The sequence below is a fragment of the Coloeus monedula genome (genome assembly GCF_965178545.1).
Source record: "Coloeus monedula genome assembly, chromosome: 2".
NCBI lineage: Eukaryota > Metazoa > Chordata > Aves > Passeriformes > Corvidae > Coloeus > Coloeus monedula.
Genome location: NC_138782.1, coordinates 6,907,984 through 6,967,390, shown reverse-complemented (window position 1 = coordinate 6,967,390; position 59,407 = coordinate 6,907,984). Strand labels below are relative to the sequence as shown.

The 59,407-nt window shown below is 44.0% G+C and overlaps 1 protein-coding gene across 2 annotated transcripts; it reads right to left on the bottom strand.

Moving 5' to 3' along the window:
- Positions 1–615: 615 nt before the first annotated feature.
- On the bottom strand, positions 616–40,649 carry ISM1 (isthmin 1). Of its 2 annotated transcripts, none has more exons than XM_082302663.1 (6): positions 40,491–40,649; positions 19,760–19,996; positions 11,126–11,393; positions 7,495–7,638; positions 5,316–5,405; positions 616–3,663 (listed from the first exon to the last, which is right to left on the bottom strand). In XM_082302663.1, the coding sequence occupies exons 1-6, from the start codon at positions 40,620–40,622 to the stop codon at positions 3,146–3,148; spliced, it is 1,389 nt and encodes a 462-aa protein (XP_082158789.1). In that variant the 5' UTR covers positions 40,623–40,649; the 3' UTR covers positions 616–3,145. The 2 variants fall into 2 exon arrangements, with proteins under 2 accessions (XP_082158789.1, XP_082158790.1); XM_082302664.1 differs by having other exon boundaries at positions 616–3,687; positions 40,491–40,628.
- Positions 40,650–59,407: the final 18,758 nt, after the last annotated feature.

The window sequence follows — 59,407 nt, the reverse complement described above, 5'->3', positions numbered from 1 at the left end:
GGGCACTGCTCCACACATCTTTCACAGCAGCTGTGCCAGCTTAATGCTTTCCCACCAAGTTGACTCGGAAGTTGTGCTGCAATCTGTATCTGCTGATTGATTGGGGGTTAAAAATAAGTTGGATGACTTGACTGGCTCCTTGTTTAAGTTTCCCTGTTCAGTTTTGCTTGTTTCAATCCCTCCCATATCTTTGGTTGAGTGTTCCAATGTGCCTGCTCTGTGGTAATGTAAGAAACATAACGACAGCTTCTCCTAACCACCGACCTGTGCCTGGGAATGTGAGCCACAAACCCTTCCTCGAGGCTTGTTCTAATATGAACAGCCTTGTATTTAAAAGACTGAGCCATATTTGGCCATGGTAAACTCCAGCACCTTGCTGAAGTCTACTACACAAAGTCATTTCACATACAATTTTGGTCATTGGAAAGGAGATAAAGAAAACAGAAAATAAAATACGCAGCCCAGCCCTGGATGGATCATAATTTATTATGAAGTAGGACAGACTTTGTTTTTAATAAAAACTGTTGCTTAGGACAGCAGACTCTCTCAATCTGCGCTCCAGGACTCATCCTATGAAACACCTGGTAGGTCCTATCAGAAGTTATTTGGCTCCCTCAGAGTTTCCAGCCTTGGCAAATTACGAGCAGTAAGACTTCAAACTTTGTGCGTCATTTCATTTATTAGAATAATTTTTCCTTTTCCCTGACACTTTATGTGTTATGTTCTTTATTAATAGTGTAGTAGCATTTCTCAATAGCACCATAATTTACTAATCCACAAAGGGCAGGGATGTGTTTTATAATTCAAGAATTGTGACCAAGTGCTCTCTCATCTCCGTCCCAGAGAAACCTGAGAATGTTGTTCCCCCCTACACTGTTAAGTAAGAAGCAGAGCTTTCTCCCTGAAAATACCTGTCTTCCCTGTGAAGTGACTGATCCTGGAGATCCTTGTGCCTTTCATCCATCTGCTGTCAATTTAACTGGCTCCACGAGCTAGTGGCGCCTTTGTATGACCTTGCAAGAATTTACAAAATCTGGTTTCTATAAAAAATAAGGGGTGATCCCCATATTTACCCTCTTGCTCAACTAACCATGTTTTGTTACTACCAGCTTGTACTAGAACATATCCACGTCTTCCCCACCAACTCAAGTCTGGATCTGGGATGATTCCCATGACTTGGCCAAGTTTTCCAGCTGCTGAGGTTACCTCAGCAGACCAGTTGCTGTCGCAGATGTGCGGTGGCTTTGCCTGGACCGCTGTGTTTCTGGAGACCTGGAGCCTGAGCAGGGCTGGGGTCTGAGGCCCAGCAGATCCAGGAGAGCCTCCAGTATGGGTCAGACTGGGTGTGCCCGGCCTGGGCTGCCTTTGAACCCCCTGGTTTGCACCATCTGGGCAGACCAACACAAGCCTGACCCTGCCCAGCCCAGCGGGGTTGTGCCCGTGTTTGTGCCAGGGGCACCACGCACATGTCCGTCCATGAGCTCACAATCAACCAGACCTGAGAGGCCAACAGAGACACAGAAAAGATTTACAGGATGCCACAGAAGGATTGGAAGGGACATTAAATATCATCTATGTGTGTCTGTATATAGCAGAGGCAATTGTCTTTTGTGTCTGTCTTGAATCTTTGAGCTCAGACTGCGATGCCGGTTGGCTTTACCACTGCATGAGGTTCCACATGTGCCGGTCAGACCACATAACCCCAAAATAGGCATTTCTCTAGTGACATTTAGCCTTAGTGTTCCAAATGAAGACACTGACTTGCAGCAAGGCAGTCTTTCGCAGGATGGAACTATAAGTATTTATTTACCCAGGGTGTAACTTTTATCTTTCATCAGAATGCAGGTATGAGCTGCTTAATGACAGGATTATGTACGTAAACTTGCACTTTATAAAAGTTTGGAAATAGACCTTTGCCTAACAACAGTCATGTTCTTGGAAATCGAGTTCCATCTACAGAAGCCTTTCATGTTATAAACATATCCCACATGTGAGTCATCGTTACAATTCAATAAATACTTTACAAAAATAATGCTAGCTTTTTAAAAAAAATTAAGACATTTTAAGTCACCAATAGTTCCTCCCAGAGAGCTTCCCTTAAAGAATAGCTACTTCTGTAGGACACTGCACTCAGCATGAGAAAACTGGGGGAAAAGGGCTGCTTGTATCTTTTATCCCAGGGAACTTGTGGATTCCACTTTTACTGTTCTCTAAAAAAATAAACTTCTTTCTTTTCTTAAAAGAAAGAAACGAGCAGATCCAAACATTCTTCATATTAAAAACTGGGAAGGAACTGTGATTTTTTTTGTCCTTTGACATGGATTCCTCCTCTGCCCTCACTCCTCCGAAGAGTTACAGCATTCTCAGTTCACAGGTAGTTGCTCTAGAGATGTAAACCCCGACAGCTGCAGCTCCGTATCCGAGATGTCTCCAGGAGTGGGCTGTTTGTAACTCTTGCAGAACCACTGCATCAGGACATTTTCTGGCCTGTGTGAAAATCACAGCTACAACTTCCTGCAAGCCTACCCCAGGTGGACAGCAAAGACCTGAGCTAGAAGGTAACAGGAAGAATTCCAAGAGAAAAATTTCTAGGGATTTTCTATATTCACTTCTGACTATTACCCTTCCAAAAAATGTTCTTCCCTTCTTAGATAAGACTAGTCATGAAACCAATTACAGAGAAAACTGATGCAGTAGGTGCATTAATCTTGTAAACCGTTCCCATATGGAAGAGTACATTCTTCAATCCCACTGTTTATAACAACTTTTAAATATGTGCCTCCTCTGCTGGGGCCTTGGGGCCTGATGGTGATGGCAGCTACCCCCCCAGCCCCTCCACTATGTTACAGATGGGAAATAAAATGAAATGCACATTATTACATGAACATTATTGCAGTATAAAATCCTATCAGGACAAGATTTATGTATGTCTGTATGCAAAAATAGGTGTGTGTGAGACAGAGAGATACGTGTTTATAAATTACACACACTATGAAAAATAGTTATATATTATATTACAACTATATACATTCATTGGAAAGGAACTGATCAACCCCTGTGGAGGAGCCAATGCAGCAGCCATCATCAGTTCTTTGGCATCCAGGAAACGAATGCTATTTTGTGTCTGAAGAAGAGGAAAATCTTCTCAGTATTCCCTTGCTTCTTGAAACTGCTTGTAGTAGTCTTCGTCTGATGGGTTTTCTGTACACTTCTGTCCATTGTTGGGAGGCCGGGCTTCATTGTAGCGGCTCCAGTCACCTTTGCATATGATCCAAGGCAGAATGTCCACTTTGTAGTGGAGTTCTGCTGAGAATTCGATGCTGATCAGGTTCGGCGTCCCTGCCCCTTTGCCCCTGGTGATCAGCTGCATGTTATCATCGTAGCAGCAGTGCTGCGCTGCAAGGGTTGTGCTTTCCAAAGACAGCATGGAGCGGATGCAGTATCGTGCCGTGGGCTTGTAGATCTCCAGTTTTTCCTTGGGACCACTCGCATCTTTCCAGCGGAAGTTCTTCCTCTTAAGTCGATCGTAGATCTCAGCGGTGCTGTACGCAACTTCTCTGGGGTAGGAGCACGGGCAGCTGGGAAGATCGTTGACCACTTTGTGCATGTATTTCTTCAGGAACTCGCTCTTGCAGCTCATCCATCTCTCACAGCTATCAGTATCTGTTTCAGGGCAGGAAATGGAAACTTAAGATACATTAAGCAGCATCCCAGTTCGTGTGATCAGTGATAATAAATGAGTAAAGTGTAGCTGTTCAGCACCAGTGCTCTGCTTTAGAAAGAAAGGGCAACCACAGCTTGCTGCCCTGCCCACAGTGTATCACTGTGCTCTCTTGTCAGGTAAAGAAATCATGTGTGACTGACTTCAGTGCCTCAGGCAGTGCTAGTCTGAGTTACAGTGCAGAACCAGGCCAGTAGGAATCTGTGACACTTCTACCTGGCAAATTCTAATTAAGCCACTGATATGCCCATGCAGCACAAGAGACACTGCCATGGGTTGATAAGCAACAGAAGTAGGGAAATCACAGTGATTTGGGACCAGTCTTCAGCTGGAACCCTTAGTCAGAACACACTCACCAGGAAAAACAGCAGTCAGATGTTGAAGTATTAAGTTTCAGATGATGCTAGAGATTACAGGATGGCAAGCAAGGCCTGGATTACTCTTTCTAAAGTTCATTCTAGGCCCTAATTCAGTCTTTCTTCTAAAAAACAAATAGTTTTTTCTATTTGGTCTCCACTTTCCAAAGGGGTACTTCAAGCATCTGCAGTTCAAACATGGAGACTGACATCTTAGCTGGCAAATGCAGCCAAAAGTGATTCAGGTTCCAAAAGGGCATATACATCAGAGTGGCTGTACTTCAGGAGGAGTTAATGGCACTAGAGCCATGATGTATGGCTGGGATTAAAGAGGTTTGTAGACCAGTAGCATATTTAATACTGGCACTCTCTTATTTTGCAAGGCTCTTGCGAGAATCCAGTTAAACATCTCCTACCTAAAATATTATTTATGTTGTCTGTATCTTTCTATGGGCTGTCAAAAACCCCCTGCATGTCTTGTTCCACACTTACTTCAGAGGACTCTGCAGGAGAGTAACTAACTGGGACCTAAAACTCTTAGAGCAAACACTCTTGCAAAATATTTACTTAGTGATCGGTGTCCTGTTTTTCTATCTCCTTAAAGAGTCCCATCCTGGCTGTCATTAACTATTGTGCCCTGCCACCATAGGAGGGAGGGTGCTGGGTTACACTATTTATTCAATTAATCCAGCAGCCAGTGTCTCTGAGTGGCCACATTATGGTTTTGTTGGAGGGTCGAAAGCAGAACATTGCAGAGGTTGGACTGAGTTTTAGGTAGTTCAGAATCAAGCCATGCCCTATAAAATTGCTTTGGCTCCTCCCACTGCAGCACACAGAGCTATAAAAGCAAAGCATACTCATAAAAGTCATTGCCCTTTTTTTTTTTTTTTTGATGTGACAGCTGTATTTAAAATGCTTTTATAGGGTCTTCCATTCGAGGCTATTTCAGCAAAATAATAAAGGTTTGATTTTTACCCCCTCCATTAATATGGAGTCTTACAGCTCTTTTCTGAATTAGGACAGCAAGTAACAATTTTATGATGTAACAAGCACAGGACTTAAGGGGAGAAAGATTCTATGACTGAAGCAAATGTTCAGATTGTAAACATAAGCAAGATAATAAATGACTGCTGTTATTGATATTTTTAGTGCTAAACTCAATATCTTGGTTCCAAAGGACTAAGAAAACCCTAAGGAAGCCTCTTATCTGTTACTGAAGGATTGACTGTGCTGCTTACCAACTTCAAACAGTTTGGTTGCATTGAAGTCTTCACTCCCTGCAAGTAAACTCACTTCTGTGGCAGCTGTCCGGAAGGTATCTTCGATCCCTAAGACAAACACGTGTTAGTGGTGCTGGTGTTTTCCTGTTAAAACACAATGGAATCAGCTGCCTCCTTGGCACCCATCCTTCCCCAGGCTCTGCAAGGTGCTTTGATTTGGCAGGGGAGCATTCTGAAGTTGCTGCTGGACTCTTCCTTTAAAAGCATAATGACCAAGGAATCTGTGCTGTTAGGAAGGTAAAAGAGAGCGACAGGCCTGGAGACAGGCGAGTAAGTTCATCTCCATAAGTGAGCAACCATTTTTCAAGAAAAAATGATTCTGTTACAAGAAAATTGGTGCTTGTTAGTCTCTCCCAATGCTAGGGAGTTAAAAGGTGTGAGTAGGCAAGAGATAACCAACCTCTCCAAGCAATTGCATCCCCGTGACTTATAGCTATCAAATAAAATACCAGGATCTCAGCATATCAGGATCTACCAACAACCTCCAGTTAATTGTTTGCTATCAGTAGAGAGACACAGAGATTGCCAGAAAAATGATCTTGCCAAAGTAAACAGCTTTCATTACTGCTTTACTTCAGCCCATTTACTGACCAGCCCAATGATTCTGTGCCACGTGGGCTTAACATGAATATCTCCTCAAAAAAACTCAAAAAGGTTTTAGGTTTTTTTTTCCTTTCCTCCCCATTGAATTAAAGACCTCTAAAGAGAGCATAAAGATCTTTAATATGTGATAACTATATGGTTAATAATGAAGTCTATTCACCATCCATCTTCTTGCCAATGAACTTTCTCCCGCTCTCCTAAACTGGGGCATAATGGTGGCTTGCAAAGGTTCAAAACAGCCTCAGGCCAATTTTCAATAAAATTATCATACAGTTTTGCCTTAACTCCAGCACTAGATGTAGAATAATAGATACCCAAGAACCCATTACAAGGCAGTAATTCACTGCTGGAATTATAAACAGCAGAAGCTGAGCTTTGCCCTTGTAATTTTAAAAATGTCAGCACAGCCTCAAAGAGTGAATGTGTTTTGCTTGTGGATCGTTGGAGGTCTGTTATATGACATAATATATTCTTTCAAGTTTGCCACTGTTTGGTGCTAGCTGGTAATAAATACTAGACAATATAACTGGGGGTTACTTGCTTTTCTCTGGAATTAGCCCCTTATTATTGAGGTTTTAGGATGTACGAGAGCATGCAGAAATATTTTTCCCCTGAACTGCCTAGCAGTTGTTGCCTTACAATGGAGACATGAATCTATCTGCGAGTGAGAAACTTCTCTCCAACTCTCTCACCAAGTCTTCTAAATCTCCTCTCCAGCACTGCTGACATTTCACTTCCCATTAAAAAAGCCTGACCTACAGTTTAAGAATTTCTGCCTTTCTGAGTCATTAAGTAAACTGAGAGTAATGCATACCACCACAACTTGTGTTTTCACTTCTCTCTCTTGTCTTGGGAAGTAATGAACTTGCACCTATCCCCTGCATTGTGGCAGCTACTGCATGACAAATTGGTCTAAATTCAAACACAGCAACATTTAAAACACAGTTTTCCATAGCAGCTTCAAATTTTCATGATGTAGGCTTGAGTTCTCAGCCCTGCTTTTGCCAAAGTGAAGACTGGGTGATGGTAAGGACACTTCAAATGTCAAATCCTGTGAATGGGCAGGAACTAAGGCAAGGCTCCTTGGCCATTTTTTCTGAATATATTCAAGGCAAAACTATACATTCCTTCATCCCTGTTCACCAATCAGGCAATGCCATTCACTGCACAGCAAAACAGGAGCTCACTGAGGTAACAGCACAGCTGGTTTGATATTCTAAAACAGCTCCAAATTTGTTTCAAGAGAGTAGATTACACCCTTCGGAATACAAAACGCCTGTGCACAAAAATGACTGCCATGACCCAAAGAAAGCCTGTACTTGTCTTTTAAGTCCTGAGGGATGGTGGACTGCATCTAGCAGTGTATCATTACCATGAATAAATGGTGTTGAAAATCGGCGTGTCTTTTCCCACCGGAACCCTCACCTTGCCACGGAACACATGGGCCCCAGGCTTTGCACACAGGAGGGCTCTCCCACCCCATGGCCACCCCTCCCTGGCCCCCCTGGCAGCAGCTCCCACGAACAGCTCCCACCTGGGCAGTTGGGCCTGTCGCAGGTGCGGGACTCGGTGGCCGTGCAGGCGTACCCGCAGGACCTCGTGCGCTTCTGATTGCCGCTCCCACAGGTGACGCTGCACAGGGACCACGGGCTCCAGTCGCCCTCGCCATCAACGTAATCTGTTGCAAGGACAAACATGGGGAAGGAAATGAAGAAACAAAACTCCTACTACCCAAAACTACTGTGTAGTGGTTTTTATTAAGAAGGCAAAACAAGAATGGAATCCAGATGTCTCTACCTGAAGCTTGGGCTGAATGCCAGGCGCAAGCCTGCTGTTTAAATGGTTTTCACACTTGATGCTCCTCAGGGAAATGCATGCAACATTATTTGAAAAAATATTTCCTTTCTCTTTTGACCTTTTGGCAGCTGAGAATCCTCAGCTGCAGAGCTGGGTCGTGAACTAACAGTACACATCTATTCACATAATCTCCCTGCATACAGGAACATGTTTATGGACCACAGACTAACCAGGCACAGGATAAATTAAGTTTTCTTTTTCATATTTTCAAAACACACAGCCATAGCGCAATGATTCTCAACTTTTAGGGAAAGATGCATGTTGTTGGGATATGGGAAGCTACAGGGTCATGAGTGAAAATCACAATTTTGTTTTTCAGTCCCTTGAACAGGGTACAGATATTTCAGGAATACTGCTATGAGAACAGGGAACTGCATGCTCCTCTTGCACTGAGAACAACATGCAATTTTTAGTGTTTCGTGTGGATTAATAAATAACATCAAGTCTGACTATTTACTAGAAAGAACCTTCTGAAAAGGAGACATAACTTTATTCTCTTCTGGTAGAGAGCCAAAGGCACTGGACACCAGGTCTGTACCACACAAGCTGGTGCTGCTGTGGATACCTAAACTCTTCAGAACCAGCTTCCTTTGTGTTCTGCGTTCAACTGTTGCACATCCCACCATGTGAAGGCCACCAAAAAAAGCCCATGAACCCATCCCAGTTTTCTTGCCTTCCCACTGGCCTCCCCAGCTAAGGGAACATTTGTCTTAATGGTTTTCCCTGCAACCTACAGGAGGTATTTTACTGACCCTGTGGTCATAACTTGCAGTCGTAGCTCCTTTGGGTTACACCACCATGCATAGCAAAGCAAAATCTGGTTTAGTGGTTCTGAGACAGGCCTGTTCTATAGCTATAGGTAAGAGTACCTAAGCTACAGCAAGACCCAGGGAGGATCCCTGCCTTCCCTGGCCTCTGTGCTACACAAGATTCCTGCTCCCCCCACGGCCATGCTGTCTGTGGGCTTCCTGAGCTGGTTAGCAGAACATGTAACTTGATTTGTACCATATGTAATGACTGACGACAACTCTGTGGGGTGCTATTAAACATTTATTGCCAGGAATATGGCAAGGTTATATATCTCACTCAGAGCAAGCTGCCTAGATGTGAGCTCCTCGTGGCAAGGACCTTATGTATTTCTCCTCCTTTTCTGACATGGCTGATGATGGGGAAGCCACCACACCGGAATCAGGTGTCCACGGTGTGATGTGGTTGTGAACATGGCTAATGTCAGTGTGCAAGACCCATGGTTTTGGGGTTTGCCAGCAGACAGGCACCACAACAGTCCAAAAAGGCATCAGATATCTCAGGAAAATGGCCCTCTATGCCTGGCCCTGCTCTTCTTCCTAGCTCTTTTCCAACTCTTTTTTTTCCCACAACAATGTGGTTGGCAAGGAGGAGGACAGGTGAGCAGGTGCAATGGCTGTCAAACAGCCCAGCCCAGGAGGCCCAGGAAGGGCAGGGCGAGACCTTGGTAGTGGCAGTGATGCCATGAAGGTTTTTTGCTTTGTCTTTTATACCCCTGTTATACCTTTTTACAACTTCTGTATTCTTAGTGCTTTTTGCCTACATTCTTGGACTTTTTTGTTCATCTAGGAGACTAAACATCTTAGAAGCTTCGTAGCTAGGGATCAGTGTGCCCCAGACCCCAAGGTCCTCTCCAGAACATATTCTGTAAACTAAGATAGAACCATCCAGGAGAAGGCTCCTTGGGGAGGGGGGGCTCACTTGAGCTTCTCACTGGGGAATCTTTGATAGATATGCTAATTAGTAAGACCCATAGTGTTATACCAGATCTTTTGTGGGTGTGCATTGCAGTGTGCATTTCGGTGCATTCGACCTGGATGTGTGCACGTAAGGATTTTTAAAATAAATACCAATGTAAAATCCCTTTTCCCCTTCTAACCATGTTTGACTCTTGATTTTAAGACCAGGAAAAGGCATCATAGCAGGAGGAGAGAGAGACACACACAGGAAAGGTGTGAACATGTCAGTGGGTGCAGCATCTAAGCCCCACATGGGCAGGATCTTCTGCTACATCCTCCTGGACAAGGCCAATGGCACAGAGCATTTCAGGTTAGACAGAGGGCCAGGAGCTGTTTCTAGTTGGTTGGGTGCTCTGGTGTGCCGAAGAAAGCTCTAAGCTAATTTTTAGACCTGCCTACCTAGTGTTTACACTTCACACTGTTGAATATACTATGTTAGATTTTCAGCTGGAGCTCAAACTGTTCTTCCTATTTTCATATTTGTAATTCTTACTATGTTTTTTCTACCACAATTATTTGTGAAAGCAATTTTATTTAACTTAAATGAATAACTACTATATGAATTCTTGGAAATAAACCCTGCCCACAAATAAATGTAGGTGCAAAAAGAGGGGATAGACTTTAATCTTCTGGCCACAAAATTTAATACGTATGTATGTGTTTAAACACACCGTTCCACGAAAACTCTCTCTTGATTTTTAAGACTCTAGTACTTCAAGTTAGCCAAATCGTAGGAAAAATAAGGCTGAAGCAGTGCATGACAGGCACTCTGCAGCATCTGGGGAATAACAACAGAAATGCCAGGGTAAAAGTACTGTGGCTCTGACACCTTGTTCTGACTAAAGTTGTTTGTATTTACACACAACTTAAATTCGAGGGGCTCCTGTGAACACAGTTTAGCTCACCTCCCTTAGGTCATTCCCATGTGGACAGTCACAGCCTGTCAGGGCAGTGAATAGCTGTAGCTCGTCTCTGTTTCTAGTTTCTGCAGCTGTTTCATACAACAAGCTGAAAACAATTGTTTTTGCTGTGACACATCTGGAATAATATTACACACGCAAATACACAATGTTCCTGCTGCACATGCCACTCCCCACACATGCACCAACATAATTAATCTTATTTGTGTATCCACCAAATACTACCACATTTCAGATCTTGCTTATTTATCCAATAGTTATATTTTGGTTCCCAAACCACCGCACAATTCTAAATTTGTACTTATCCTTACTCTAAAAATAAATACGAAACCTTGTTTCCTCTACTTTTAAAAAAAGCACACATCGGACTAAAAAAAGACACTCTTCTGGGATAACTGGTATGATTTTCAAGATTATAGACTTACTAGTGGAATGCAGCTACCACAGTACAGCTTGTGCATCTGCACAGATTTGTATTTAAAAGCTGATGAACAAAAGCCACATGTTGAAAAATTCTATTTTGCTTGGCCTGCTCTCAGCGATGCCTCACCATTCTCATTTCCCCCATGCTTGTTTTTTACAATCCCAAAATGCCCATACGAGGCCTGGAACACAAACTTACCATACTCTGGCTGCTCCTTGGACTCAAATGTCCGGTGACTGGGTGCATGACTATCCCACCCACCGAGAGGGTTTAGGAAGTTGCTGTCCTCAGTAGTGCTGTCGTACTTGTAGTCCTGGTCCCCGCTGCTCATGCGAGTCAAGGTGGAGGACCTCTGCCACCAGTTCCTCCAGTCAGGCGATGGGGCTGGCCAGCTGGGCTTGCTGCTCTCCTTCTGCAGATCCTTGTCTGTCTCCGTGTCGGGGCCATCCACCACTTCAATGGTAACCTGTGGGATTCAGAACAGCCCAGTCTGACTGTCAGCGCCTCCTCCCGGTCAGTGGGAAACTTTCCACGCAGCAAAGACGAGGTGCTGCCTGGCAAAGGGGCTGTGCAATACCTTTGAGTTTGCATATTGTAAACCATATGCGGATTACTGAGCCCAGAGATAGGCAGAGGCTGAGTGATTCCTTCTGCTACCTCTGCTGAATCAGATCTTGGAACAAAGGCTAGGAAAAATCCTGCACAAAATAATAACCCATGCTGTGCCTAAAACCTTTGCAGCATAATTTTCTGCCTTATGGGGAAAATGTGTTTAGAGCCAAACATATATGACCAGGAAAAAGAAAACCAAACCTGTACTCTGTGCTGAGGCTGAATTTGAGGCAAGCATGAAGCACACCAATGTGCAGAGCCTGTTCCAAGGCCTTGGGCTGACTCAAGATGGGGCTAAGCAAGGCCATGAGTGTGAAGGTAAAGATGCAGAGCCCAGGTACCTCTGGGTTTGCGTCTGTCTTGCCCTCTGGCAGCAGCCCAGCTGTTACTGCTGCATGAAACCACACTTTGTGGCAGTGATGGGAGCCAGCAGCTCCTCTGACCAACGCTGAGTATGTGACTTGCTGCAAAGCCCTCTAAAGTAGGTCCTTTTGTCATGCTGGAAGAGTATAATGACCTGTTATGGTCAACCTGTTTATGGTTTCTACAGAAGCCCAGAACCAAAATTCAGAGTTTGCTGCCCAATTCCCTCACAGACATCACAAATGTCAATATCATTGTGCATAGGAGCAACCCTTGATTGTTGCTTTCTGTGCTGAACAATGTGTAATTGTAAAACTCTTGGATAAATACTGTGTGTGCACATAGGTGGCTATTTAGGTAGAAGCAGAGACTAGCTCCCAGAAACCTTGGCTCTGTGAGTCATGCAAGCATTGCCTGGCCAGAGATACATCACAAAAAGCTCTCATGTGTCATGCTAATGGGGTTCATTGATTACACTGGACTGGCTAAACAACCAGAAGTGACTCTCAGATATATCTATAATGTTTAATAGGTATGGAGGCATTCTCACCCTTCCAAGATGGTACACAGTAAAAATCAGGTTGTATAAAACAGAAATAATGTACAATTATGCTAGAAGTCATTTACACAGCTCTGTGGATGTGCATGGTGCATAAAAGATTAGTTTTATAGAATTGTTTTTGGTAAAATCACACACAAGGAAAAGAAAGAAAACGTCACAGCTACCTGTGGCCCAGAGAGTGTGACATAGGAAGCAAAGAAGAACTGTCATACCCTCAGAGCTGCAGACACAAACAATGCCCACACATCCTGTGTTTGGAGAAAGGAGATTTTGAACCTATTTCATGCTTTGCATTTTATCACAGACCAGGCCATTGAAATGAAAAAACTTTCAGGCTACTATGAAGCTCCACTGGGAGAAAGAGCAAGAGCAAGGGAAAGTGCAGCTGTCAGCCTAATAGCATATTTACACAAAAGGTTTTTCACTCCCAGCCTAAATATGGAATTGGAACGATTACTTCATTAAACCTCAGTTTCTACAGACCAAGAATTAAAATGGATTTCATAAGCTTGAAAACATCAGGGTCAGTTCAGGCATTCAAAATTGTTTCATCTATCCAAGCAAAACAGAGTTTTCACAATAAATGAAAGGAAATCGCCTTACTGAGTGGCAACCACTGCCAGTGGTGGGGCTTTGGTACTCCCCACCTGGAAATTAGTACAACTCCAGTACTTTAGTAGCAAGTATTTTTAGGACCACACTAACTCTCTGAGCAGTGACTCAGCAAAGTGGGAAAAACCATCCCTCTGATAAAAAATAATGATAATTGCTCCATTTGCTTTGATAATCTGTAGCTGTGTGACAGTCAATCAGCATGAACTTGCATTATTTCAGCCAGGGACAATTTGAAGAACCACAGGAACTTGGTTTTAAATAACGATTGATGCTGCCAAGTCAGTTTAAGGAAAAGAGGGTTTGCAGGGACAGAGAAACGTCTGCTGAGCTTGGTGCTACACTGGTGAGGAAAGGCAGGTGGAACACATGGACTTGCAGTGTCATCAGACCCCACCAGACCTCCCGCAGCACTGCAACTAACTTACTTCCAAGACACATCTGTGCAATCAGATAGCCCCTGCAGTCTGTTTTTACCACTGAGGAAGCTTATTAGAAAGGCCTCTAAAATGAGTTTTCCAACACACAGCTAATTTAAAAACCAAAACCAGCAGAAGCAAAATCCAGTGTGGTAGTCTGACAAATAACGGTGTTCCTCTCTCCACTGCTTTAAGCTTTGATTACCAAGGTGTTTATTGTGGCATAAAAATCATACAGTGAAAGAAATTCTATAAAGAATCCTGGGATTGTCTGAACCGCCACTCTCGGAAATTAGAAGCCAGCTTCAATTGACTCTGGTGTTTTCAGGGACTTGGCTGTGCTCTGCCAAGCTCCATTTGAATTAATGGACTTTCCAGAGGCAGGGAGGAAATCAGTGCCTAATCCTAGTAAGCCCTCCTCCAAAAGTTAGGGCAGACTTGTGAGAAGAGGCTGCTGTTTCAGGTGAGCAATTGCTCCCTTATCCCAGTCTAAAATTTTGAAAAGTCAGCTTTCACTAAATTCTTCCCAGTAGTTACAGATAGACTTACAGTGTTAGTCCATGACTGTACATACATGTACATGGCACTGAAGCATGTAACTTGTTTCATCAGTTTCTATACTGGGGGCTGTTTATAAAAAGGAATAAAGAAATCAAGAACTAGAGAATAAAGACCAAGAACTAGAGTCATAAAGAACAGGCGTTCAGAGAAGCTCTGGAAAAGCTTTCATGCTGTATAAGTATTCCAGCAAAAACATGTTCTCTTAAAAATTAAAAAATAAATCTGCTTTAGCAATTCTATCTTGGAGACAATTTTAGAGGCTGATTTCTTCTTCCAGTGATTATCAAAACTGTAAAGATTCTTTTTTTCTCAAGCTTCCCAAAATGTCTGTGGTAACACAGTTCTTGTATAAATCCACAATCATCCCCAGAAGTATTCAAACCTAAAATAAAGCCACTTTTTTTATGGTTGTACGAGCTAGGAATAAGGACATTCCTCTGACAACTGTTAAAAGCAGTTGGCGTAGGCACATTAAAACAACAGATTTGCAGTCAATTTCTAATGAAACAAGTGTATCAAGCACAGATGTATGCAGACACCAACATCCAATTTTCTCCTGGCCAAAAATATACAGAAGATAAATATTATCCCAGCCTGCTGGAGTGCACAAAAAGTTCTGTGTTCTTTGTCCTGTTTACAGAGACAATGTTTCTGAATTCACTTTACTGGTGTAAACATTGCCCCAAGCAACTGGAAGATTATGTTTCAGGAAGAACTATGTTTGTGATATTGTGCAAGCAGCAGATCCTACAGCACTTCTATCCTGTTTCTTTCATACAATCGATGCAAATTTTCAATACAGAACTTGCCATTCTGGTAAGATAGACGTGCAAGTCAGCAATGAGGTAAGAATAACAGGAGAACAGAAACAAGTTCATTGTAAGAGATTAAAATGGTAAATCTGGCTTTACGCCACATAATTTTAATTAAAATGCTATCAGCAGTGATACCAATTTACTTCTGGTTGTGTCATGTCATTTAGTTTTCTGGACTTGAAAAGTGAAGGACCCTCAAACTCTGTTGGGAGCAAAGAAGACAATGTGACTTGAAACCTGAAATTTCTATTTAATGTTGTCAATCCAATTTGCAATCTCTGATGAGCCCAGCTGAACCCCAGAAATAAAAACGTGTTTTAGCTCTGAATTCTGTGCTCTGCAGTGAGATCTTGTTACAGCATGATGTTGAGAAACCTGCACAGCTCTGGTATTGACAGCAGTTCAACCGTGGCCCGCAGCCCCTGGCTCTGCCTGCACGAGTCTCTCCAGCCGGCCAGAGGAGCAACCAGCTCCTGCTAGGCTCCACTGTGCTTCCAGTGGTGCACCTGGCAACAACTGCTGTGCTGCTACCTCAAGGTATTAAACCTCACAAGCCTTACAAGAAACAAGCACTGCTGGAGCCCTCCAGCTCCTCTTGTGCTAAATTAGAGATGAGACTGGTAGGACTGGTCAGACACTGTTGAGTCTTCTGTGACAATACCAAGAGGGTGTTGCTTTCAAATGCATTGAAACCAGCAGCTTCAAAGGACAAATATAAGTGATAGCTAAAAAGTAAATCTAATAAAATGAGTAAAAAGTGACATTATGAGGCAGGTGGAGGTGAGGGAAATGGCCATGGGTGAACTTGGAGAAGAGTTGAAGTCTGCAGTTCTTTTTTAAAAGCAGATCACAGAGCCCTGTTTCTCTTTAGTTGTGTATGTTCCTAGAGTGGGTGGTTTTGTGTAGAAGTTCTTCTAAGAGAAGGTAGTAACCCAGTAGGTATCAAAGAGAGAAAATAGGTAACAAATAGATAACAAAGCTAACACAGCAGCACTGGAGTGGTGTGACTAGTGGATATGGCCACAGGCCTCATGAAAAATGATAAAGACATAGCAGGCATTAACTTCTTCCGGTTTAAAGCCACTCCTATCAATTACCATGGTTATCAACATGGTTTTAAACAGGAATCCTACCTGTTTGTGTGCAGTTTTCACCCAGAATATGTCACCTCATCGAAATGTTTAACACATCCATTACGACTGGAGCTCACCCAGCTCCAGTGTTTCAGCTCTATTGGTCATGAAGCTTGACCAAGATTTAAGTTCAGTGAGGAACATTAATATCCACAAAATGCCCTTATTGCCCAAAGAGGTTGTGATCTCCTTGTCCCTGGAGGTGTGACTGGGCTGGATAGGCCTCTGATCTAGTGGAAGGTGTCCCTGCCCATGGCAGGGGGACTTGAACTAGATGATCTTGAAGGTCCTTTCCAACCCAAACCACTCTATGGTTCTATGAGTTTTCCCTTTCCTGCTCATTTGTCATGGTGTCGAGCACTGCTGGGGAAGCAGCAAAGCAGCGCAACAACAGAGCAGCACACTACCTGTCCCTCTCACAGTGCACAACCCTGGGAAACCAGTAGTAGAAGGAAAAGGGGAGGGACTGGGCAAAAAGTTCAGTTGCAGGTTGAAACATCTGGCTCCAAACAGAGGGTTGGCTGCAAAGAGTGAAGAGGTTGTAGAAGGCTGTTTAGAACAGACAAGAAAAACCCATCAGAAATGGAAAATAGGCAGGTTCCTGTACACCTCCCATGTGACTTCGTTCTGCTACTCAGGGGTTAGAACAATTTTGACTGAATAATAACCCTGACCAATTACAGGGTCTGCATAGGCATCCCTTGGCTAGTCTGTCAAACAAGTGCAAACCTAGACATCCTAGGGTATTTTCCACTTGTGAAAGGAAATCTAAAAAAACCATGTGATCAGTTTTTGTAATCACCTTCTCATCTAGAAGTCTTCCAGGCATTGACAGAACTGTTAAAACGACAAAAAGGAAAACAAAATACCCCAAACCAAGCAGCCAGTCTTTGCTCAACAGCAGCTACTGTGGTTACTCTCAACAACCAGTGTGGAAGCACAGCTGAAGCATAAAATGCCACTTGAAATGATGGGAGATTTTACAAGGCTAGAACACCACAGGAAGACCAGTAAGTGTTGTCCTGGTCTTGTATGCAAAGAGACATATTCATTTGGATTACTGCAGCTCTGACTGTTGCTTCTGAGGGTTTTCTAGAGACAGTCTGCTGTACTTAGGTTATCATCTGATAAATACGGCAGTACCTGGGGTAATCTGAATTCCTCTGATGGTGTTCTGATATTCACCAGTTCATCACTAAAAGAGCGCACACCAGGGCATGATACAGCAAGTGCCATCTCAGAGGAACCAGAGAAGGAATGGCCCTAAAGAAAACTCGCTGGAGTATCTTTCCCACCTGCTTTTTTGGAAGAATTTTATGTCTCTTTCTTAGATCTTTAATTTCCCAGGTATAACTTCCATTAAAAAGATGTTAGTTTTGGTCTATGCAGTAGAAGGAAAAAGAGGTTTTGAGTCTTTGAGAAGAAAATGTGGCCATTATGCTATCTTAAAATGGAAGCTGTTTTCTCCTTTCCAATTTCTCAGTCCTAGGAGGACTCTTTAAATCAACACTCCCAGGATTGTAACTTACAGAGCCAGGAGCCATTGTGCAAAACCAAAAATAAGCATCAATTCTGTTTTCACCTGCCAAATAGCTGATGGGAAATTTGCAAGTCAGCAAGTGTCACTATTTCTGTTCAGGTCAGTATAGTACTGTTTAACAAGCAAGAATTCACTATAATCCTATTTTTCCTAAAAGAGCAGGCCAACTTTTACAAGCTTTAGGCAAAGAAATAAACTTTCTCTGTCTCTGTAAGGAATTAATGGGAGTTTTATCTCCATGAGGCTTGACCAGCTGCAAGACTGTCAACCAAGAACTTAAAGAAGCTTTGTACATCACTATTTATGCACCTAAGTAAGCAGAGTAAATGCAGAGTAAATAAAATGCAGAACTCAGGGAGCCTGTTTCTGAAAGGGCTCATCCTTGTGCACAAGAGCTCTGGGATCAATGTTGTCCAATGCTTTTCAGTTTACAGGACTAGTCTTCCCAGTTCTCAGAGTCCAGCAAAACTGCTGACATAGTTGCTGACAAATTTCTGAGATCAGGTGGTGGAAAAAGAGGTCAGAGCAGCAGCAGTTACTATGAAGACAAGCCAGGGAACTGTTGCCATCTCTTTTATCTGTTCCCTGTGTCTAAACATTGTATGCTGTTACCACTCAGAGAAGGTTTTTGTTTCCTCCTGTCCTCCTCTGCAGTTTACATACTGTTCAAACAGTGATGTTACACTATTTGCCTCATGCCACAATCTGGGGCCCCTACAGCTTCCTAATCTTCCCTTCCCAAAGCTCTCTGGAATGATTCTCCTCACACAAGAGATGTTCCAACTATCTACGGCGAACACAAGGGAGTGACGCTGTGGAGGCAGCTTGTTCTCACCCAGTCATGGACTCATGCACTGGTTTGGGTTGGAAGAGGTCTTAAGGATCATCCCATTCCACCCCCGTGCCATGGGCAGGGACACCTTCCACCAGACCAGGTTGCTCAGAGCCTCATCCAGCCTGGCCTTGAACACTTCCAGGGATGGGGCAGCCACAACTTCTCTGGGCAACCAGTGCCAGAGCCTCCCCACCCTGACAGGGAAGAATTTCTTCCTAAAACTACTCTAAACTTATCCTCTGTCTGTTTAAAGCCATTCTGTCTTGTCCTATCACTCCATGCCCTTGTAAAAAGTCCCTCTCCAGCTCTCTTGGAGCCCCTTTAGCACTGGAAGGTGCTCTAAGGTGTCCCCTGAGCCTTCTTTTCTCCAGGCTGAACAGCCCCAGCCCTTCAAGCCTGTCTCCAGAGCAGAGGTGCTCCAGCCCTCTTGAGCATGTTGGCCTCTCACCAGCAGATCTATTACATCTTTACATACGTACTTCTTAGACATATCAAAAGGATGGTAATTTTGTGGGCTGGGGGACTATAAGAAGCCAGGAATTAATTTAACCAGAAAACCAGATCTATTAGTGCATTGTTTTTATAAGCACTTCTTAGGCAGAACAACTTTTGAATTTATTGTTTTGGTTAAAAGAGACTGCTTATTAATGCCAATTTTGCTTTAAGGCTCTGAATTAAAAACAAATCACTCATTTTTTCCTCTCTCGGATCCTTGAAGTTTCAAGATGCAAGTGGCTTGTAAGAGGCTGTTCCAAACCCAAGAACAGTTTGAGGAATAACATGTAACAAAGTTTCTTGCAGACAACTTTTTTTTACTCCAAGCAGCTGCTGCAGAAATTAACTCTAAGTCTCACTTCCATACAGAGGAACACATTTTGACCTGAAAATGCAAGACTTGTTCTCTGACAACGTTTGGGGATGGTTGCATTTTATAATAGCATACCAAAAGCAAATCTGTTCACAAACAAGTTTTACACCAATTAATTGAAGACAGAAATTTAAATACCCACTTATTATCAATGAAGGTAATATGTTCCAAAATGGCAGTCACAAAGATGGGTTTAGTGTCACAAAGATGGGTTTAGTATCACAAACAGGTCTACATTGTCCTCCACACTTATGCAATCAACGCTATCCAAGGAGCAATTTATAAAAAATTTGCAATCTGTGCATTAACTTAGAGAGAAAAAATATGTATTATATATTTTTTATATATAATACTATGTTACATTACATTATATTGTACTATATACCTTCTCTATTGGTAGAGACAGATTGTTCTGGCTGCATGTCATGCAAGCCAAGCTGAAAGTTGTCTTGGTTCAGTAAAATAACTTTGTGTAAGTTATAAAAAAATCAGATGTTAACATAAATTTGTACCTGAATGTTGGGATTCTGCCCATTGATATCTGCTTTTGACAGGTCGGGGAAGTTTGGGAGATCCAGGAGAAAAGATCTGGGTCCATCTCTTTGCAAGGATGTATGCCCATTCTCCTGCCTGAATTGCTCCTTAGGGAATGGCCGGTGGGCAGCCTGGAGATCAGGGTATTCTCGTCGCTCCTCAGGGTTCAGGGTGAAACTGTCTTGAGGAGAATGGTCCTCTGCACTCAGTGTGTTCTGGGGAAGGAAAGCAAGGCACAATAATGACAACTGAGAGCATGCAGTCCTGCCAGTGCCCCCCTCCCTCCAATGGCTGCAGCCTTACAGCACCCAGGCCCATGGCTCGCTACCGAAACACAAATCTGTAGCCAGCTGACACAAGATAAAACTCAGTCAGACTTGGGCCCTTAGCTCTCCCAGGCTCTTGAACCATTCCAGCCTCGTGGTGAGCACCTACACGTGGACACAAGCATCAGACTTAAAACGAACCTAGAAACATGAGGCTCTGAAGTAACCCTGGGAAATCAAATGGTACCACATTAAACACGTCCCTAAAAATGCCGAAAGGCATCCTTCTTATAAATTGTTTCAGTTTGCTTTGTTCCAAAGTGCGGCAAAACCACTGACTGTTAAGGCCACATTGAAATTTATGGTATTAAAAGATCCTACCGCTGAGCTGGCAACTTCTCCTTCTCTCCCCTCAGTCCGCAACAGCTTCCATCTCGTCTCTGTGTTCCTCACCCAATTTCTCTGGTCTTGAACATCTGAACCTTCCTTCCTCTGGGATCTCATTTTCATGTTTGCCTAATGGTGGGATTGAATTTCACCAAGCTGTGGGTCAGCGGTTAATGCTTTTGTTATTGTTGAGCGTACTTTTGGGTTTTGTAGTATATTACAGCAGGCTGCCTCTGAACCAGTAGCACTGCTGCCACTGCCTTTGACCTCACCAAGGAGACACATTTAGTATCAAAACACTGGCTCCCTCGGTTAGGACTAGCCTGGGGACTTGGGGAAAAAACAGCAGAGAAGTCCAATCTTCTTATGGCTACAAAAAAAAAAAAAAAAGCATGGAGCAGATTCAGCACAGGTTTTGGGTTTGACTCAGCTGAAAAATTTTAGCTTGAGGTCTTAGTATGACTGCCTGGGGAGTTTTTATTTTCAGCTCATAAAGAGACAGCAAGCATGGAGAGGGTAAATGTTAAAGACCTATCTTTTAAAACAAGCACAATTAAAGTGGAATGGCCACATGTGGTTCTGGCTCTACTGAAGCATATTTTTGCCAGCATTTCTGGTTAAACGCAATCTCCATCCAGCTCCCCTGGTCCAAATTAAGCCATAGCATACCTTTAGCTAAGCTCTCAGATAGATAACAGGTCCAGTGCCTTTTCTTTTATTTTGTGTTTATTTGCTTAGAAGGTTATAAATTGACCTTTAAAGAGATTTTACAATATAACCTGTGCTCAGTTCAGGAAAATATTCAGTGACTTAAAATAAACTAAGCTTGAAGAGTTATCTTGGACTAAGTGAAATTGTATCAAGTAGAAATGAAGGTGCTTCTTCTCTATCCTCCTCACTGCACTCCATTTGTAAAGAGCAAAATCAGATTTGGCAGAATTAATATTGTCTTTGTATTGTCACGCCCAGAATGGTTACACTCTGAAAGTGCCAAAAGGGCAACTTTATACATTTATCTACAGCACAGGTTCAAATTCTGAACTAGTGCATGTGTGCAGTGCTAAAATGTGTGTGCTCCTGACAGTGTGCTTTGCTTGAAGGCTAAAACAGGCTCTTCTCTTTGCTGGAGACCAGGAAGGACTTTCAGATGTCTTTGGTGGCCCACACGTTACTCAATATAAAGCAGAAAGCACATCACACAGCAGCAAGCTCTGGGAAACGAAACTGAGGGCCACTTAGCTAACTTCAGGTTCCTTACTCATATGCTAGTGCTTTAACTTAACACTTTTCAGACAGAATTTAACATGCTTGGTGCATGAGGATTAAATGGCTTTTCAATTGTGTCTCACTAACAACAGGGTGTAATAGTGCTGTGATTAAATTACTTCAGTCAGGAGCCAAAAAAAAAAGTGGTACTTAACTACTTTTACTGGGGTATCATGCCCATAATCTTACCTTTATTAAAAATAAAGTAAGATTTTATTAAAAACTAATAAAATTCTCACATACAGTTTTATACTTTCCCTATCTGCCTGCCCCTTCAGGAGCATCCTGATCCTCCACATTAACATACCATGCAGCTAGAGCTGACCCAGGCCTTTGGAGACCCACATTTAAGTCTCTGACAAGACTTGGTGTGTGATCCTGACAGGTCATGGTCTGCTGTTGCCTTGGTGGGGATAACAGCACTTCCCTTCCTCACTGAGATGTTTGCGGGGAGCTCAGCAACTACAATAATAAGGGCTATATAAAAAGTTTTTAATAGTGTCAAACAGATGGAATATCACATGGAGTTAGTTAGGAAACTGTCATGGTGAGGTAATGACATCAGGCTGATCGGGCCCACTACCAAGCTGCTTGGGGCAGGGACTGTCATTAATTACAGACCGAGCGCGACGGGGCTGCTTGACACTGGAAAGAAAAACGGAGGGAGGACAAGATAACTGCTGCATCCCAAAGGCTGCTGCAGGCAAGGGAGGATGGGCCACTCTGCTTGCTCAGGGTGGACACGACCCGGAGACCCCAGTGACACATCAGGTACACATTTCTGATGGCAGCGACTTCCAAGCCCCAGAGCAGACACTGAGTGGGACATGGAGCTTGACTTCAAGAGCAGGGTTGACTAATGCCTGGCAGGAATGACCCAGGTTAAAGAGTGTGTGCTCTACCTAGAGGCAGTGCTGTCTCTCAGTCCCTTTCACACTAGGAAAGCCCAAGATAGGGCTCCTTGGGCCTCTGTATCGTACTGCAACACAGGCAAATGGAAATGCTCAGCATGTGTGATCATTCCAGTTATCTGCTCATAGTACCACGAGTGAAAGGACATTTATTTCCAGTCAATAAAATGAAGAGATGTCCATTTTTTAGGAAGATACTTCTTGGTGTCATGTCTAAGCTGATCTGCAGTATTAGAAATGTGTATTTCTGGTAAAAAGATTAAAGAGGCTGCCACAAATAAAAGTGAGCTTGAACTGCGTGTGAAGAGAAGACCGTGCTCACCCTGTGCTACTGCATTAGCTCTGCAAAGGTTCTTCCAAGACCCATCTAGCAGGCAAAAGTTTGTCCTTATTGCAATGCCAGCATCCTTTCTGAAGAAAACAGGGTTTATGTTTCAAAGCTAATAGATGAAATTTAATTTTTTTTTTCAGGGGGGATATTCTTCTCTTCTTATTTTTACATTATTTCCCATGTTTATATTTCACACTATTTATTTTTAGGTGTTTTTAATTTTATTCCTGATGCTTTTGGGAAAGCAGTGTTGCTTGCCTTCCTTTAAAAGCTATGTCACTTCATTCAGAACTACTGACTCAGTTTCTTTGAAGTTATGACATTTCCAATTCAGGCACACTGGTTTCTTACTCAAATGATGCATCTGCTCTAAATAGTTTAAGATAAAACACTTTTTCCCCCTTCATTTAACAGGATTATTCACAATGTTTAAACTTTCCATTAAGATGATTTTGAGAGGTTACTCATCCTGGCTGTAAGCTACAGTTCTGCAAGCCCCATGGGATCAGATAATTATAGAAGATCCTAATACAAAAACAGCTTATGATTTTTGAGTGTTCCAAGTGTGGACAGTATATAAGGGCAGGAACATATAATCCACAGTTGTGTGACAAGACAATGAAATAAACCCTTGAGAGAGAATCTGACACATTATTTGCATTACAGAGTAATGCACCTTGCAACACCCGTCTCTGAAAAAGGGAGGGCAGTAGGTCAGTACATATGAATGTCTTTGTGTCCATCTATAAACCACAAAAGACAGGGATTTTGTGAGGATAATTTTATGTGTTGGTGATCCAGGTGGGACTTGCACTATGGCAGGGTTTAAGGCCCCAAGAGACAATCCTGCATGCAGGAAAAATGTTCTGCCTGATACTGCAGCTTAACTCTTCAATAATCAGACCGGTATTTTAATGCCCTCCTTGGCCTTCCCATGATGTTTCTCCCTCTGTCATGATAGACATGAGCTGCAGGGAAATGTACTGTTTCTCTTCCCCACAGAGAAGCTAAACAGAAATGGGAACTTGTCAAAATACCAAACTAGGGGAAAAAGGAATTTCTCTGCAATTTTGGCAAGCAAGAAGTTGATCTCCCTCCTCTCTTCCTTATTTTAATACCATTTCCAGTTCTGGAAAAACAACCAAGACAGAGAATAAATGAGGAATGACTGTAGCTACAGAAAATATTATGAAGCAGTTGCTCTTTCTCTGTCCTTCATATTTATTACTTTCCTTCATTCACTCCCCACTTACCAAAGTAAGGGCACATTTACAAGCACTGCTAATTATGGAGTCGAGAGGATTTTGGAAAACTGATACAACTTACATTCTAACAGCTCCCAGGCAGCAAGGGAATCTATTACTAAATTCCTGCTGCAGCTACATTGCTTTCTTATTTCTTGTATGCTCCTTTGAAATATCTTGTAAAATGATCTTGACAAGAGGTCTTGAATTGAAAACCGAGGGTCTGTCACTGCACTTTCATGATGCACCTGTACAGCATCTTCAACCACCAGCGACAAGGAACTTTTATTTATTAGGAAACTTCACAGACGCTATAAAAGATTATATTGCTATCAGAGACAAAATGAGGCCTGGGGCCTTCACAGAAAACCATTATAGCCATTAGGACTGGTTTCATTTCTCACCTGCCCAAACAGATTGTTTTCATTTTGAAGGCTGTCGTGGGTTTTTAAACGATCGCTTTAGCATTTAGCAGTCTGGGGAGGCCGAGTAACACACCAGGATACTACATGAGACTCTCACCTCCAGAGATCCAAGACGTGTAACAAACTTGGGTGATCTAATTCCTGGAGTTTATTTATTTTTTTCATCTATCATGAATGTAAGCAGCTCGGGACCTATCAGGGCGAGGTATGCGGACAGTGTTAGAGAAGCAGGCAGTGAGGTTAACAGCTGAGAAACATTATCAGAGACACACAGAGAAAGATTTCTTTTATGATTAATGCCACATACCGTCCAGGCACTCAGACAGAAAGTCAGACCAGAGGGGTGTCACAGCAACCACTCCCCTACTAAAATATTCTCATTTTTTCTTAAAATGAGCTTGCCCCACACTCACATATAGCAGTGAAGTGAAAAACCTTACTTATCTTTAGAAAACTGCACAAACTAATGGTTTCAAAAATAAGTAACGCATTTGAGATAGTCACTGCTAATAAATAATTTAAAACAGATGACATTGGCTTGCATGTACACAATTGTTTTCACTATGCAGGTCCAAAACAGAGCATCTGCTTTAAACATTGTGCAAATAAAAGATGAATCACTGATAACAGTTGGTAGTAATAATGATAATAAAGTTCTGTTAATCATGGCCTATGTTTTAGTAGTTCTCTATTATTCTCCAACTCTCCAGCAAAATTGGTAAAACGACACTGTATGCAGTTCTAACTTGCAGTACGTCTGTGTGTGGGACTAAGTGGCCATGCAAAGACCAAATCCAGTGATCCCACAGCATACTGCTCTGGGACACATGAGCTTCAGGGGCTGTATGGCTCTTGAAGTGATTTTGTGGATCTCTGTGGAGAACAGGAGGGAGTCACAAATACTGCTGCAAGTTAAGAAGTTCAGGGTAGACATCCATCCACAGCCACTGTTAGAGCAGTGGTCTCTGTAGATGTTGGGTGCCAGCAGCAGCACAGTGAGGTGCTTGGGATGCCCCAGCACACACCCAGTCCACCACAGCTGGTTTTCTGCCTTATGCTGAAATAGCCTGTAGGAGCTGCATACAGCAGAACCAGCATCTCAAAGCATCCGGGCACATTCATCACAGAGTCACACCTTTTGAATTTTAGGGCTTCTACAACTAAAAACTTCTCAGTTTAGCCCTCATGGCTACATAGAAAATCTTGAGAACTGAACGTGTAGCCAGGATACTGCAGAGATCCTCGGGCTGTAGGGTTGACGGCCCCTTCACATCTAGGAAGTCCCAGACAGCCCTTTGGAGGCACATGGCCAACACTACGTCAGGACCCTCCGTGGTGGAGGAAAAGGCTGTTGCCTTGTTGAACCTTTCGAACTGATACACCCCGAGTGCCAGAGCAGCTCTAAGACCATTCTTCCTCCACTGAGCCAGTTTATTCACTTGCAGTCATCAAGCTTTGGTCCATCCTTTGTTCAGATTCTGCTTGGCAGTTTCGCTCACCAAGCTTCCTGCCTCCTCCATAACATACTGGCAAACAGTGGGTCCACATCTGAATTGTTCTGGCAGACAATATTTTTAACTCTGAGCTTAAGGAGAAAACCAACCATATTATGCTCAGATCTGGCAACCTTTTGCTGCATGCTGTGGACACATTTCACATCACAGCTATTTTTTATGCTCTGTTGTTTGCTTGTATTTCATGTTTTCATTCAGCTGGAAAATACAAACAGTATGGTTCAGCTTGGAGGTGAAGAACTGCCAGTTTGCATAAACACTTTGATAATAGAAACTTGGTGGTGATTACAGCTCAATATCTGCTGGAAAAAACCAGAGGCCCTTTAGCAAATTTTCTAATGTAGTACAACACTGGTGCTTTGTTCTTCAGCAGATACTCAGCCATCCAGGGGACAGCCAAGCACACAGAATTAAATTGTGTAGGGCTTTGACCGACTCTCAGTGCCAAGTTTTGCTTGTAGTTAACAGATATTTTCAGTTGCCTAAGCTGCTGGTAAACATTTAGTTACTCTTCATTACTCTAAAGTTCTTTCCTGTAATCACTGCCTGGCTGGAGCTCTCCACACAGGACAAATTGATTTAGTGGCTGAACAGGCAAAGGTACAACTGAAGAGTAGCCCAAGTATTTGATTCTAACAACTTGTGGTGCCAAAATGCAAATTCTTTGAAAGTTCTAATTCTATTTAGATTTCATTAAAGACTTGCAAAAAGTCAGTAGTAAAATAAAGCTTCAAACGGAATTCCCTTTTACCCTGGCAAAATTGAATTAAACTAGTTTAATCTCACCCATCATCTGAAACCTGCATCATAATTTACACATTGGGTTCCAACAAAATGGGAAAAGCTGCCTTAAGCTGTGATCAAAACTGCAAAGGAAATCCAAAATATTAATACTTTTTGTACACAACTCTTTGGTCAGGCTTTGCAGGTCAGCACACACAACGTCAGTGTAAGTGAAGGAGAACAAACATACATCTTAAGTTATTTTCCTGGGTTTTAAACTATGTCCTTTTGCAAGTTTATTCCACTAAATCACTACGGCTGGGATTTCACTAGGTGAACCAGCTTTAATAAGTAAAGTTTTCATCTCTCCCTAGCTAAAAGAGTAACCTTACTTGAAGCCTTTTCAATTTCCAAAGTTGCCTTCAGCTGTTAGTTTCAAAGAAACAGCTATTCCCAGCCTGTGTGTCTCCCTCTCATATGCCACTGAATATCCACCCTATGCTTTCAAAAGTGTCTATGACTCTGGCTGTGCTAACTGGCAGATGTTTTTAGAGACTAGAAAGTGTTTAGTCCCTGTGGACTAAAAGTTACATGATGACTTCATCACATAAGCAAAAGCTAATAACAGGAAAGCAAGAAAGCAGACAAGTGTTATATTCCAAAAACATGATGTTTCCTGTGCTTCTGGCAAAGCTACTCCTGTGCCTGAAAAAAGGCAAATCATTTGAGTCTTGGTGCTCAAAACACACACACCATCAAATCGCTGCGAGATAATTTTATGTGCCTCTCCCTTAGCTGCTTTCCCCACCAGTACTCACTTTCCTTTGGATGGAAGGGAGAGGGTGAAGGCAGAGGAAAGGCAGTGTTTGTTTACCTTCAATATCTGTGCACCATGTGCCTCACAACACTCGCTGGAAGGGGTTACTACACCCAGGAGTTTACAGCAAAACAGCAGCAGAAATCTGAGCAGCTGCCTCACGACCACGCACCTCAGCTCCTGCAGGGAAATACTCTTTCAAGTGCATGGCTTTACCCTCTCCATTTAGGAAAATTTGGAGACTGATACAGGAGCAACTGGAAGTAATTAGCATAAATGGCATCTGCACACAGAGGCAATACTTGCTGTGGTTTCATATCAAGCCATCAGCAGTGGACATCATGCTCTCTTGCTCTACGTCCTTGAGCTGCCCGAGTGACAGATCAAGAAACCAGAGGATGTGGATACACAGGAGAAAGGCCTCCCTCCAGTGACATGATGGGGAAGAAGAGCAAGTCAGTAGATAGGCAGCACACCATGGCAAGACACAGTGAAGACCCTTCTCTGTCTAAGAGGGGAGAAAGGATTTGCCCTGGAGCCAAGCATGGACTTTTTGTATTATGAATTCTATGCATGTATATATAATTTTTCTTAGAACAGTAAGGGAGGGGGCTATTTCCTAGAGCTGATTAAAGAAGCATGACTCGATTTTCAATTTCAAACGACTCGGGGGGCATTCCAATCGACTGCAGACAGGAAATGAATACCATACATACACTGAACAAGGCAGATGCTTTTGAATCTGACACTTACGTGAAATGAAAATATCTTCATTTCTGTCTCCCCTCCACCCCATGATCACTAGTTAGTTCTAGCTATTTTTAGGATAAATGGTTTTATTTTTCAAACTTGCTATAACATAGCACCAGAAGCCACCGAGACGCCACTGACAATAAAGTGTATGGGAGCAGGCAAAAAGCATCTTTAGATTAGTCCCAGCAGCCCAACACAGCAGCAAGGTACGAGAGGAAAGATAAGAAGCTCAGTTTTGTGTATCCTCACCTCCTCTGGTGAGGAACAGAGATGAAATCCGGGTGGATAAACCAGATCCAGGGAGGGACAACAGCTCTATACAGAGATCCCAAAGCAGATACAGCAGAGACACTGAAGGCTATGGCTCAGAACTCACTTCCAGCTACTTAACTCTGCTAAAGAGATAAATATATATATTTCCTCCTCATACAGCTGCTACAAGCCAACTGCAATAATTGTCATGGTAGTATTATGGGGTTTATAACCCAATATAACAATGTAATTGTGTCTCCTTTTATCAATGATAGCAGTGCGTATCAGGGAATTGGCATATGTGGCTCTTTTCCCCCACTTAGTCCATATATGTGCAAACACTTCTTGTATTTTATTGTAGGAATAGGATAAAGGAAGGAAAAAAATCAGAGAGGCAGTATTAATCTGGCCCTTCCTCTGATGTTATGCAAATAATGAGTTCATTTTATCTTGATGTTAAGACAGCCAAAGCTGTATTCCTAAGAACATGAAAAAATGATCCTCTTAGGAGACAGAAGAAGAAAGAGGGATGGGTAGGTGAGCTTTGATTTACATTATTCAAAATGCCATGAATGCCAGATCAAAGAAGAGCAGGAATCAAATTCACATCCACTGAAGGATTTCAGCAGCTTTTTCAGAGCTATTGATCTCTCAAGGGCAAACCCTTTTAAACACTAGGTGATGCCTCTAACTAGCCAGAACTCCCACCTTACACTGGCTGAGCCTCACATAGTTTGCTTTTATCAGCTGAGGAAAGCAGAAACAGCCAAGACAGCGCTGTGTCTGGGTTCGATGGACACACAGAGCTGAGCACAGAATAGCATGTGTGCATTTTCTGCACCAGATGTTGCCTCTCCAATGGCTGCCATGGTAGATGGTTACTAAAACCCAGGTTCCCCACTGACGAGCCATGTGTTTGGTGACCATGGAGCGCTTGGTCTGAGGACAGAGTGCTGTCACGCCGGTGAGAGCTCTGGGCAGGGCTTGTTTGCTCAGTGCTGACTTACTAATAAGTATAAAGTCACCTTGTATTTTGTGTGGGATGAAGGTGGAATAAGACATCTAAGGAGCTACTGCAGCTCAGCTGGCAAGCAGTGACTTGTTCATGAGTTTGAACTCACCAGTCTAATCTGAACACCTAGAAGGCACAGGATACAACCCTAAGTCAAGTGCTGAACTGTCAAATGCACCACGGATTGGCATCTTCCCCCCACCCCTTCCCTTCCTTGGGTCGGGTGTCTTTGGAGTCTGGTAGACAAGCTTCCAGGTGTTTTGCCTTGTCAGGAGACTTCAGGGTCATGTCTTAAGCAAGAGCCACTGGAATTGGGTGTAGTACAGCAATTTAATCTGACGCAGCCCCAGATGGTTTCCTAAGAGCTGCCTTTGGGCTTCTGATGTGGATCCCCTTGCAGCAGGCTCATTGCGGCTGCCATCATTGCATCCCTGGGAACACTCCTTTCATGCTGCCTTCCACATTTGCTATGCTACACACACAGCTACAACAGCACACTATGGATTATTTGCCTCTTTCCAAGGTCTGCTCACATTTTGAAGCCTATCTGCTCCCACCAGCACTCAGCACATCTTGGTACCTTAAACATTTTCAGGAAATGGATGACCCTTTCCCCCTGGCATATTTGGATTGAGAGCTGGTGCTGCTACTATTTCAATACATATCAAAATTTCCAGGGCTCTATCAGGCTACACAGCTCATTGGAAATCTTTGGCACTATTGTTCCAATGCGCCTGAAGACACAGGCAGTATGGCTGCCCTGGGTCGTGTTTGAGATGTATATTCACAAATGTTAGACATACACATATGAAGCCCCCTGTTCTTTCCCCATAAAAGCCTGGACTCTAAAGCACAAGGTGAGGAGTAGACACTCTATTGGCCAGCTGCAGTGAGCCGTTCATAAATAACACAATGATCAACTCCCATTATGGAAAATGATACTCCAGCAGCTCTGTCCTGACAAACATCTGCTTTCCTATTGTAGAAAGCGATAACAAGATAGGAAAAGTTAAATGCTGAACTAAAGAAACTGAATAAAGAAGAAATGGTAGGACTAATGATGGATGAATTGTAAACCACCTGCAAATGTTAAAGTTGCCATACTCTTCTGCAGAACATTATGTCTATACTGCAAACCTCCAGTAGGCAGGGACTGTGCTCTATAAAAATCATGATGAATGCAGGCTTATTTTTATATTATGGAGGTCCTAATCCTCCTCCTCCTCTGCCTTTGCTCTATTGTTACAACATCAAAGACCAACTGCTGGCCAAGATACAGTCAATATGAAAAGGGCGACCAGCAAATTTACTGCTTGACTTCATTCCCTTTAAATGGAATAGGCACCATGGCCCTTTTTCAAAGTCCAATCGCAGACATATATCTTTTTTATTGGACATCATGTACAATAAAGTGAAGCTGTAACTTGGAAAAAAAATAGAACACCTTAAAAAAATCCCATGAGGTGAACATTCCTTTATAAAAATATCACTGTGGTTACATGTTTTGAAAAACTCTGGGTACTTCACAGGGCAAAAGGCATGGACTGGCTAGGTTATAGTTTAGCTAAGATGCATACCCATGCCTAATATTGAGTTGATTTCAAAAAAACCCCAACCAACTAATAAAAAGCAATATATTTAAGACAGAATGCCAGTGTCATTCAAATAAACTGAAATGGCAGCATTCATGTCATGAGAATCGTTAACTGCTTTGTTATAGCCTGCTCTCTGCAGCAAGCCTTTATAGACTTCTTCAGTCCAGAGAATCTTAAAATCAGGAGCACAAAATGCCAATATATAGACTGCATCTTAAACAACTCCAGTCTGATTACTGAGGTAACTTCCAGAGGCACTTTCAGAAGAGAATTGTAAGCATAGACATGAAAGACGTGACAGTTTTTTGCTATCGTGTTGCTAAATAGAAGCTGAATAATTTCTGGCTATGAAATTAAGTAGTGAGTAAACAATTTACATGATGTAGGAGGTGAGTATAGAATCAGGGTGTTACAGAATCTGTGCTAGACAGCTATGGTTTTCATTTTTTTAACTCTTAATCCTTTTTGTTTCTTTGGGTAGCTTGTACAAACAGACATTACTAACTATCTGGTTACTAATGTTACATTGAGACCAACCCCATACTGATTTTGAAGTCCTGCACTGGTGCATATGGCAGATAAAACCAAGCAAATTTATGTTTTATCTGTAGTAAACTTTGGCAGCTGCTTCCAGTAGAGTAATTATGGTTTCTTCAGGCAAAAACTGCTGCTGCTGGGTTACTTCTAAGGCAATAAAGATACCAAAGCTGTGTAACTAATTTTTGAAGCACTAGCTTAAAAAAAAAATAGTTGTCTTATCACTAGATTCTCTTCCGTCTTATTTCTGTCATGATTTCTCTGCCATCAGCCACCTCCTCATCACAGCCTGCAACACAGCTCTTCCAACACAAAAGACCCCACCTCCTGCTCAGCATTCCTGGGCATTCCTCTACTAGAGGAAGTGTTTCAAATGAGTGCCCAACCTCAGTACCTGAGCACCCAACACAATGGGAATGCAAAGGCAAGTTGCCTGAAGGGAGCATTTGGGAAGCTAAACCTGTCCCATGGACAACATGGACTCAGTAACTGCTCCTTAGAAGGGGAGAAATCCTCTTTTCTTAGAGCAGCCCCAGTGGCAGAAACAGATGGGGCACTATTTGGTTTTTATAGACACGTACACAGAACTCTCTGGTTTTGTCATGAGAACCGATCTCCACAGCCCTGGCAAAGAGGAAATGTTAATCTTCTCAAGGAAGAATTACTGTGGAACAAACAGTCCTGGATTTTTCAGTGCAATGAAACATAACAGATGGAAATTAATTCATGCAACATGAAGAAAGCCACACACCAGGGCCCAGCTTGTCTATATGGGTGGACACGTGCTATGTGCTTATCAGTTCTGTAGAAAAACTGAGCTGTGAAAGATTTATATTCAAGAGGATCTTGGCTCTGCAGCTGACACAAATCATTGACTTGTCTTGCTTTGTGGAAGTCAGTGGAGCAAGGTCAATTTAAACACACTGAGAATGCAGGTCTAGCACAGAGGCATAAAAGCCAAGGGATGTTTGAACTCATACTGCCTTTCAATGTGCACTGACTCCACCGAGAGTGTGAGAGAAAGGTTTCATCTCTGATTTTCCCCTCTCATCTTCAGGAGCACCTCCATACATTAAAGGCTTAGAGGTGAACAACTCCAGGCCTGCTTTCATCTTGTTAGACTGCTAGAAGAGAAGGATAAAAAAGATATGACCCATGGCTATGAGTTCTCCAAGCACTTGAAAAACAAGGACTAAAGGATAAAGGAACTGCTTACCAGTACCGCCCACACCAGCTCCTCTAACCAAGCATTGCAGTGCCACAGAAGTGACCACTGTGGCGAGCCATCCCTTATTACAATAATAAGTTACATTTTACTTTGTTTTCTTTCTTTTTCTGGTATTTCAAATCAAAAGTACATGGAAATACCAACACTGGAAATATTCTGCTCTTGGTGATGTACCAATGAGCTCACTACGCTGTTTCTTGGAAATGTTATTCATCTCTATGCTTTGGACTATGAATTTAGCCTGGCATTTACTGTCTTTTAAAACTTGTAAAATAGGCACAATGGTCTTAAAGCGCAACAGTAACCACTGCATCATTGAGTGCTTCCTTCTGCCTTTTACTAAAGCACTTTGTATTTTTCACTTTAAAGTTACACTTCATTATTCATTTGTGACAGTGCCTCCATTCAGGCTGGAGACCCATTGCGCTGCACATCGCTCACAAGCTACACCACAATACTGGAACCGCAACATCCATAAGCTTGGGTTGAGATCTGAAAAGTAAAATAAGGAAAAATAAAGGATACCACTGAAAAATAATACTTTTAAGAAGTCTTCTTTCTGAAAACTGAACATTATTCATTCAATTCAAAGGGTTTTTATGCAGTGCAGTCTTGAAGCAGACAGCAAGGTAAGAGTCGTAACAAAAAGGCCAAATAAGCACTACCCAACACCGTGAAGAGAACAAATGAGGCACAACTGGGTACTACCACATCTGTTTGCAAGGAAGACTGGCAAAGCACACAGAAGAGCATAAAGCAACCAACTCTGACAGGTAAACCTGCAAAAGCTGCTAAATCAGGATGTAAGCACAAAGCAAAACTACATTGCTTCAATTTTTTAGGTTTATGCTTGTGTAAGGAAACATCTCAATTGTCTGTCTATATACTTGAAATATGAGTGTATTTCAAGATTTTAAAGTGACACAGAAGAATGTAAGCGTAAGAAAAGTACGGCAAAATTATTTCCTAGCACTACTTGTACTATGTGCACTTTTACATAATAAAGGAAAACAAAGGAGAAATTCTTAAGCATGAATGTTCACAAATCTGTGCATCTGAAAAAACCTAGAGATTTTCAAACTGATTTTTTCTTCCCATTGGAATACATACCGATGACTGGGTTTTCAGAAGCCATCTCTTCACATATGACTTCAGAAAGCTTTTCAAACATACATATTACATTGGAAGGCCAAGCCTGCATTGTCTGCATCATTATCAATACTACTGCCTTCTGCATTTCACTTTCTATGAAGTTTTCAGATGCTGTGACATAACACAGCCGGTGTTTCCACCTTATCCACAATTCTTCCATTGTTTGACGGTGTTTTCCACCATTTTGGAACAATTCAGCATTGATTACTGATACAGAGATGCAGTAGATATGAGACAAAAGAACAATGCTGAATTCAAACCACTGTTCCCAATTTACATTCAACATAACCTGGATTGGTTAAACAGATGTCTGCTCAGCAAAGGAATTCTGCAGGAGAGCAAGGTGTCAAACAGCTCAGTATGCTGAACCTTTAAGTACTGGGGCTCAGCTACCTACCTGCAGGTCCTAACAGTACACACTGACCAGCACCACACAGTGATGAAATTGTTGAGGCCACCAGAAGAGCTGTGGCTCTAGGCTTCCTGTTTTTGTGGACAGCTGGCATTAGGAAAGGACAGAACAGGGAAATGTTACTGAACCTAAGGGCTGGCAACTGAAGCAGGAGAAGTGAAGGAGAGTTTTGCTTAAGAGCAAGGGGTCAGGAGCAGTGTGGTTGTATCACTGTTGTAGCTGCCATGACCAACTGACCTCTACTCTCACCAAGGGCAATCACTACAGCTCTAGACTTTCCCAGGAGCCAGTCTCAAACCCACCACTCCTTGCATTGCCATGAGTCATCCATCTGGCTGGAGGGCTCAAGCCCCTGGTAGCAGGTTTGCCTTTAACCCTTCCGCTCTCACACACAGCCCTAGAGCACAGGTAAGGATCAACTGAGAGAAGAGAAAGGCAAAACAAGGAGTGTAACTGGACCTCTCCCTGTAGTAGCCACTGCGTTTTGTGTTTGGCTCCAGGACCATGGGAATGGACATGAAGACACTGTGATGGCCCAGAATGAATTTAGAACAACACACACTCTGCTTTTTTCTTACAACAAGCTCAATACTATAAAAAGCTGGAAAACAATCCTAAATCTTGCTCAAAACAGAACTAAATAACTCAAAGAGACTATTCAGTATGAAGCACTAGGAAAAAACTGCTCTGATCTATAGTTCCAGAGACAAAATAGAGAGGCACCTTGTGATTTAATGCCAGGTATTTATCAGCGATGATCCAGGATAAGCAGTACAGTAACTGTTAGCTGCTGAGCTGAAGAGATGTTTAGCAAAGTATGCCTCATCCAAACATCTTGGTAAAATTTAATTCAGGAAGTTACATTCATACCTGCCTAACATTGCTCCTTGCAGCCACAACTAAATAAAATATTCTTCAATACTGGTTCTGAATTATTGCAGTAGTCTAAGATACCAAAATTTCCACCAAGGACCTGAGTTTGCTAGGAAATTAATCAAAGTGATAGGTATGAAGAGAAATGTAATTAACACTTTCTGGAGATTTCTGGGAGCTGGGTTTGAAATGTGAAAGAATCTCTCCTGGGAGCAATGGATGCCAGAAAATGGTCCTCTGCTCAGTGCAGCAGTCTCAGTCCTTCACCCTTGTTTCCCATTTTATCCTTTGCTTCCATGCATGCAGCAGCAGTACACGTAAAGCTAATCACCCTTCCTTCCCCCTGGATCCTGGAACAAGCCACAGCCCACTAGCAAAACCACTAAAGAGCACACATAATTCCCTCCCTTGGGAGATGAGAGAATGAACTGCACATGGACTAAGCCATTGCTAAATCTTAGTGCATAACTGGAGGAACATATGCCGAAGAGTGAACTTCAGTTAAGAACCTACACAGAAAAGCCTGCTGAGAACAGGCAGGTTTCACTGTCACTGCCAAAAAGCACGAAACAGTGTCCTCTGCGATGAGGAACCACCTCCCCAAGAGAGACTTTGGGCTGCAGAGAATCAGCAACTCACAAGCCCAACTCACAAGCCACCTGCTCTGAAAGCTATTCATGTAATGTATAAACTTCTCTTGAGGCAGAGAAGGACTTAGTGTTCATAGTAAATACACGACGTACATCCACTTACTGGCACCTTATCCAGGCTAAGGGCAGTCAGGAAAACAAGAAGGAAGAGCGTGGAATCAACAGGTTTTCAAAGATGACTTAGACAATCGGTTCCTATTAGAGCAAACCAAACTTAAAGCTCCAGAGCTCAAATAAGCTTTAAAAAAGGCCAGTCTAAAACACTCCCAAAGTAAACAGCTTGAGTCCTACTTAACTGAGGAAGCCAGAAAGCTGAAATATGCCACCATATGCGACTGGAGATAATTTTGCAAATTGCCTGAATGCTGTACAAGGGTCAGCAAGAGCGCACAAGCCCTGAAAAGGCTGAAATGCATGCCAGCAAAGGTAGCAGACAGTGAACCATTGCTAAACTTCTCATGCCATTGAGCTGGGGATCTTGGAAGCAAATCACGAGCTCAGCCCTGTAAAGGGCTCCTCACACAGCTTGGAGAGCGACTCTTGTGCAACCACTTATAAGCAGCAGAATGTGTTTCTTCTGGTAGGGCTCAGAGAGCGTTTCCGACACGCTGTAATTGCTTGCACGCTTATTGAAGAGGGGGGCAAGGGCAGGAGCAGGGTGATTAGAAGGAAAAAAAATCTGTTTACAGCATTGTTCTGCTTTTCAAATTATGTTTTCTTATGCAGCTCCAGTTTTAAGCACAACTACCGAGTTTCAGGCTAATGTAATACTGCTGCAAGTACTGCAGTGGAGAATCTGAGTTCATGTGCTATGGCATATATTGTTGGTGGCTCCGTTACTGCATTTTACAAGGTCATTTTTCTTGGTGTGGGAACACTGTTTTTCTTGGTGTGCAAGGCCTGCTATGGAAAAATTAGAAGTGACGGGGATAAACTTTGCGATGAAATATTTTCTCTCAGAATGAAAGCACAGATTTTAGAGCATCGTAAAGTATTAAAAATGTCTTCCAAAATTTATGTTCAAGCCTTCCCTTCCTTTTAAAACTATGTAAAAAGATAAAAACATACCCAAGATGCTTTTTTCCATCTCTTAATATGGCTTCATTTGCCCTTCTTCAGAAAAGAAAGTTTGTACTTGTTTATTTCATAAAGATGCTGCACAACAGCTTCTGGATGCTAATTAAATTAGACCTAGTAGAATTCTCACCAGACAAAATCTCCCCCCTCCCCAATTTTCCTTTTTCTTTTTCCCCGTTGGAAGAGATGGAAGGAGGGGAATGAAATCTGATTGAGAAACACAAGGTTGATTCCCTCTCATAACTCAAGACTCTGAGCTATTTTACAACTCCAGTGTGGATTTCCCATTTTGTGTTAGTTTGCCCTGCCACGACCCAGTTCTAACAGCAGCATGAAACCGCAGCCACGCGGAGGTCCAGCAACCATTGCTGCAGCAGTGAACGAAGGGAGCCTGGGCTTGTGTCTCACCCATCCCAAAGAGCACCACAGGCGTACAACAGGATTTTCTTCTCACTGCTGCTCCCTTACAGCCAGTCACAGCGGCACAAGACAATCGCAGACATCTGGAATCTCTGGAGGCACACACAGCTTGGGGAAGGGCACCAAAGGGGAAAAACAAAAGGGAGGAAAAAATAACTTGTTTAATTTTAGGATGGAAGGGGTTTTTTTCTATATTTCTTTCATCTCTCAGTCTAATAAATTGCAGGGGTTAACCCAACTGAAATACCAAAAGAAATCAAAACCTGTCTTACAAAATCCTTCCTTCATTTGATGGACCAAGGGATGGGAGAAAGAGAAGCTCTTCCTCCCTTAATGAATCAGACTTCAAATGCTTACAAATGTTTTAGACTATTTAAATCTCCAACAATATTTTAAGATTACTAAGGATTCTTCCTGAATCCGTTTTATGTAAAAAGGACCCAATTCTGACCACCTCACTTGTGCAGAGTGCGTAAGTCCTAACATCATATTCCACGTTTGATAATCAAAAGCCAGGGGCTTTTGATACAAATTTGCCATGTCAAAAGACATCTATAAAGAGTTGCTGCAAAGATTACTCTTTCCTGGATTTGCCACACTTCTTCAAACGAAATTTCATCAAATGCAACACTGACGTACTCCTCACAATCATTCCTCTCCACAGACCTACCAAGACAGAAAAACCCTGAGAGATTTCTAAGTCTGAAGTTGTGCAGTTTTGTTTCCCACTCTGATTCTCTCCCTCGGAGTGCAGTGCACCAGGATTTTGCATTTCACTTCAGCACAAGCCACGATACAGCCTAAAACCTGTCAAAATCAGAAGATCCCAGTGCAAACTTCCCATTGAGATCTTACGTTGTGATGCTCTGAATGGAAGTATCTGCCTGCTTAAGTGCAACTTTCTAAAGCAATAGAATCCAGCTAGCAATAGAATCCCTGGAAGTTATAAAAACAAAAAAAAAATTGATAGACTTCCATCTGTTTAACCAATTGCTCTAATCAATATCCTTTCCCCCCATAATGTTTTGTACAGACACAGTCTCTCAAATACATAACTGCAGAATCAATTCAGTCGGGAAGTATATAAAAATTTCAATTCTACAAATGGCAAAACATGAAAATATGAACTGCTAAAGCTATCACAGTGCTTAAAGGCACAGAGTTTATTAAGGTAATCTGTAAAAAATCACTGGACAGAAAAAAGTTCTTGAAGTCAACAAGCTACAGATTTTCATGAGACAGCCAACTACAATGATAGTAATCCAGGATAATTATCTGAAGATGATTTTCCTCTTGTTTCACCCTAACCTTACAATAGTGCTCTAAAAGGAGCTCCTCAGGGAAATGGCATCACCCAGAGTTCCCACTTGCCCAGATGTTTCTCTCATTATGTTACAAGCCTGTCAAGAAAAGCCAAATTCAGGTTTATTCTAATGATAGCAAACACCTCATAAAAAACCTCTCCAAATTTACTTTTCCAAGGAACATCATTTTAAAAGGCATTTCCAGTGCCCATGAGGAAAGAAAGCATAATTTATAAAACATTATTACCAGAAATATTGCCGATATTAAAAAAAACCCATCCTGGAATGTCAAGCCGGTGATAAAACTGCAGCTCAGAACAGAGACAGCACGGTGGGGCCTTACCAAAGTGCATGGCTCAGCACTCCCAAGCAGGACTCCCACCAAGTTCAGCAGGAGGTTTTCTGAGTTAGGGGGACCTGACTGCAGGCTGTGACTGGGATGTTGAGCCTGCAGCTCTGGGTTCCCTCCTGTAGCCAGTGGGTTCGTTTGGTAGACCACCAGCTGGGGATCCCACGCATACAATGATCAGTACAGCCTGCACTCTCCTTAGTTCTCCTTGTGCTTTTATACTCTGCTGGTGCTATGAGTCTTATCCAGACGAGGGAGGGTTTACATAAATTTATGGTGACAATAATTAGATATTTTTCTGTCAGTTCATCGTGGGACTTGGCAGATGATTTTTCTTTTACCGCTTGGATACAGGAGAAAAGAGTTGGTCAGGGCACATGCAACTGACCAGAGATTTACAAACTTTGTCTGGGGATGTTGGTGATTCTGCAGCTTTGATCGCTGTCTCCAACCATTATAAATGAACGGCAACATGTGATACTGAATAAAAAGAATCACCTGCAAAAACACTGAAACAGAACAAAAAAGTCCTTTACCTCTGTAGGACATAAAACACAGTTTGGTTTCATGGGAGAAGTCTTTCAAAAGACTGGAAAAGGCTGGCTGGGTCACAAGCGCTGTCCTTCGCATCACAAGCACTTATCACCCTAAGTTTCTTGCCTATTTCAGGGCTGTCAGCCTGTCTCTTGACGCTTTCCAAGGAAAGCCATACATTTTGTTCCAGTATTTCCCGAGACCATACACCTATCTGTTTCCCTCTCACTGTGGGGACTGCTGTGCCCTTACGAAGGGGCGTCTTGGGTGGGACATGCTGTGCCTGACACCGCTGCTTCCATCCCTCGCCTGCCCCACAGACTTCTCAGGTGCGCCGGCCGTCGCCCGCTGCGGGAACACGCGTGGGAGCCGCCCCGACGCCTCCCGCACAGCATCGAACCGCGGCGCCGGAGCAGCTCTGCCTTTGCCACCGCTGCCCCCGACAGCGTAAAGCCAAGGGGAGCAGGGGACACCCCGTGCGCGCCCGGGGAGAGCCCTCGGGCGGGGGAACCCTCGGGGTCGGGACAGGCGCGGGAGGCGTGAGAAGGAGGAGAAGGCGGTCGGGGCAGGTGCACGGCGCTGGCTCCCGATAGCCCGGCCAGCCCCGCGCTGCCCGGCCGCCCCCGACGGCCCCGGGGGACGCGGGAGGGTGGTGGGGGAGGCGGGGCGGCACTCACCTGCCGCTGGCTGTGGTTGCCGGCGCCCGTGGGGGCGTGGGGCTCCCCGCCGCCGCCGCGCAGCACGGTGATGTGCAGGGTGAGCAGGAGCAGCCCCAGCAGCAGCAGCAGCTCGGCCGCCAGCCGCACCATCCTCTTGAGCCGAGCGGCTTTAGGGCCCCGCGGCGGCGGCCGCGGAGGAGGCGGAGGAGGAGGAGGAGCCGCGGCGGCCGCCGCCGCCGCCGCAGCCGGGGCCGCCGCCGGGGCGACCCCGGCCCCGGCCCCAGGAGCCGCAGGACGGGCGGCGGGGACCGCGCCGCTCTCGGCGTCGGCGGGGCGGGCGGCGGGCGCGGGGCAGCGGCGGCAGCAGCAGCAGCAGCAGCGGGGGCCGCCACACCACGGCGGAGCCACGTCGGGGCGGGATGCCGCGGCGGCGGCCAGAGTCCCAGCGCTGCCCGGCGGCGGGTGGCAGGTACCCGCGGCCGGCGGCGTCTCTGCGGGCAGCCCTGCAAGCCAGAGGCACCGCGGGCCGTCGGAGGGAGGGAGCGGGCGGCCGAACCCCCACCGGCTCGGGGAGCCGCGGCCGGCGGAGAGCAGCGGGGCTCGGCGGCCGGCGGGGAGACGCTGCGAGGACGGGGGGAGCCGGGAGCGTGTGTGCGAGGGAGAGGGAGGAGGGAGGCAGAGCGAGGCGGGGGGGCTGGGGACGAGTCTCACATGGCGGGGAAGCCGGGACGCTCCGAGGGGAGGAGAGAGCTCGGGGCTATCGCCTCCCTCCGCGCGCGGGGATGGGGGTGGCCCCCGGACCAGCTTCCCCCGCTGCCGCCGCCGTGTCCTCGCCCGCCCCGCCGCTCCCCCCTCCCCTCCGGCCGCCCGTCGAGGCGTCGCCCTGCCCTGCCCGCCCCGCCGGGCCCGCGCTGCCCCGGCCCCTCGCCGTGCGGGGCGGACGGAGAGGGGCGCGCCGCGACCCCCGCCGGCTCCCAGCCCTCGACGGGGCGGCTGCGAGCTTCCCGGGCAAAAAGAGGAGCAGATTGCTGCTTCCCTCCCCCGACCCCCTTCCTCCTCCTCCTCCTCCTTTCTACCCCCTGGCTTAGCCGTGGGAAATGGGAGCGGGGGCGGAGGACGGGAGGCTGCAAAAAGCTTCAGCTGCTCGCTGTCTTCCCGGGGAGCTGGATACCTGGCTCCATCTCTCCTCTCTTCCCTCCAGTGCCCTAGGGCTGGCAGGGGCAGCGCCGCACTCTCTCCTGCCACCGTGCGTGCGTGTTTGCAAGCGGCTGCCGCTCCTCCTGGCTGCTGCTGCTGCTTCCAGACCCACTTTCTCGCCCCCTCGCTCTGTGTCGGGAGAGGTACGTGTCGGATGCTTTTATACTGCCCTGCCTCCCTCCCCTGCTGTCCTCCCTCCCTGCTTCCCCCCCTTTTCCTTCGCCCTCTCTGCAGCTCCTGCTCCAGCCTAGAGAGTCGTCCCCCCCACCTCGCTCCCCTCCTCCCTGTGCCGACCTGCTCTTCTGCATGCCCTGCTTTGCCAGGACACCCCACTGCTGCACCCGCACCCCATCCCGCACACGGCTGCACCTTGCGTCCCGACTGCCACCTCTGCTCGGCTGGGATGGATCTGCACTGGAGTGACACGTCCCTTTCAGCTGGTCTGTGCATCCCTGGTGGGACTCCACTGGCGTTTGACACTCCTTACTGTTCCTCTTGTTTGCTGACTGTGTCAGTACAGTGGAAGAAGCTTTCTCTCTCAGATGGGAGGCCTTCAAATTTAAAAGTAATGTGGACTTGAAAATATGTGAAAATGAGGGTTGGATTATCACTTGCTGTAAGTCAGTATCTCAGCATCCGGTCTGAGGGAGCTGGACCGCTTTGTGAGTGCTCAAAGTGCAGCTCAGTGTAACAAGAACAAACACAGCTCAAATCAACGTGAAGCATGAATAAAGCCACCTAACAAAAAATGGGAGTTTTGGAATCTTTGTTGTTGTTGTTACACAATTGGGAATGTTATGTGTAAAAATGACGATATGAAGAATCTGTGAGTGTGTGACAGCTGGGAGGCTGAACTGGTCTAAAATGTCTAAATGGGCAAATTGGGGAAAAAGTATCCCCCAGTCCAAAACATTTTCACTGGGAGACTGGTGTCCTCCACAGGGTTCCTGCAAGGTAAGGGTGAGATGTTCTTCCAGCGTGCAGTGCCAGGACCAAAGCACATAATGGGAGCCTTAGCCTGCAGTGTGCCTGACCTGGAAAACGGGCACATTTGGGGCATGAGGAGAATCAGAGCTCATGGGAGGTTTTTTGCAGGTCTTGGTGGATCTGAAGGCTGTGATCATGAATGAGTCAGAATGATGTCTCGTACCCTTCCAGTGATTACCACTGTCAATGATTGCGCAGGAATCAGGCAAGAATATGGTTAAAATAATTGCACTGGGGTATCATTAAAGACGTGACCAAAAGCCACAAACCCCAAATCTTCAGATTTAAGGATTTTAAAATCCACAAACATGTTCCATGTTAGCAGTGCAGTAGGAATGATCAGCATAGATGATTGTGCAGGGTAGGGACTCCTGTGGATCTGCCCTGAGTGCGTCAGGTGCAAATCCCCTCTTGTGAAATCACTTGTTGAAAAATACCTGGTATGGCACTGATGCTCTCGGTGACACGGGGGATCATTTGGAGCTATTGATACAGCAAAAAGTCATAACAGCCTGTGGACCATCATGTGGCTTTTTAAAAATGTGGTGCCTTTTTTTTTTTTAACCCAAACATTCCTTGGGCTAATCAAAATATTGAGAAGATAAAAACACTGATGTACTTCAGCTGTCATCGCTCGGCCTGGGTTCTCCTCCTGCCACCATTGCTGTGATCCTGGTGGCAGTGAGCAGAAACAGGGCAGCTACAGGAGGCAGGCTTAGCAGCCAAGAGGCACAAGTGTCCTCCAGGTCTAGCAAAGTCTGGTCATACCTAGTGGCTGTCAGTGCATCCCAGCTGTTGAAGAAAAGTGGAAACTTGGCCGCATGAGTTCTGTATTTCAGAGCTTAATAGTACAAATCAACTGCCAGAGCAAGACTGAAGGCTTGTAATGTGAAACAGTCTGAGTGACAGTCTGGTGAAAAACACACACACGGGTCTGCTGCCGAGCTCTGGGTAATGCAAGTTCTCCCTTGCCTTACGAAACTGAACCAAAAGACATCTTTAATCCAGATGAGATGGGCCTGTACTGGTGTGCGTCTCCTCGTGGCACGTTAATGCATTGAGCTGTTGTGCAAAGCTGGGGAGGGACAGAGCAGTGCTGCTCTTAGCTGTCAGAGGAAGGCAGTGAGGAACCAAAGCCTCTTCCCACTGGAAAAAGTTGGTGTAAAAGCAGCACTTGGGTGTGGCACTGCTCCCTGTGTGGCTGTCTGGGGCAGGCAGGCAGGAGTGTGCTCATGTGCTCTGGAGAAGCCTGCTTAAAGACACAAACGCTGTTCAATCAGCACATGACTTCATCGATGAATCCAGACAGCTGAATCACGACCTGTAGGGGAGATAGATTTAAAAGCAAAGGGGAAAGTTCTCTCTTCCCAGCTGTTTGGACACTTGCTCAAGCAGCCACTGTTTAGTCCCTGGAAAATGAAATCAGGGTTCACCAGGAGGAGGAAATCCATCACTAGCCTGAGGGGGTTGCTGCTCCTGGGATATGGTTATGGGCACTCAGCAGGGAGGTGGATCACCAGGTGGGTCTGACAGTGGTGCTGGGGTAAGAGAGGTGATAGTTCCTTCGCTGTGAAGGTTCACAGCTCACAGCTCACCCCTCCACCTCCAGCTTTTACCTTCCGTTTCTCTTCCCTTCAGTGATAGAGGCAGACTCAGCTCCTGTGCACTCCCAGCTCCTCGCCAGTGCCAGGGAAAATGCCATGAGCCCAAGCTCTTTGATGACCACCATAGTGCCCAGTTAGGTGGTGTAGCTCAGCTCATGTGAGGGCAGTCAGTAAGCTGTGGGAGCTCCTCTGATGTCCTGCCTCTCTCATGCCTCACAGATCCCATGTTTCTCATTGCACAGCTTCAGGAGCAGGTTGTGTCTGTCCATGTTGCAGCCCCCACCGCATGGTGAGGACACTCTCCCGGGAGGTGTTTCAGGAGCTGTGACACTGCTGGATGAAGGGCCCATGGTCTCCCTTACACCAGCCTGCCAACAAAAATGCCACTCCAGTGCCACCTTCAGTGCTCCAAGCCAAGAAACTCTCTCTGTCCAGGGCTGAATTTGTGATGTCCCTACTGGCATGTCCTGACGGTGATGCTCCTGTCTCCTGCTGTGGCCATCACAGCTTACCACCCCACATACTGTCCCACCACACTGCCCAGGGTCAACCCCTCTTCATCACTGTGCAGGCACCTACACTTGGTGTTGAGTCCTGAAAAATGAAGTATTGCCTAACTGAGACACAGCACACTGCAGAGTCTGGGTGGTCCTGGTGACTGAAATGAACATTTCAGTCCATTTCACTGATTGTACCTGGTCAAATGTAAAAAATCCTCTCTTTGGATGAGTGCCACCAGGTGACAACCTTTTAGACCAACATGAGAATCTCTGGATAAGGAGGGGAGAGAAAAAAAATTAGTATGATATAATATAAACCAACATAACTCACTTTGTATGCTTTATCTCAGAAGTGAAAAGGACCACTGGGTTTTATGTCTCAGTATCAAGACTCACTGGGGTCCTATACTGAAGTAGTCCCAGCAGTTAAAAATTATTGGTGTTTACCTGATTGTCCACTTTAGCCCTTTACTGTCCATCCTGGCATTGCTCCAGGACTCTGGAGGCATCCTGTCTGTAAGATCTGACAGCTTTTCAGAGAAGCATTGCTGGTCCTCAGTCTGCACCCACTCTCCAGGATGCCATTGTTTCATCTTTAAGCCTGGGGGTTGCTTTAAATTTATCAGGGATGAAAACCTGGCTCCACTGAAGTCGTTGGCAAAGCTCCCATTGACTTCAGAGGAGCCAGGATTTCACCCTAAGACGCTTTGTAGATTATTGGTGAATGGAAAGCATACGTCTGGCTTCTCCAGGGTTATTATTGTTGGTGGTGACCTCTGCTCTGGCAAGCATTGAGCAAGGCTGGGCTGAGACAGATGGTTAAAGCTTTCCCTACCTCTTCCCCTGCTTCCTCACAGGGGCTTTGCTTTACGGCTCATCATCTTGGATGCTGCTTATCAAGGAATACCTTCCCGTAGCCTGCCGGTGGAATTTAATGCCTGTTTGCCCACATTCCCCTTCCCCCAGCGCCAGCAGATCAGCAGATAGGAGACAGAATGGCTGATTAGCTTCTAGATCCAACCTCTTAGCTATAAGCTGCAAATGCACACACAAGGGTCTTCTCTTAAAAAAAAAAAAAGGAAAGAAAAAAGAATAACATTCCCCTGCAGGCAACCTAAGTCTCTCTGTGACTCATGGTTCCTTTATCTCAGTAAATTACTACTTGAATAGTAATCACCCTCTCTTTAAAAGGACTGATTAGCTTAGCGTTCTCCATTTTCCTGCTTCTCCTAGACTGGTGCTTTCCTTCCCGTCTACATATTTTGCCACCAGCTGGGGTCAAGATTTCTGAATTCTGCAGTGCCTGTGTGACAGGCTGGAAATTCAGCAGCCACTTTATTAAAACTTGAAGCCAATCTGGAAATGTATAACAAGTTTGAATTATGGAATATGGAAATGGAGAAAAGAGAGAAAACAGTCCAGCCCAGTCTCCCAACAGTTAGGTTGGGTTTTTTAATACCAAATTCTGTTTATTTTACACTCTGCCACATTTTCACTTTTCAATATGCTGCACATTTTTGTACTGATCATGTGCAACTGCACTGGAGTATTTGCCAAGCTGTGGCAGTACGGGACTGTGGGAACCAGCATGCCGGCAAGGTTTTTCAGAAGTACCCAAAGACTCTAAATTCTGCTGACTTTCACAAGAGCTTGCCACAAGGCAATTTTTGCCTCTTTGGAGAAATACAGTGAAACCAGCAAATGCTTTTCCTCTGAAGAGAGTTTTAGCACTGCAGAAGTGCCAGAGTTGGTGTAGTGGAGCTGAGTGCTACAAATGGAATAAAGGATCTGACTCCTGGTTGAGTCACCTTGGCTCCCGGTGGTTTTCTGGCAGCAGTGCCAGCCATGTGGCAGAGCTGGCCCCCTGGCCCAGAGCAGGGAGGCAGCCCCCTGTTTTGGCAGCAGTGAGCCATTAGATTGGCTTATCCACTAACCTGACTCAGCCGAATTTAGCACTACATTCAAATTAATGCATAAAATAACAAGTAACGCTGCAGCTCACCCTTAGCGTACGCAGTCTGTGCGTGCACGGCAGTACCCAAACAGGTCTGGTGGGAGCTAAGAGCAGAGGAAGGAGGTGATCCTGGCACAGCTGATGGCTGTAAAAGCTGTAAATTACCCTAAACTGTTGTTTGACTGAGGCTTGAATTTCCTGATCGCTTCTGACAGGTCTTGTCCTATGCTGAGCAGTGTAGCAGCCAGCGTTTTTGAGAGTTAAAAAAAAGAAATAGAGATAAACAGAGTGATTCACACCTTCTGCACCTATGGTTTCCAACCCTTCACTTCCGCAGGGAAAATATCACATTATTGGCTTGCATTTGGCTTTTTTTCAAGACTGCTTTTGTGACTTTGGAGATCAGAAACTTAAATTAACAACAACAACAATAATAATAATAGAAGGACCAGAAGGCCAGTTGAGGCTGAAGGACAGCTCTGCAGCAGGAAATGAAAAGGAGGATTTCACAGTGAATCCTGTAATGGTGGGTGAAATGAAGGCTTGTCTCCTAAAAGAAGAGTTCATCTGTCTCCATTGCAGGAAGACGTTCATTCCCAGAGGAATGAAAATAGAAAATGGAGCTAATTTCTCGATGGCTTCAGGTTTTAAGTACCACCAGGCTTCACTTGGGTGTTTTAGCACAGCCTGTGCAGAGCGGCTTGAACTCCTGTTAGGGAGTTGCTGCACTGGCAGAGGTAAGGATCCGCCTAGTCTGGTTATACCTCCTGGAAAGGGGATTAAGGGGCTTTATTTTACTGGTTTTGCTCAGTCAGTTCCTCTGCTTGATAGCCAACACTTTGTATTTCCTAACATCTTTGAGCAGTGCTTTGTCAAGTCAAAATTATGCCACATCAGTGAAACATTTGGTTTTGAAACCTGCGTATTCTAATGCTCAGTAATTGAATACTCAATTGTTGAATTTACACTAAAGTTTCTCAGCTCAGTTTTGAGCCAGTGCACAGGAACCAAATAGTACTAATGACAAATTCTTTTCTGTAAAGCAAATGTTTCCAGATAAACACTGCACACCAAAGCTGACATAGAAGGAAAATGGTGCAATCCTGTCATTAGAGAAGGACTTTGTTCAACAAACGTTGCAGAAACATGGAGAGTGAGGGCAAGTTCTTTCCCTGCCATTTGCCTCTTTCTCTGAGTGTCCTTGGTTCCCCAAGTCTGAGCCTGATGCCAAATGCTGTATTCCCTGCAGAGACATCTCAATGACCTGTAACAGGTCTTTTAAAACATAAATTTTTCTGAAATGCAGGGGAAAAGCTCTTATGGGAAGTAAATCTTTGTTCTGTAGGGACTGTGACAAGATGCTCAGCAAAGGCATTTGGCTGTAAGGAAACAGCGAGAATAGGCTCAGAGTTACTACAGCAGGTGAAGAAATAATTTAAACCAGCAAATGTGTTTCATGCTTTTATTAAGTTGCTGAGGTGTCAGATTAATTTCTCCTGGACTAAGGATGGGCAGTTGGATTAGATGCTCCTTCCAAAAGTACAGGCTGTGTCCAAGTACTTTTTTTGTGTTCTCCCTTGGTGCAGTGTTTCTCACAGCAGTGCCCATGTCTTCGATACCCCAGTACCTACAATAATAATCACAACACCTAATAGTGAGGGACTCCCTGGGGAATGTCCCAGCTAGGAGAGGACAGGAATAACTGGAAACATGCTTTTAAAGGGGAATGACTTTATGTCAAATAAGGCAATGGAGAAAGAAAACAGAATCTGGGATCTCTCATCGAAAGTATTTAATTCTAGGAAAACCATTCTCTGCTACCCGGCTTCCAGTGTGGTGTCTGGCAAACAAATGTGCACATTGCTGGTGCTCTCAGGTGCAGTTTGGATAACAACAGCTTCACCTACTGTCCATGGTGGAATGGTGGAAGTCTGAGTGGGTCTGAATGAGATGGTCAGAGCACAGAGAGAAGCTGCAGAAAGGTGCCCGGAGAGCCTTTGCAGAAACCTGACTGGCGCATGCCAGTAAATAGCAGACAGGGAGCACAGACACTCACCAGGCTCTCGGGAAATCACACAAACATCTCTCCTGATCCTGTCAGAAGCAGAAGTTTTGGGCAAAATGCTGTGGTTGGCTGGAGACACAGGTCTGGGTTGGCTGGAGGCTCCTCTCTACATGGCTGTGGTGGCTTTACAGCTGTGCTCAGCACTCAGAGAGAGGGAGAGATGGAGGGAGAATGGTTTGAATGTGCAGCACTTCGGTACCTGCAGCTGAGGAAATCACTGAAGATCAAAGTACGTGTTCATTCAAGGCAGCTGGCCTGTCTGTAGAAGATTTTCACTCCTCTAGTACCCTGAAGACAACAGCAAGTGTGAAACGAAACAGCATGGAAAAAGCAATACCTGGAGCTCCACCTTGCTGCCCGAGACAGTTACTTGCTGCTAAAGAACAACTAAGATTTTTCTTCTCTATTTATTAGTAACATCCTTGTGCACTTGGAATTGGCTTCAGGAGGCGGTGCAATCCTACACAAATCCTCGTAGGAAGGTTTGGAAAGACTGGTACAAAAAAGGGGCACACGTCACTGTAAACAGCACAGCCCCCTCTGATCAAGCCTTTGTAACATTGTTCATTTCATGCAGTTATATCACGTAACAGTTTATACATTTCCAGTGCATTTTCTTACACATAATGTCATTCTTTCAAAATGTGAGGTGTGTGGGCTTATTGTTGCTGTGGAAGCTGCTGGTGGTTTTTTCTGGATAGTCAACCAGAAAACCTGACCAGCTGGCAGGGCAGTTGGGCCAGCTTCTTGCAGTTTTAGTTCCAGAGTTGCCTTTTCACTAGATTAAAAACTATAAGGCAGTTTCTAGCCCTAGAGCCACAAAGCAGGTGGTTGATAACATTGTTGGCTCAAGAAAATAGGAAATTTGTGGCTGGGCCCACTATAGAAGGAAATTCTTTTCCATGATTTACAAATAAATGAACTTCAGTCCAGGCAGGATCAGACCCTGTGCATGAAGAATCTTTTGACTGTATATGGAGACATATACAGTATGAGACATATAAGTAGAGAGATCTTTTTTAAACAAGAAACCACTTGAAACAGAACGAGAAATGGAGAGAAGGAGGCCAGGAAAGCAAATTAACCCTTTTTTGACTTCTGATTCTTAAACTCAAGTAGCTTTTTAGTAGATCCCTGGGGCAGTTCTTCTGTAAAATACAATTTACAAGTGGGTTTAACTACAACATGTTGCTTTTCAAGCGCAGACAGACAGGAAAAGATTCAATTGACACCTGCTTCAGAGAACAAATGGGACACAATAGATGAAACTAATTTCAAAGGGTCTATTTGTTTGTCTCTTGTCATGGCTTAAACCAGGGGGACTACTATTTCAGGATGGATTCTGCTCCCATTCCGGTCAATGGGGGAAAAAAGCCTATTTGTGTGAATAAGGCAGAACCAGCCCCTTGGTGAGGAAACGAGTTGGTCGTTGCTGAAGTTTTACTGACAATTCTGTAGTAAGGGGGGACGTAGTACAGCTGAAATGCTTGATTTTCAAGCCAGATGTTTGAAATATGAATATTCACACTTGCAGAACTTTAAACAGACCGATGAAAGTTTACTGAAAAACAATTGGGAATACAAGAATTTTTTTTAAGAATGCAAAGTACCACAGTGCTTTTTAAAAATAGGTTTTCAATTATTTGATTCAAGTCTAACTCAGTTTAGAAAATTCTTCCTGTCTAAAGCAATTTCTTCCTGTCTAAAGCAATTCGTGTGTGTGTGTAAGAACAGAGAAAAATTGCTGAAATTATGCTTTTTAGAAATTCAAACCAAAGAAAAAAAATGACTACCTCATTGCCAGTAGTTTCATTAAAGGACATAACGAGATGCCAAAGCAAAAACTCCAAATCCTGAATATACTTAACAGTTTGTGTGCAGGGGTTGTGTTTACAGAGCTCCCCTAAACACATGCCCATCTTTGCACTTTCTGTTTTGGTCCCTGGTTGGGGGTGAGGTCCTGAGCTGCTCGGCTGCAACCCAGCTGTGCCTGCCCAAAGGAAGGGAAAAAAATCCCTGACATGAACATTTTGGCAGCTCTTTGTTTCGAAGAGAACAGCACTTTGTCTCCTGCTTGCTGTCCTTTGATTTTCATGGATGTGGCGATGGCCTGGGTTTCCAAATCCCTGTCCCTGCCAAGCAGCAAGCCAGAGTTTGTCCTCACATACTTACCTGCCTCTAATCCCCTGGAGCTGCGCCGAATTTGGGCTACACTTAAGCTTTTGGCTGTGTATTTAATCTCTGGGGGGAGCTGTGGTAGTTAGAGCCTGGACTGTTACCGCTGTTCTGCTCTCACCATGAATCTCACAATCGCTTTTTTTTCCTTAAACCCTTCAACCTTCAAGCTACTTGAGTGTACTGAATTAGTGGGATGGTTTTTAACTGGCATTGCTAACGATGACACGTGTAGAGGAAATAATGAAGTCAAAGGGCCTCCAAAGCAGAAGGTAAACACCAGTAGCAGCAGATTTTAATTCCCAGCTCCTCAGCTCTGAGCACTCCAGCTTCAAGGAGGCCTGAAAGCTGCATTTGGGGGTGTCACCCATGGTGGCATTTGCTGCTGCAGAGCACCCAGAGTTTGGAGGCCACCCCTGTCAGAGGAGGCTGCAGAAACTGGGCTGTGTAGACAACTGAGAGGCAGCCAAACCTGTAACAGTGTCAAAGAGCAGCAGTTCCAGCACACAGAAGGTGATGGGGCACAGGTGATAACTCCGAATTTCCTGCCTTTTGTAGCGAGTATTGTGCCCCTTCCAACCACGTTAAAATGCCATTAAGACATAATTTCATGTTAAATGCTAGGTTTTAGCATGTATTTACCTACATTCTTGAAATCTGATTTCTGCCCTTTTAACTCCCAATTGTTCCTCGAGGCTAAAGGACACAGGCGTTTCACATCAGTTTAATTCTTCAAGTTTGAAACTGGTATAACTGGGGTGTAACTGCCCCCTCCTTGAAGGTCGAGATGATGCAAACAAAGTGTGTTCCAATCTGCAGGAATAATCTATACCAGTATAAAGCACCCTTCGTTGTTAATCTCACTTTTGTTAGGGCTTTCACTGATTTAACAGTTTCAACAAAAAAATCTCATACTCCCCGACTGAAATAGATGGAGAATGTATGTGTAAACCAGATACAGGATATAAAAGGACTGGAAGGCATGGTCATTCTTGCTTAATAATGCAATTAGAGACATTAGGTCTGAAGAGATCAAATGGATGTGTGTGAAATTCAAACTGCAGATTGTAGATTCATTAGATAACAAAAAAACCCCCAATGATTAAAGGTGCTGAGCCTGAAGCCTGCCCCAAGAATCCCAAGCACACTCACGTGTGTTATATGACTGATAAACTGATTTAAACTGGACACCATCTTGGGGGGAAAATGAATCTGTAAATGTTTAAATTGCTCTGGTTTGTTTCCTTCTTGTGGTTATCAAACCTACAGTATCTTTACAAATGCATTAAGTATGGCAGCTTTAATTCTGTCTCTAGTAAACACACGGCAGTCCTCTTGGAAGCAGTAGGACCACAAACAGTTCTGGTTTGAGTAGAGCAGTGCCTGTATCTGCAACAGCATCTACTCTTGTAGAAACCAGTACCAAGTCAAATAGATGATACAATCCTTAAGGAAACAGAGGACTTGCAAGAATGAAATGAAAAGAGATTTGATACCTCTCCAGTCCACTGACATTCTCCGATTGTTTCAGCAAAACACCAGACAAAGCTTACCTGGCCTTGCAGAAAGACTCCTGCTAGAGCTGATGAAATGAACTGAACAGTCAGGGCTGAAAAGGCAAAGTTCTGCCACTGACTGAAAATGATTTAAACAGTAAATATTATTATACATACACATATATATGTATATATAAACCTAAGAAGCAATTGCTAAATTTAGCAGGTAACCCAAAACAGACAAAGTTAAACAAAGCTGAAGGAAAATAGGAACTTTCCCATGTGAGGAGATACCTAGACCAAAAGGAAGGAAGTGAGCCGACATACAGGTGCACTGAAAAAGGTCTAGTAAATAAAACTGCTACTGGTTTGCACAAAGGGAAATGACCCCTTCCACCCTATTGGATAGGGAGAATGCAGCATCATTAGTTGACATGACTTCTGGAAGCAAAAAGAACCATGCTTTTAAATAAATAATGCGTAGCACTGTAGAAATGAGTAGTGGGATTCAGACAGAAAAGTGTTGAAACCAGACATTTCTCTGCAAGCCTAAGCATTCTTATGTGACCAAAATCTCTCCCCTGTATAACATAATATTAACAAAATCAGTGGCGTTCCATCTAATTTTTATTGTGGAATGCTGCATTTGTTTCACAGGGATCCCTGAGCCTACTGACATTACTTTTGCTTTCCTCAGCTGCCTGTTGCTGTCCCACAGATTCATAAACTGCAGGCCGAAAATCTCCTTTCTAAATGATTTCAACCCTTGGAGCTCAGGACACAGTGATCTCAAGACCTATTAAAAAAAAAACCTAGTGATGGGAATGGAAAGATTCTGCATTGGACTTAATTATCTAGGGCAAGGAGAAAACATCCCTTTCATCCGGGAATTGCATAATTGTCTGTTATGGGCTACAGTCTCTGCTTTAAAATGAGTGACAAAACTCATATTGAAACAAGCAGAAGAAGGATTTGACCCATGAGGGTTCGGACATTTTGAAGCATCTGATTTGCTGATCAGTGACAAAAAGAACATGGGAAAAACAGTTCAGTACTTAGACAATATACTTGCAACAATTGATAAGCCTCTCTCTCCCCCAAAAAACCCCAACCAAGCAAGAAACCCAGGCTGATGCTGCCTGTCTCCACAGTGCACTTGTGTATTTACGAGAGCAAGTTTGCTTGTTGCCCAAGCGGAAGTCCAGGCCATACAGAGAAAATAAATTTTGTATGTAATTTGGGGGTTTCCTTAGGCTCAGGAATGTGTTTATTTATATATTACTGAATAGAGGAACAGTATAGGAAATCCGGAAATAATCAGCACTCGAAAGACTGGTCAAGGCTATTATTACAAATAAAGAAACCAGGCTAAAAGACCAATGTGTTAGGCTGACAAACTGGATTTTAAATTAAGTTTTAGCTGGGATGAGTTTCTAAAGCTATTTTTAGCCTCAACCATGTGAGAAGCACATGGCTCCATAAATACATTCCCCTCAGGAATAAGTTAATGGGGGTGGGGTGTGTGGAAGGAAACAACCTAAACAATTCATTTAAAGTTAATAACTGAGTCAAGAATTTTATAGCTTTGTTTTTGAAACATTTGTCATTGCAGTGTGATTCACTTTTGCAATAACATTCATTCACAGACCAACAGTGCATGGGACAGTGGACCGATGGGAGGGTTCGAATGGGCCTCTCTCAGCCTCCCTGGGCCACCTTGCAGCTCTGCCAGAGGGGAATCGCTCAGCATTTTGGTACAGCTGTGGTAGGCTCTGGCTCTGAAACATCCCACAAAGGAACCTGCCTTTTCCTCTGCTCCTACAGAGAGGGCTCTGGGAGAATCAGCCTGCATGAAACCCTCCAGGCCTCACTTTGGAAAACTGCACACAAGCAAAACAGTAAAGAAAAGAACAGTCACAAAATAATGCCCAGACCTTTTCACCAAATATACAGGGAGGGACCCACTGAATGCCCTAAACATGTTTGGACTTCCAGTAGAAGAGAGCACTTCCAAGAGAAACGACTTGTGCAACAGAGTGTTTTCCCAGCTACATCAGCAGATCTCACATAAAGGCCATAGCTCCTCTACAGACCTCTTCTCCTCTGGGTAGAGATAAAGATGACAAAGGACTTGTGCAATTAAAGAGTATCATTATGTCCTCAGTCTTCAAGCATTTCAGTCAGGGGATGCTCCTTAGCTTTAGAAAACAAAATAAAGAGGCAAAAAATAAAAGAGAGAGATAAATGGGACTACGAGGCTTGTTTATTCTGGTTCATCCCCTGACCCAAGAGGTCGCAGGCCAGTTGCTTTGGTGTTGCAGCTCCCTAGGTCGGAAGGTTGATGAGCAAATTCAGTCCTGGTAGGAGGGCAGACACAGAGGACTTGGCTGCTTCTTCAAGAAAGAGGCATTTTGGTTGTTTTGTTAAGTCACCACAGACACCAAATTGCTGTTGTCATGGTGAATTTGGCTCCCAGTCCGGAGGTGACTCTCTGAGGGGTCTCCAAGACCATCTGTGGCCAATAGGGTCGTGGAGCAAGAGCAGCTGGACCTCTCTGCTGATGAAGGGCCTGGAGGAGTTAGCTGTCTGTTTCAGTTTTGCAGATTTATTATTTATTTTGTCATGCTGGATGGGAGGTGTAAAGGTTTCTCCCTCGTTTTTCATGACTGCTTGGTTACATTGGATTTTTTCTGGTACATGGCCCACGTAAAGGTTGAAGTAAATGCAGAAATCCAGAAAAGGGACTCCATTAGCTGAAATGGCAACAAATTGTGGGTTTTGGAATGCTGAAGCCTGGTTTCACCTCCCTGCTCTATATGTTCCTGTGTGTATCTCTGACTATGGACTTCATTTTCTTAAACTATACAGTGAAGTTTATCTTTGGTTACTTCTACTGTGGACTACTGGCTTTGCCTCTTTTCAACCCACAGATCAAAGAAATTATGTAAAAACAGTGCAATTATGACTAAAATAAACACTTTAAACTCTGTTACTGTGATTTCATCCAGATATTTTTTCCCCCTAGGTTTGCATTAACACTCGTGGCTCAATCAGCATTGGTAGCAATAAAATACACATGATAATCCCCTGCTGATCCATCATTTGTACTCAGAAGACTTAACTGGTGGAACTTGTATTTTATTTCCTTTTTCCAGCCTCTGTCAAAAGTGCATGCCCTTATGAAACATACATGTGATACTTAGAAATCAAAAGAACAGCTAATTAATTACATCCCACCTCCTCATATGGAAAATACATCTAAACTAGCATCTAAAACACAATGTGTTTGCTTTAAATAGCCAAATGCTGAGGGACTGGAGAGATCTGTGGGGAATTTTTGGCACCATATGAAGATTCTTTCAGCCCTCGAATCCCCCACCCTTGAATTCTGTGGTGGGTTAGTAGGGAAAGGATATAAAAATGTGGAATTTTTTTTAAAGGCTTTTCTCTTTGTTTTCTATTCTCCTTGGCTGCGCTCTTATATTTTAATACCGTATAATAGTAAGGAACAAGGAGGGTCATTCAAAAATATTTTTTAATCTTTATTAGAAACAGAACTGCCTTTTGATGCCGCTGGACCACATTTACCTACAAAGCCCTAAAATGGCTGAAAGAACTGCAACCATAGCTTCTACTTAGGGGTTTTGAGGGGTGCCCACACAAGTCTGAATGACTGCTGGCAGTGGGGAATACCAGGCTCTCACTAAGTTTGTACATAGTGCTGACCACTTCAGTGTTGAGGCTTTTCCCTGGGGTCCAAAATTAGATACCAGCGTTGCTCTTTTGCTTCTGAAACAAAAAAGATGCTTTGCTTAGGCCTGATTTTTCCACTTAACCCCCCTGTCATTAAGGCATATTTGACTTAAATTTACCACGATGGCACAGTGTGATGAATTTAAGGGTTTTGGTGAATGAGGAGGGGATTGCTCATGTATTAATAGCTATGAAGTGGAACAACAGCAAGAAATGGAGTGAGCTTCGGTCTCGGCTGTGAGTCTTGGGAGTTAGTTCTCTTGCTTCCAAGAGTACATGTATGTTTGGGCTTCTTTATGGCCCTATAGCTTGCACTTTCAGTCTTCATTCTGCTGCCTGCACCAGAAAAAGAAATCTAAAAGTCCGAAGAAGGATTCTGGATGGAATAAGAAGGGTACAGGGAATATGAGGGATTAGAATAAAAGGTTTCATAATTCAAATGTATGAAGGCTGCCCCATCCTTTTCCAGTAGTGGGGGTGGATGCTTGTTTGCTTTTCCTTCCTCCCACATGCTGTACATTTCCAGCATCTATTGCCATTTGCGTGAATGAACAACAGAGCCTCCTATCGCTGGAATTCATGGATTTCTTCCACCTGCGATCATTTCTATTTCTTGCCCAGTTTGTAAAGCATAATCCAACTCCCCGACTTCCATGCCATGGACAAGAGCTCACATTTCCATACAAAAGAAGTCAAACTTGCTGCTAATACTTATTCAGACTGATCAGATGATCCCAGTGCCTCACTTAGGCACACAGGCACAGCTCCTGGGAATTGAATTGCTGGCAGCACCTCATATCCCATATGGAACCTAACATCAGACTATTCAGAACATTAATATAAACTAGCAGTCATATTTAAAAACAAGTAAACAAGAATCAAAGGAAACCATAAAAATTAGAAATGTGCAATTTTAAAAGGAGGAGAATGTAAACGTTGACATACCAAAAAAAAAAAAAAAAAAAAAAGGGCAGTATGAATAGAATGGCAATTTGCCTTGTATAAGGCAAATGCATGAAAATGTCTGGGCTTCTCCATTCTTATTTTTGGTCTTGAAAAAACATTCTCAGATGATTAGAGAAAAAAAATCATTAATATAGAGTAAGAATTCCATTTAAAGATCATGAAACATTCTCATTATACCACATGCATGCTACCTCATGCTCTTTGATTAAGTTACAATGGAGTTTTTTTCTCCTAAAGAATGGGGAAAATGCAACTCCAGTAAATTCTATGTTCCTACCAAAATAAATGGATCAACAGCATGTCACCCTGAATTATCTTGAGAAAAATATCTGGGAGAAATTACAGCAACATCACAGATACGCAGACCCAGTATCTTAAACCAGTCAAAGTATCTATTATTGCTTGTTTTTATTTTTCTCTAAAGGGAAGCTATGTTTGACCTCTAAGGAAGGTCAACAACTTAATTATTGTGCTCGAGACAAAGCTACTCTGTGCACAGGAAATGAAAGCTAAAGAGAAGCACTTTGAGAAGAAAGAGGTTTTACTCTCTTAAATAAATGAGACCTGAAAAATTCAATATTGTTTTCATCCTGACCAAGCCTTCTGGCTGGATGCTAAGTGATGTTCATTGGGTGAAGACAGGAAATCCAGGAGCCTTCCTGCCTTTGCAAGACAAGTCGTAGCAGGGCAAATCTGCTTGGAAGACAGTAAAAGAAAAAGTCCGTGCAGGGAGGGCTCTCACAATCACAATCTTTCGTTAGAAAGCCAAATCCACTTGCTTGAGAAATGAACACATCAAGGCATTTTGATTAAAAAACCCCATTCACTTCTAGTTCTTGGACACTGCGTAGAAGAGGATAGCTTGGCTCTCCTTGAAGGTTGCAATTGGAAGAACGAGGAAGAGGCAGGAGCAGTCAGGCTCTGTGACAGAGCTCTTAACATTAATCCAAACACACCAAAACAGAAAGACAACCAACCAACCAAGCCAAAAGGGATGTGTCACCATCACAGGATAAGCACTGTGCTCTGGTGCTGAAGCTATCTAACCAGGACTGCTCTGCCAGCTTGTGCCTCTGTCCTTACTTTGCTGCCACACACAGGAGCTGCAAGAGGTTTGGTTGAACTTGGAGGTCCCTTCAGTAAAAATGCTGTGCTTTTATTCAGGTCTGAGCTGAGTTGTGCTGATGAGGCCAGAAGGAAGGACAGGCTGTAGCTCACAGAAAGCAAGGAAGGGTACAGCAGGGGTGTGGAGCATTAGGGCTACAGAGGAAACCCAGCTTCACCAAAAGGTGAGAAAAGGGATGCTGTTCACCAGTGCTGCAAAGACATGAATCTTTTAACAAGGATGGTCTGGCAAAGGCTGTGAATCACCAGCCACAAGCCTTTTCCAGAGAGGAAAATATGAAAATTACAGTAAATAATGCAAAGACTGCAGCCCTGCTCTGGGTATTGGGGATGTGGGTGTCTGCTTTACCTTCAATGATAAGAATAAAACAGACAACAACAAACTTGGAGAATTCTTAGTGAGAGGAACTCAAGTGTGTGTGCACTGCCTCTTTCTAGAGCTCAACAATACATCTTTCCGGTGTTTGTACCAACAAGTAAGAACCTCCATGGAAATGGCTGGATTCTCATCAGTGCAGTGTTGCAGCTTCTCCTGTGGTTGATGTGCTTCTGGAGAAGCCTAAGAGGATAAGGAAATCCCTCTGACTCCCTACCTGTCGTATATCCCCACCTGTGGGGCTGGCTGATGATCATTTTTGGCAGCTTACCTGCTCGGTGATGACTCGACAGGATGTTTTCCAAGAGCACCCCAGTGATTGACAGCTCATGTTGCATTTTCAGAAGTCATGTAGAACTTGGGAGCCTGTATTAATTAGTAATGCAAATGGCAAATCATTAAGGTAGGGGCCCTGTAGAAAAATCAAGAGCAGCCATGGGATGAGAAGCTATCCTAATCCCCATTCACAAGGAAAATTACTTCAGTTTGCACAGAGAACTTAATCCTGGCATTTCTTACCATTTGAATACCTGACAAATACTTTCTTACCTAAAAGGAAGAACAATATGAACTGCTCAGTCTTGAAGGGTTTATGGGCTTCAAGAATGCAAGAGTGACCCTTTCCAATCAAACATCACCATTTATCCAGTAGATCTTTAGCAATCTTTTGACTCTGATTTCCACATGGCCTTGTTTCTTCTCTTAAAATTGGCAGAGCTGCCCTAAAACTTGGCCTC

What these genes read in the sequence shown, in the direction of transcription:
- ISM1 (XM_082302664.1), bottom strand. Translation starts at nt 40,622, where the DNA reads ATGGTGCGGCTGGCGGCCGAGCTGCTGCTGCTGCTGGGGCTGCTCCTG. An exon ending in GGCAGAATCCCAACATTCAG is followed by an intron (nt 11,394 to 19,759) that starts GTACAAATTTAT and finishes TGAATCCCACAG; the next exon opens with GTTACCATTGAAGTGGTGGA. An exon ending in CAAGGAGCAGCCAGAGTATG is followed by an intron (nt 7,639 to 11,125) that starts GTAAGTTTGTGT and finishes TCCTTGCAACAG; the next exon opens with ATTACGTTGATGGCGAGGGC.